Raw genomic sequence first — 56,104 nt, forward strand, 5'->3', positions numbered from 1 at the left:
AATTCTATGCAAACATTTAATTATTTTCATAAATAATAACATTCTATTGAAGGATTCAATTAATTTTATAAATAGTAAAATTCTTTGCAGAAATTCAATTAGTATCAATACATTTTAATAAAGTTGAATTAATTAAATTTTCAATTATAATTATATGAACAGACAAGATTATTTTAAAAAATTAAAAAAATTCTTTGTTTAATTTAATCATTTTTCAAATTTTTAATTAAAATTATTAAAAAAAATATTATTTTCAAAAAATTTAAAGAATCTCGTCAAAAAAATTAAATTATTCATAAAAACTCTAATAAAAATTTTTTGAAGTTATTTTTAGATTTATTTATGTTCGAAATCAAATAAATTTAAAATTGATGAGAAAAAAAACCGGGAAAAATTAGGACAATGCCGGGAATTTTATTAAACGAAAATATTAGACACCTTGATATTTAATTGAAGAATTTACGAAATAATTGAAATTCCGTAAAATTGAATATTGTAAACAAATAATGGATTTGAAAATTGTCAAAGAACTTTTTCGAAAATTATTAAAAATAATTGATTTAAAGAAGAATTTTAGTTAATTATTCTTGAAAATAGTATTTGAATTGAATGGTCCATAATTTTTCATTTTCGATCCGTAAAGTCCGTATTTTCAAAAATACTTTCACTGGTTCGAGCCCTGCATAAGGTTAAGAAAAAGTACATAAATATTACAATAACATTCTTTGACGATTCTTTTTTCTTGCCCATAATAATATAAAAAAGTACATAAATATTACAACACTCTTTGTCTTTTTTTTCTTTTTCGTCCATAATATAAAAAGAAGTACATAAATATTACAGCATTCTTTGTCAATTTTCTTTTTTATTTCGTTAACTGTTTATTGTCAAGCATCTCTTGTTTGCAACATCAAAAAAAAAAAAAAAAAAAGGAGAATTGAAATAAAAACATCTCTCTCTCTCTTTCTCTCTCACCATCGTTTTACAGCACATATCTTTTTTCAGTAACTCCTTAAAGGACATTGCGGACTTTTCCTTAGGGGCATTATCCAAAATCTACGACGAGAGCAAATATAATGTCAGAGAGAGGACACAATGAGGAAATGCGCGTGCGTGAAAATTTACTCGCGCATAGGATACAGGAGTCAAAGGAAAACAGAGGGAAAAGAGAGTGAGAGAGGGCAAGGATGAAAAAGGGTGGAAGGAAGGAAGGTGAAGGGGGGTGGGGAGGGGGAAATGATGCTACGATGCAGAGTGTGTGAGAGAGCTTAGTTGAAGCTCTCTTTCTCTCTCTCTCTCTCTCTCTGCCCAACATTGAACCTCTCATCCCCCTCTCTTTTATCCCCTCAACATTGGGAGGTGGGGGGGGGAACATAGAAGGGATGTATAGGAAAGGGTACGTCACGACGCTGGTGCTGCTGGAGCGTCGGGCGTCGACCGGCAGTCGAATTTACAACCTTCACGGGGGAAGGTCTCGTAATCAGAGAATCTTTTTTTTTAACCATCCTCCAATATAGAGAGAGGCAAAAAAAAAAGAGAGAGTATAATAATAAACTTCCCTCGGTACGAAAATTTTATTTTTCCCTCCTTTTTTTATATAAAATTATTTCTCCGCGACTGAATAATTATTAACTAATTAAGTTAGCCTTAACTAATTGAGTTAAGCCTAAAAAAAAAATTGTAATTCAAAATTTTCCAAAAAAAAAGGTGAAAAAAATTCGATTTTTCGCAGAAAAATTAATAACAATTCTCCTTCCATTAAAAACGAGAGTTTGTTCCTAGGATTTTTGTCTTGTTTGTTAATAACCAGGAATCATGAGCTGAACAATAGGTAAGCTTTTGGAATTTCATTTTATGAAATCCGATTGGAAAATTATGATGATGGAAAATAGACAATATATCGTGTTTTGCGATCAATGCAAAGAGAGAAAGAGACGAGAGTGAGAGAGATAGAGAGGTGGTCATAAACTTAGCCAAAGCACGTGTCGACATTCGCGTTCGGTGTGTGAGACAGAGAGAAAGGGGAGAATTTGTAGTTATGTAGATTTCCCGAGGAGAATGGAGCTCAAAAAAAAATGTAACTGGCATGGGAATAAATTAGAGAAAAAAAGATACATTCGGTTCGGTTCGGTTTTTTTTTTTACATTTTTTTGCTAGAATATTCCTTCGAGTTTCTTTCTTTTTGGTTTTTGATAAAAGAAACCATATTTCAACATGATTGTTTTCTGCCATATCGTTAATTAAATTTTTCATATCAATCATTCAATGCAATATTGTTTCTCACTGCATTCATTCGGATTCATTTCATTACATGGTTTTAATAAAATATTATATTTCTATAGATATATAGGTAAATTGTATGCTTTACTCAATTATGTGTTTACATTGATTTTACGTTCTCGTCACTTTTGTGTAGGTATATATATTGTTCAATCAAATTTAAATTATATTTCAGTAGTTATTATTGTATTTATTGTTATTAATGTATTTGAGAATTTATTAATTTTCAATATTCGGTCAATTGAAATTGAATTTTTTATTATTTGGTATTTATTATTTATTGCTTGTTAATTATTATTTATTGTTTACTCTTTATTAATCATTATTTGTGAATTTTTAATGTATTTATTTATTTAAATACAATTTCCGCAAATCATCGTTATTAATCCGCAAATCATAATCGTTATTATTTATTAATTACTATTTATTACCTATTAATTGTTAATTTATTTATTTACATAAAATTCGTGCTTTAACTATAATTTATTACTTGTCATTTATTATTTGCCAATTTATTTATTTACATTAGATTTCCATATTAGTTATTATTTACGATTTGTTCCTCAATATTTATTATTTGTTCATTTTTACTTATTGTTTACTATTCATTACTTTTTTTATTTACTATTTATTATTTGCTAATTTATTTATCATTTGTTTATTTATTTATTTACACACGATTCCAATATTACTTATTATTTACTATTTATTATGTGTTGATTATTATTTATTACATATTATTTTATTTATTCTCATTTATTTATAAAACAAGTAAATAAATGAAACGACACCCTTTTCCAAATATTTATAAATTATTTATTATTTACTGTTATATATTTATTATGAATTATTTAAATAAAATAACTTTAATTAAAAAAAATTAATATTTATTAAATATTATGAATTATTAATTTATTTATTTATTTATTTACAAAAAATTTCCCCACAAATTCTTATTTATTATTTACTGCTTTTCATTTATTATTAATTATTTGTTAATTAATTTATTTATTTACATAAAATTTCCCCAGAAATTATTTTTTTTTATTGTTTATTTTGTATTATTAATTAATTTGATAATTTTGTATTATTTATTATTTGTTAGTTATTAATTATTACTTATTATTTCTCATATATTGGTTTTTATTTATATTATTTATTTACCAAATAATTTTTATTTGAATCAGTTCAATGGTATTTGCCTCAAATACTGAAATTTGTTTGATTCAAACAAAATATATTTGATTCAAGCAAAATATGTTTAATTTAAATAAAATATACTTGATTCAAGCAAAATATGTTTAATTCAAATAAAATATATTTGATTCAAGCAAAATATGTTTAATTCAAATAAAATATATTTGATTCAAACAAAATATGTTTAATTCAAATAAATTATATTTGACTGGAGGTCGTCTATAAATAACATATAGCTTTAAGGGGGGAGTTAAATTTTTTACGAAGGGAGGGGGGGGGTAAAATTTCCAAAAAAAAACCGTCTTACACAGTTTTTCTGAGAATATCAAATAAAATATGTTTGATTTAGTTAAACATTATTCACATTGCGACTTATTAAAAATTATCATCAAAATAATCTCGATTAAACTTGTTTCTCTGCAGACACAATCTTTTTTTTTTGCAATATACAGATGAATTAACTCGGGAGAAAAAAAAATTCCGCGATCAAGTGTATCGGCAAAAAAAAGGTAACTAAATTGAATATAAATTCCCCTTTTTTTTGCTCTGCATTTTGATTCTACTTTAAACATTTCTTCCGCTAGATATTGCGATATAATCAGTAAATTAAGCTTTGCGCAGAGTCGACGAGAAGGCAAATAAAGTCGAAATGTAAAAGAGAAGCCTGTAAGTTGAATCCCTTTCATCGACTATGCTTTTCACGGATAATTTGGTCGGAAAAATTGGATTCAGTTACTTGCAATTTTCAGCATTTTCTTTTGCAAAAAAAAAGTGGGGAAAAAAATGAAAAAAAGAAGAAAAAAAAGTTAGGGAAAAAAATTCTCGATTATAAAATTTTTCGTCTATAACTAAGCATACAGTTATGTTCGTATATATATATATATTTTTTTTTTATTCCTCAGTAATGAGAAATTTATTTATTTCTTTCTCGGGGTACTTTTTTAAAACTTAATTATCGTGCAATTTAAATTTACTTTACTTTTTTTTTATTTCCTTTCTTGCTCTTTAAAAGAATGAAATCAATGAATAATTTCGTTAGTAAATCAAGAAACGTCGGCGTTTAACTTCATTTCAAGAAGAATTGAATATTTCGCTAATTTTGAAAAAGGGGGAATTTTTTTTTTTACTTATGGAAAGTTAAATTTATTTTCTTTTGAAAGTTTGAAGAGGAGAGTGTGTATCGAAATGTGTCGTTTTAAAAATTGAAACACAAATTTTGTCAACTTTCATTGAAATCAATTTTATTGAAATAATTTAATTTTATTATTTTTAGAAATTGTTTTCCAATATAATTGTACTTTCGAAAAATTATATTTCTTAAAAACTAATAAATTTTCCTTAAATTTCTAAAAGAAATTTGCAACTAATAATTTAATTAGTTAATTAATTTCAATAATTTTTTAACGCTCATTGTAGTTATGCTAGTTTATAAATTAATTAATTAGTATAAATAATAAGTTAATTAATTAATATAATTTATAAATTTATTTATTAATATAATTAATATCAATTAATCAATATAAAAGTTAATAGAAAATAAAAAATAAACTTAATAATAGAATAAATTATTATAAATTATTATTTATAATTTTTACATTATTATAATTATAATATTTATAAAATATTAAATTCATAAAATATTACTAATAAAGTTCAGAATTAAACGTAATATAAAAGTAAGGATAATTAATTTTCCATGAAAAAAAGAACAAATCAAATTGGTTATAATGATATGAAATTTTAGGGAAAAAAAGAAGAGAGCAGGAGAAATTGAAAACAGTAGACAAGATTGTATAAAGTTTCTTGGTTAAAATAAAGTTAATAATGTTTCAAAAGAAGTATATTTTGTAGCTTCTGGGAAGAGGAAATCTTATCATAAAAGCAAATTTATGGAGATAGCAAATACCTTAGGAAACTGCGCTGTTCATTTGTAAGTGTGCTCGCTGAAAATTTTACAATCTCATCTTTTCTATTAAATTATTAAATAACAAGATAATTATCTGTTGTTGTTTCAGTTCTCTCTCTCTATTTCTCTCTCTCTCTCTCTCTGGCTTTTCTCCGTCCCTCTCGGGGAATACTGTCCCCTCTTTTACGACAGCCCATGTGTTAATTTATCGACATTGATTTACCGTACCAACATTGATTGTTCAACTCCATTACACAGAATCGAAATTTCTGAACCATCACTCTGTGTCTATCAAACAAAATGAATAATCAACATTTAATAATCATATTATCCAATTAAATTCAACTCTTTATAATATGAGAATATTTTGTTAAAATTTATATTGTTATTTTGGCGATTGTTATTATATTTTCGTATTATAATATTAAACAGAGAATAAACCAAAATTAATTATTAGATTTTTATCGAATGTTTTGTAAAATTCAATATTATTATACATTAAAGATAATATTATATATTTATAAAATAAATAAATTTATATATAAAGTAACATATAAACAAAATGAAATAATAGATAGTAATATATATTATTCAAAAACAATAGGTAATTTTGATTTCAAATGTGACTTTATTCACCGGGACGGAACTTTATTTATATCAATGAAGCTTTATTCACGAAGTGGCAATTTTAATTACCAATTTAACTTTAATCCTATAATGTATTTTTATTCACTAATTTAACTTTATTCATCAGTGTAAGTTTATTTAGAGGACTGAAGGTTATTTTTTTATTATTAAAAAAGCAACTTTAGTGAAAATTTGAATTTAACTCTCACACTCTCACAATAAAAAAATTTGGTAAATTTTTAAGAATAAAAAAAATTTTTACAGATTTTTAAGAATAAAAATTTTTGACAGATATTTAAGAATAAAAAAATAAGGTAGATTTTTAGGGGAAAAAAATATTGCAGATTTTTAAGAACAAAAAAAAATACTATATATTATTTAGGATTAAAAAAACTGTAAATTTTTGAAGAATCTATACAGTTGTCTGACTAAATTCTATTTTTACTACTGATAGCATTATTTGTCGTAAATAAGAACTTAGTGAACAAAAACAGAGATATTAACAAGTTGTCTGACCGAAGTAGTCTTTTACTCTACTAAAAATAAATATAAAGTAAATAGAAGACACCTTGGAGATTAATTATTTGAAATATAAAACTGTTTTTTCGTTGACCGAAAAGTATTTTTACTACTGATTCAAAAATTTTCAGATAGAAAACCATAATAAGAAAACAATAACTTTGATCCAATTTCGAATAAATCATAAAACTCTTTTCTGATTGTGACTAACATGCATTGACTAATTTTGTAAGAAGAGTGTAAAATTATTTTTGTCTGACCAAAAAATTGTTATACTACTAATTTAGAAGTCAAATGCTTCGTCTCACTGAAATTTTATTTTCAGAATTCTTTGTAAGATTTAATTGTTTTAATAAATTGGGTTTTCTCACTAATACTGGGAATTATTTACAAAAAACGATTTTCACTTTTTTTAAAACGAGTTTTAAAATTCAAAAATACAAATTCAGTCTTACTAAAACCGTCTTCTTCTACTGATTTAAAGTACTTTACACTAGAAATCTTCCTGTCTGACTTAAATTTTTTATACTACTGATTCTCAATTTCCCAGGAGCTCAAAATTATTTATAGAAATCGATTTTCTTTTTTTACTACTTTAAACATTTGAAAATATAAATCTAGGCTGAATGGAACCGCCTTCTACTACTGATTTACAGAAATTTAAAGTAAAAAACCCCTTGTCTGACTTAAATGTTTTTATACTACTGATTTCAAATTTTTTAAACGCTAGACTTTATTTATCAAAAACGAGTTTTACTACTGATTTTAATATTTTAAAATTATGGATTCAGTCTGACTGGTACAATCTTCTACTACTGACACAAAAAAATGTATACTTAAACTTTTTTAGTTTCACTTAAATTTTTTTATAACTACTTTTACAAACTTTTCTGAATTTATTTATCAAAAACGACTTTTACTATAGTTTTGTTAAAATTTAAAAATATTGATACAAGATTTTAGACTGACTGGAACTTTCTTCTACTTCTGATTTAACGAAGTTTAAAGAAAAAACATTTTGTCTGATCTAAATGTTTTTATACTATTGATTCCAAATTTTCCACAAATTTTTGAAAATTTAATTTTACTGGAACCTTTTTCCTATTACGGATTCGAAGAATTTAAAAAAAAATATTTTTTTCTGCAATAAATTTTTCTTTACTTCTGATTTCAAATTTTCTAGAAAATATTTATCGAAGTCTACTTTTGCTATTAATTTTTAAAATTTAATAGTATGAATTCAGTCTGTCTAGAATTGTCTTCTACTACTGATTCAAAAATTTTTAAAGAAAGGAAAATTTTGTCTGACTTAAAAGATTTTATTCTACTGATTACAAATTTTGTAGAACTTCTGAAAACGACTTTTACTACTAATTTTTAAACATCAAAAATTATAATTGTCTTTCGGGTACAATCTTTTTCTACTGATTCAAAGAACTTTAAAGAAAAATCTTTGTAATTTTGAATTAAGAAAAATGTTTATTAATTTGAATTAGTGACTGAATTTTTGGTTTTGAAATCGGAAATTTCAAATTTTACTAATAAGTAGTAATTTTTATTTATTTATTAGTAAATTTTACTAATTCGAAAGTCACTAATTTAATTAAAATTCAATGAAAAATTAGTAAACTCTTTAATAATTATTTTCATAATTAAAATTATTATTACTTACATAATAGATATAAATTTAACTCATATGTGTGTGTCTGCTTCACAAAAGCAATAATTAACGTTTCTTGCGAGACGTTTTAGAGGGAATAATTCGTTGATACGCGACAGAAGTGAATCGAGTTTAAAGGGGCAATATAATGGGGCAAGGTATTGTTCTGAGAGCGCCGAAATTTCAACGAAATTCTCTCTTCCCAGCAGGGTAACTTGAAAACCATCCCTTTGCGTCAAGCACGAATAAATTATGCAAATGCATCTATCGTTCTTCGTGACACTTCGTCTTTCCGTTTGCGAACGATTCACTAAAGTCCCGAAGTGCGAAAGAAGAAAAAAGAAAGAAAAAAAAAAAAAGAAAATCTCTACATTTCAATTTAAAAAAACTTTAAAGAGTGACGCGAGATCCTCCACTTCTTGCCGATTGCTCGCTTTCAAAGATAAAATTTATTCCTCGCCCCCTTTCTTTTTTGCCCATCTCCTTAAGATCATGAATCCAAATTCAATTGGCAATTGCATATATCAAATAGCTCTAATGAATTGAACTCTGTTCCTTTTTATCAATACTTGGAAATGAAGGCCTTTCTGCAATGATTTTTGAATTCTGATTTCTAATACATTTATTAAAAAATACAAAAAAAAATGTTTCGAATTTTCGTCAAATATTTTATCAGTGGCTTAAAATATATTTAAAATCTTTTTATACCAAAGAAAATGAATAATAAATATAAATAAGGAATAAAAATATAATTAATATAAATAAGTGATAATAATAATAATAATAATAATAATAATAATAATAATAATAATAATAATAATAAAAATAATAATAATAATAATAATAATAATAATAATAATAATAATAACAATTATTTTTTTTTATTTGTTTTTTAATTTTGATTTAAATTAATTGAATTTTTAAAAAACTTTCAAATAAAATTTAAAATTATAATTTTGTTTTAAATCAAAGAAATTTGTGAATTTTGGGAAGATAGTGATTGTATAAAATCTTGATATCAGTAGAAAAAGGCGATTCTAGTCAGACAAAACGTTTTGAATTCTTGAAAACTTAATTAAAAGTGAATAAAAGACAGTTTCAATTTAAAGTAAAAATTTATTACTAAGTAATAAAGGCAGGAAGATGTCAGATAAAATGTTTTAACTGTTTGTAATTTTATGGCCAGTAGTAAAATGCTGTTTAAGTCGGACAGAAAAAATGTTAACTTTTATTATTTTTATATCAGTAGTAACGAAAAATTTATGTCAAACAAGGAGATTTCTACTTTAAAATTCTTACAATCAGTGATAGCAGATTGTCACAGTCAGACTAAATCTTAAATCGTTTAAAATCAATTATTTAAAAAATTTTAAAATCAATGTAGAAAAAATGATTTTTGAAAATTTTAAATCATTCAAAATCAATTATTTAAAAAATTTTAAAATCAATGTAGAAAAAATGATTTTTGAAAATTTTAAATCATTATCAATAAAAAAATGTATGACAAATATATTTCTACTGCAATATTTTTGGAATCAGTAGAATAAGATCGTTTCAGTAATGTTGCATTTTTTTAGAAACATTTTTAACATAAGCAGTAAAAATTATTTTCCGTAAGTTCGAGGAAATTTAGAATCAGTAGTATAAATACTTTTAGATAAGACAAAATTTTTTTGAATTAGTAGTAGAAGACACTAGTAGTAATCCTACATTTATATTTTTAAATGTTTCAAGTAGTAAAAAAAGAATAAAAACTATTGAGTCAGAGAAAATTTTCTTTTCTTTAGAAATTTTTGAATCAGTAGTAGAAGACAATTCTAGTCAGACTGAATTTATACTATTGAATTTTAAAAATTAATAGCAAAAGTAGACTTCGATAAATATTTTCTAGAAAATTTGAAATCAGAAGTAAAGAAAAATTTATTGCAGAAAAAAAATTTTTTTTTTTAAATTCTTCGAATCAGTAATAGGAAAAAGGTTCCAGTAAAATTAAATTTTCAAAAATTTGTGGAAAATTTGGAATCAGTAGTATAAAAAAATTTAGTTCATACAGAATATTTTTTTATTTAAACTTCTTTAAATCAGTAGTAGAAGATATAGTTCCAGTCAGACTGAAATCTTGTATCAATATTTTTAAATTTTAACAAAACTGTAGTAAAAGTCGTTTTTGATAAATAAATTCAGGAAAATTTGTAAAAGTAGTTATAAAAAAATTTAAGTGAAACTAAAAAAGTTTTAGTATACATTTTTTTGTGTCAGTAGTAGAAGATTGTACCAGTCAGACTGAATCCATAATTTTAAAATATTAAAATCAGTAGTAAAACTCGTTTTTGATAAATAAAGTCTAGCGTTTAAAAAATTTGAAATCAGTAGTATAAAAACATTTAAGTCAGACAAGGGGTTTTTTACTTTAAATTTCTGTAAATCAGTTGTAGAAGGCGGTTCCAGTCAGCCTAGATTTATATTTCCAAATGTGTAAAGTAGTAAAAAAAGAATTCGATTTCTGTAAATAATTTCCAACTCCTGTGAAATTGAGAATCAGTAGTATAAAAAATTTAAATCAGACAGGAAGACTTCTAGTCTAAAGTACTTTAAAAGCAGTAGTAGAAGACGATTTTAGTCAGGCTAAATTTGTATTTTTCAATTTTAAATCTTGTTTTAAAAAAATGTGATTATCGTTTTTCATAAATAATTTCCAGTATTAATGAGAAGAATCAATTTATTAAAGCAATTAAATATTAAAAAAGATTCTGAAAATACAATTTTATTTAGACGAAGCATTAGAGTTATTAAAATGATATACATTTTTTATATTTAACTACTCCGAGTGTTAATTCAAACATTCTCTTCTTGACAGCTACTTATAACAAAACACAATTTTTTTAAATACCTTTTTTTAATATACATTTCTGCTCTATTTTTCTCTTGCATTTATTTTTATATTCTTTATTTCATGTCTCCGCCTGCATTTTATTTTTATTTCTGTTTTTTTTTTATTTTTACTCATCTATATATTGGATTAATTTTTATTCTTCAATAATTTTCTTTATCCCCATTTAATATGAATATTCTTCTTTCATTTGTCGCATTTATTAGTAAATGAAGAGATATATTTATTAGTATTTATGAATAATTAAATATTTATTGTATTAATAAAAGTTCAATTTTATTTAGTATTTAATTATACCCATTTCTGGAAGTTTTATTCTTCTTTTGTTTTTAATTCTTATTTTACGTTGTCTTTTGTGTAATTTTTCTTTTAGTGTTCTTATAATAAGATTCAAAAAAATTAATTTTGCTAAAATAAATTATATGGTTAATAAAATTTTTAGAGAGATTTCTTTGTTTTAAATTAATTAATCGAATATTTTTATTTTTACTCATCCATTTATTGGATTTTTTTTATTCGTCAATTTATTTTTGTATTCCCTTTGAATATTATTTTCTTTTCATTCATCGCTTGTGATGAAGAGTTGCTTGTAATGAAGAGAAATATTTATAAATGAATGAATAATTAATAAATTAATTGTTAATTAATTTATTAATAATAATTAAATTAATACGTAATTAGGACGTATAATCAGCATTAAGTATATAAACATAATTATTAGTTATTAATTTTTGAATTAAATTCTATTAATAAATATCAAATTTTATTAACATCATAATAAAAATTATTTTTCAAAAATAGAAAATATGAAAGAAAAAGAGCTTTTCTATTTCTTTTAAATAAAATAATTGAAATTCTCTTTCAGTTTCACTGTAAAAGAGTAAAAAAAAACGTTAATATGTAGAGTTTCTGGAAATATTCTTTTTTTCTTCTATAAATTCATGCATTTTGAGAAAAATTCTAAAGATTTATGTTTTTTTTTCTTCTTTTTTTGAGTGGGAAATTTCTTTTTTTATTTTTGAAGTAAAACACAGAAGCATAAAATTTAAAAGTTTAGCAAGAAAATTTGCACATTGCATAAATCTCGTTTTATCTTCATCCTTTTTACTCTTCAGTCTGCTTTGTAAAATCCTATTTTTCCACAGTCACATTTTTTCCCAACCCTATTTTCTTTAGTCTCCCTTTCATTCTCTAGATATTTTTCAGCTTAACCCTAGTCTCTTCATCTCATTTTATATATCCAAGATCGTTAAAGTCTGTTTTACTGTCACAGTGTTAATTAATTTATTTATTCTCTATCTCCCTCTCTAGATATTTATTTATTTATTCCTTTATGAATAAATAAATAAATAAATTTAGGGAGATTGTAATAAATCGAAAATGACTTTTTTTGGAAAATACTAACTTTTTATTTTATATTTATATTTTTATCACTGAAATATTAATAATATTATTATATTATTGACATTTCAGTATTATTTAGTAATTTATATTAATTAAAAACAATATTGTCAAACTAAATTATTAATTTTATAATTACAAATAATTTCACATAATTTCAAATTGAAAACAAAATCAAGTTTTTTAAAATAAAAAAGTTGATCTGAATAAAATATCTTCTACTACTGATTGGGATAATTTTTGAAAAAAATAAAAAAAAAACTTTTGCCAGCTGAAGAGCTACTATACTGATTGTAAAATTGTAGAAGTGAGAAAATATTTCGTCTGACTAAAACAACTGTGTTACTACTGAAGATAGGATTTAAACTAAAAATGTTTTTGTCTGACACTAAAATGTCTTTTACTACTGACGCAATAAAATAAAAAAAGTTGGCAAATACATGGAGTAAACTGTATAAAATAAAATGGAGAGTAAATTAAAAAAAAAGAATGAAAAATAGATTTAAAAATAAAATTTAAAGTAAAATTAAAAAAATAGGACCAAGGATAAAATTAAAAATAAAATTGAAAAAATAGAATTGAAAATAAAATTGAAAAAATAGAATTAAATATAAAATTAAAAATAAAATTGAAAAAAATAGAATTAAGTATAAAATTAAAAATAAAATTGGAAAAATAGAATTAAAAAATGAAATGAGAAGTAAAACTAAGAATAAAATAAAGAGTAAAATTAAGAATTAAATTAAAAACTCTAACTGGATTTTTTCTTTTACTTTAATATTAAATCTTTAGTACATTTTGTACGAAAGAGTATTTTAAATTTTTTATGTTCATTTATTATGTACATAAATAAATAAATAAATAAATAGGTAAAAGTAAAATAGAAAACAAAATAAGAAATTAAATTCGAAATAAAATAGAGAAATAAATTAAGAGAATAAAGGAAGAAAATAACGAAAGTAAAGTAGAAAAATAAAATAAAATTCAGTTAACCCTCAGGGGCTTTGCCGTATGTACTTTAAATAAATAAATAAATAAAAAGAAAAGAATAAAATAAAAATTTAAAGTAGAAAAATAAAATAAAATTTAATAAAACCTCGGGGTCCTCGCTTTATGTATTTTAAATAAATAAATAAGTAAATAACAATTAAATAAATAAGTAAATAAATAAGAAAGTAATAAGTAAATAAATAAGTAAATAAAATGAGTAAACAAATAAGTAAATAAATAAGTGAATAAATAAGTGAATAAATAAGTAAATAAATAATTAATAAATAATTAATAAATAAAAATAAAAGAATAAAATAAAAAATACGTCCGAAAGAAACTTTGTCTCACTGAACATGTACTTTTCTACTGACATTAAAATTTCAAGATTATAAAATATTGCCTGACTGTGACTTGCTTTTACTACTGATTAAATTATTATAAAAGCTAATAACTTAGCTAAGACCCTTTGTCTGACTAAATCGGTCTCTTACTACTTCCAAAAATTACTTTTTTTCAAGCAAATAGTAAGAAAAAAAAAAGAATTTTTTCCAAGGGAATTTCTTAAAAAGAATACATTTTGCAGAATATTTGTAAATAAGATTCGTTTTATCCCCCGTCAAACAGAGCCAAGACTGATTGATAGCATTTTTAATCCTCTCAAGTTTTAAGTTTTATCGAGTTTGTATATGAAAAAAACAAAAATAATGTGATTGCGAAAAGTTTCAAGATGATCGATTTTTATGCAGTGCAGCTTGATAATATATAAAGTAGAGATATATATCTACTATAGAGACGTATATAGAGTATAGTGGTGATATCATCTGAAGGATCGTCTTTTTTTTCTTCTTTGTAACAACACTTTAGAGGGACGTCACTCAAGCGACCTTTAGTAAACTTTGTGAAACATTCTGCTAACATGTGACAGTTTGATACTTATTTATTCTCTCTCTCTCTCTCTCTCTCTCTCTCTCTCTCTCTCTCTCTCTCTCTCTTTCTTAACAGTCCTGTCGAGAAGGGTAACTTGGGTCACTGGCCATAGAGTGAGGATAAGATGCGAACGTCGGAGAAGGAAAAGCGACCGCTTCCTCATCAACTGCAGGAAACGGAGAAACTATAAATCACGAACTTACAGTAGGGCCACGTAAATTAGTTTCACACTGCTAGACGAAAGGCCAAAGATAGGTAGAAAGAGAGAGAGAAAGTGCAAAGCCCTTGTTTTCCCCACTGAGGGCAAAAAAATAAACTGACGGGTCCGATTTTCCGAACGAATATCACAAACCTTCGGGAACATTGGTAAATATACAAAAGGGGAAAAAAAAATAAACGTCAATCCCACGTGTTGCCAATAACATAATATATACCTAATCTCTTTACCACTTTACACGATTCACGCCAAAATCTGACGTTATTGAACTTGTAAATCACAAAATTCGCTCCCAATAACTGACTTGGAAAACTAATTGAAAATTTTTTTCATTTATTCTCTTTTAGTTTTTTTCTTTTTCACCGTTTTTGCGATTTTTTTTTCATTTTGCTCTTTTTTTGAACCATTTATTTCCTTGGGAATTAGGAGAATAATATTGACTATAGCCGGGGAGAGAATGAGTTTCTACATTTTCCGAAGATTAATGATCCTCTGTAAACTACATTTCCTATATATAGTACCAAGAGGTTAAATATTATAACCGCGCCTCCTGGTAACATTTCAAAGTCAAATTTACATTTCTAATTCGCCCGTTACATTCGCAGTGGAAGGAAAATATATAGTGGAAAAAAGAATTTAAAGAAAACAATTTTTCTTTTCTTGTTTCAATTTCTTTTGTGAGGGTGGTATTTTTTTAAATTTTTAATAAAATTATTCATTGGGTTTTTGATGATTAATATAATTTGAAATATATATGAATATATTATAAATAATGTATTATTAATATTATATTTATATTAAAATATATTAATCATCAAAAAAACCCAATTAAATTCACTAATAAGTTAAGAATATTTGAACAAGACGATAATAGTATCAGTAGTAAAAATTCAATTTGGTCAGACAATTCACTTTTTAGACTTAAAATTATTGGTATCAGTAGTGAAAATTGGATTTAATCACAAAAATTTTTTTTAACACCTGAAAATATTGGTCAGAGCAGTAAATATATGTTTTAGCCAAGAAGAAGGTTAAATAATTCTAAATAATTCATTATACCAATAGTAAAAATTCGTTTTCGTCGGACAATTTACTTTTTACACTTAAAAATATTGGTATCAGTAGTAAATATTGAATTTGGTCAGACAATTTACCTTTTTATTTAAAAATATTGGTATTAGTAGTGAAAATTCGTTTTGGTCAGACAATTTACCTTTTTCACTTAAAAATATTGGTATCAGTAGTAGAAATATTTTTCAGTCAGAGAAAAGCGTGAGAAGTTCTGAAAAATTTATTATCAGTAGTAAAAATACGTTACGATCAGACAATTCATTTTTTACACTTAACAATATTGGTATCAGTAGTAAAAATTCGATTTGGTCAGACAATTTTCGTTTTTCACTTAAAAATATTGAAATTAGTAGTAAAAATACGTTACGGTCAGACAATTCACTTTTTACACTTAAAAATATTGATATCAGTAGTAAAAATTCGTTTTGGTCAGACAATTTACTTTTTACACATAAACATATTAGTGTCAGAACAAAAATTAGTTTTGGACTGACAATTCATATTTTGAATATAAAAATATTTGTATAAGTAGTTAAAATTCGTTTTGGTCAGACTAGTTACATTTTACACTTAAAAATATTGGCATCAGTAGTAAAAATTTGATTTGGTCAGACAATTTACCTTGTTTCCAAAAAAATATTGTTATCGGTTGTTAAAATTTGTTTTAGTCAGACAATGTACCTTAGTCACCCACAAATAATGGTACCAGTAGTAAAAAATCGATTTGGTTATAAAATTTTCGTTTTTCACTTGAAAATATTGAAATTAGTAGTTAAAATTCGTTTTGGTCAGACTGATGACTTTTAGACTTAAAAATATTTGTATTAGTAGTAAAAATATGTTTTAGTCAGACGAAATCGGAAGTAATTGTAAACAATTCATTACCAGTAGTCAAAATTCGTTTTTGTCAGACGGTTTACTTTTTACACTCAATAATATTAGTATGAGTAGTAAAAATTTGTTTTGGTCAGACGGTTTATTTTTTATTCTCCAAAATATTAGTTTCAGTAGTAAAAATTTAATTTGGTCAAACAATTTACTTTGTAAACTTAAAAATATTGGTATCAGTAGTAAAAAATCGATATGGTCAGACAATTTACCTTTTTCACTTAAAAATATTGATATCAGTAGTTAAAATTCGTGTTGGTCAGACTGATCACTTTTAGACTTAAAAACATTTGTATTAGTAGTGAAAATATATTTTAGTCAGACGAAAATAGTAACTGGAACATTTGACTGTCTTTCCAAATTTTTGTTACACAGTGTTTCTATGGATATCAAATTGAGACAAAAAATATATCGATACATTTTTCGTTTTAATTTGTCATCCCTTTAAAAACTATGTAATTAAGAAAGGAAAAAAAAGGGTAATAAATTTACTTTCACCAGAAAGCCAAACGATTTTATTCCCATCGTGAAATGAAAGAAAATATTGTTTTTCTGGCAGTTTTATTGAAATGTTGATTTTACCTTTTTGAGATGGAGATAGAGAGAAGAAGAGAGAAAGAGAGTGTGAGAGAGAGAATTGCATATTTCAAAAGTCATTCTATTGGAGATATTCAAAAGAGGTTAGTTGACAATAATGGAATAGAGAAAAGTCGTATATAAATAAAAAGAAGGAGAAAATCTCAAGAAAGTGTGTATACACATGAAAAGAACTTATGATCTATGAATTGTAAAGTGCCGCTGTTTATATTCAGTACCCACAGCACATTGGTCTTGTATTTCAAGTACAATACTTGAGGAGGATAAAAAAACGGAAAGAATGACAGAAAAAGAAGAGAAAGACAGAAAAAAGAAAGAAAAAAGAAAGAAAACCAAAAAAAGGAAAAAAAAAGAAAAAAAAAGAAAATATGCAAAAAGAACTCTGGGGTGAAAAGAAATTATATATGTAACACGAAGGAATGCAAAATCAGTAACCATAGGGACTTTCAGAAAGCGTCTCATGTCCATAAATTCTGTTGGTGGTCTTTCACACAACGAAAGGAATTTTCCCCAAGGAAAATAATGTTAGGTCGAGTGAAAAACAACTTGACGCTTGATGATGTTATAACAGAGTTGCGTGAAAAGCTTTCAAGTACTTTTTTCCACTTTTTTCCACTTTTTTTTCTTTAATAAAGTATATTTTTTCATTAAATTTTTCTCACCGAACTGCTCTTATTTTCATTGTTTTTATACCACACCAGGTTGAAAAAGTCATATTACGTATAGAGATATATTAATTAAACGAAGAGCATATTTTTTTTAAAGTTTAATATCGAATAAAAATATTTTTAAAAATACAAAAAAAAAACAAGATCTCATTTTTGAAGAGAATGTAAAAACAATAAAATAAAGGATAATTTGTCAGAAATCATTTTAATAACTACATATTTTTTTTTCAAACAAATATAATCAATGTGCACTATATGAAAAATTAATACGAACGACATTCGAAAAATGTATTCATTTTTTTCAAATTAATTTCTATATAAATGAATTTTATTCGGGAAATAAAATTTTTTCATTTTGTTTAATTATTTGCATAACAATATTTAAAAGAGAATGTGGAAAAAATGATGAAATACTATTGAAAATGTTTAAAAGAAAAGTTTATTAAAAATGTAAAAATAATTGAAAATAAAATATATCAAAATGTTTCTCGTTCAATATATGGTATAAAACATCAGTGATGATAGATTGAAGTCTACAGAATGAAATTGCTGATTACGATTTTCGACAATTCTGATTAAAGCAGTTAATAAAGTTACGTCTACATAATTACTTCGTTAAATTTTCGAAAATTGTACTGCAATTTTGCCCCATAGTGCGATCAGATAAAATTTTAATCTCGTATAATTAGGCAAAAATATGTGTTGCACATAAGTGGATATTTAAAAATGTCAAAACCATATTTCTTTCTCATTAAATATGTTCATTTATTTTTTTAAATTTCGCTTTAACGACTTTTTCCACTTTTTAATTTATTTATGTCTTTCATTTGATTTTTATTTATTGTATTTTAATAATTATTCATTAAATTTTTAGGGTTGCCAAAAAAAAGTACTTTTTACACTTAAAAATAATGGTTTAATTCGTAAACATGTTTTAGTTTGAGAAAAACGTGAGAAATTGTGGAAAATTCATTAAAAGTAGCATAAAAATGTTTTAATTAATTTCTTAGACATAAAAATATGGTCTGAGTAGTAAGAATATCTTTTAGTCAAACAAAAGCGGAAAAAATTCTACATAATTTGTTACCAGTAGTAAAAGTTCGTTTTGGTCAGACAATTAAATTTTTATACTCAAAAATATTGGTATCAGTAGTAAAAATTCGTTTTGGTCGGACAATTTACTTTTTACACCTAAAGATATTCATTTCAGTAGTAAAACTTCGTTTTGGTCAGGCAATTTACTTTTTACACTCAAAAATATTTGTATAACTTGTAAAAATTTGTTTTGGTCAAGAAAAATATTTTTTGCGCTTAAAACAATGGTCTCAGTAGTAAAAATTCGATTTGGTCAGACAAATTAACATTTTCTTTTAAAAATATTGGTGTCAGTGGTAAAAGTTAGTTTTGGTCAGACAATTTGCTTTCAACACATTAAAGTATTGACTTCAGTAGTAAAACTTCGTTTTGGTCACACAAATCGTGAGAAATTCTAAAAGTAAAAATAAAAAACATTTAAATAAAAAATTAGGAAAATAAAAAACATAATAAAATAATAATAAAAATTACGTAAATTAAATAAGATAAGAACAAAGAAGAAAAGAATTAGAAAAATGTTTGGAAGAAAGAAAAAAAAATTTTTTTTCCGAGCATATGTGAAAATCATATAGAGAGATAGAAAATATAATTACAAAATGATGAATATTCTTGTGGAAAATGTACACACTAAAAAGTAACTATTTAGCAATTTATTTTTCCTCGTTGAATGTCTTTTGAAGCTTCATCAAATTGTATACGAGTATTCGCAAAACGTGAACGGTTATCGGAAACGCGTTAGTAGAATCCGAAGAGTATGATCGGATTCAACCAACGGTGACGAATAGAGGGAAATAAAAATTCGAAACGGAATACAAAACTTCCCATCAATCCACTACTACGTTTTTTGAATATTTATCGGTTTTATCGTTTAAATCAACCAAAAAGAAGGTAAAAAAAATACTAACACTCTCACATCACGGAGAATATTGCTATATATACGTTACATTGTATACATATAATGTAATAATTCCCAGTCAGTTCCAAAAATCAAATTGAAGAAAAAATAATATTTTCATGGAAAATATAAAAAAAATTTGAAAAAAATAGACACTGGATGTAGATTTTTTTTTGTTTTTTTTTTTTTAATAAAAAATTGTTTTGAAGAGAAAGCTAACCAAAAGCTGCTGTATACAAGTAATTAAGAATTTATTTGTAACGAAAATAACTTTGCGTGCCTGAAATATATTTTTTCTATACTGATACTGAATAAAAACAATTTAAGATATTTAATTTAATTTTAAGATATTTAAAACATCTAATTTTACGATTTTACATCTTAAAGATCAAGCAAAATAATTTTATTAGAATTTTCCACGTTTTTGTCTAACTAAAGTATATTTTTAATACTGATACCAATATTTTTAAATCCAAAAAGTAAATTGTCTGACCAAAACGAATTTTTACTACTGATACCAATGTCTTTAAGTTTAACAAGTAAATTGTCGGACCAAATTGAATTTTTACTACTGACACAAATATTTTTAAGTAAAAAATATGAATTGTCTGACCAAAACGCAGTTTTTCTAGTGAAGTAAATATTTTTAGTTGTAAAAAGTAAACTGTCTGACTAAAGCGAGATTTACTACTGATACCAAGTATTTTAAGGAAAAATGGTAATTTGTCTGCTCAAACCGAATTTTTACTACTGACAAGCATAATGTTAAGTGTAAAAAGTGGAGTGTTTGCCTAAAAAAGATTTTTACTACTGATACCAATATTTTTAAATGTAAAAAGTAAAGAGTCTGACCACAACGAAGTTTTACTACTGGTTATGAATTATTTAGAATCATTCCCGCTTTTGTCTGAATAAAACAAATAAATATATGGCATAATTTTTATACTGCTTGTATTGAATTTTCTAGAATTTTACACAATTTTGTCTGACTAAACCCCATTTCCACTACTGATGCATAAAAAGATTTTATAAACAAGACACGATTCGTCTGACTAAAGTGGTTTTGTTCTACTTAAGAAATTTTAAGAAGCATAAAGGACGACTATATGCCAAGCATCTTTTGAAATATTGTCTTTTATTTAATATCAGCAGTAAAAGTTTATTTAAGTTTTACAAAATGTTTTTTTATTCAGTAACAGCAGTAAAAATATTTTTAGTCAGACACATTATTTTTTAATCAGTATCAAGTAGTAAAAATATTTTTAGTCAGACAATTTGTTTTTTATTCAGAATTAATAGTAATTATATGTTTTAGTCTAAGAAAATCGGTTTGTATTTGTCAATTTGGCATAAATAGTATAAATATATTTTAGTGAAACAAAACAATTTTATTTTTGATATTTTCAAAAAAAAAAGACTGACAGGCATAATCAAACAAGAACCTAGTTTTTTTAAATCGTAATTCAAAGTAGTAGAAATTAATTTCAGTCAGACAAAACTTGTTAAATTCGAAAAATTTTCGTACAAGTAGTATGATGACGTTCACGTCAGACTTTTTCGATTAAAGGAAGAATTCTACAGACAGACAAATCAAAAATCCAATTTCGTCTTAGTTTATAAATTCTTTTTCATGTCCTCTTTTCGCAGTTTTTTTTAACTTAATATTAAGTTTTCGTTATTTTATTTATTTAAAAAAATATAATTTATATTTCATTATAAAATTTATATAATTTTGTGTTATTTAGTTTTCTTTCTGCATGAGGTTAAAAAAACATTCGAAGCAGTAGAGAGTAACGTATAAAAATATGGAAAAATAAAATTCACATCGATGGAGAGACTACAAAATTATATGATTGTCGACAAATCGGGATTTATGACATTTCTCATCTTTTTTTATCGTCGATATTTCTTTTTTTTTTTTTTTTGAAAAACTATTTTAAATAACGTCGTAAATTATAATCGGGAAAAACACATTTTCCAAATATGTAGGAAATGATGTATATATACATGAAGAGAGACACGTTCTCGACGCAATATGTTAGGATTAAGATTAAATGTTTCCCTTGGGGTACTCGGTTATAATATATCGTTGCCGAAGAATAATTGGTGTTACCCCTTGTATATAATTTTTTCGGTTATCGGCGTCGACTTCTTCTCCTCGGATGACGCCTGAGAGTGTAATAAACTTTTATATATCTACTGAAATTTCTTCTCTTTTACTTTTGGAAACTTCCCAGAGCGCCGGATGTCTCATAATACTCCACAAAGGCAGTGAATGAAAGTAAAACGATAAAAGTTCCTCGCTAGACAGCATATAAAATATAGAAAATATAGAAAATATAGAATATATATAGTCATACAATAAGAGAGAAAGAAAGAAAGAGAAAGAAACTAAGAGAGAAAGAAAGAGTGAGAGAATATTTATATATACAATGAAGAAAGGAGTTTCCGATCGTAAACGATTCTTTATAATCTCAAGAAAAATAATAATAATAAATTTTTTTTTCTTCGCCCCAGATTAATAAACCGCAGAAATAACTGACGAGACGTATTAAATGTTCAACGAGAATAAATCTCAGAAAACGGTTTCAACTCGAGACACGTAAAAGGCGAAACTCGGAGAAGAAATTTGCTGTCACAAGTAGTAAAGTAATTTGAAAAATCACCCGTCGTATTTCTTGAGAATTTCCTCTGACGGAAGCTAAGAAGATTTTTTTGCGGAAGAAAAGCTATATATATAAACAATATCAAAGAAAATCGTAGGAGACAATCTATAATTGAACACAGAGTACAGGAAAAATGTCCTCTTTCTTCTCTTTCATTTCTTATTTCATTCTCTTTTCCCCTTTTTTCCATATATTTCAAAATCCATAAAAAAAATGTAATTTTTTTTAATATTATTTTGTTTGTTTTTATGCATAGAAAGAAAATTTCGTTACAATTTTTATTTTGGCATTAGAGTATAGATTTTATATGATAATAAACAAAAATCAATAATATATTGTGAATTTCATGCTTCGAAACTAAGAGATGAGAAATCTTGATTAAATCGGTTGACATAAATAAATTAAATTATACGTTTCGCCTTCGCTTGACACTTGTCAATATTAGTCGAGATTTTGCTTTAGATGCGATTTTCATTATCAACTGTCACTGTTGTGCATGTAATGTATTTTAAAATAGGATTAAACTTTTTTTATTCTACTTATTTTTCATTTATTAATTACTAATTTTATGAAATAATGAAAAGATTGTAGAAAAGTATTATTGTTTTGTTGATTAATACTACTGATACCAAAATTTTTAAGGGGAAAATTGTAAATTGTCTGACCAAATCAAATTTTTACTACTGATACCAATATTTTTAAGTTCAAAATATGAATCGTCTGACCAAAACGCAGTTTTTCTACTGAAATCAATGTTTTTAGGTGTATACCTAATTTTTACTACTGATACCAATATTTTTCAGTTCAATAAATAAATTTTGACTGACCAAAACGAATTTTTATTACTGATAGCAATATTTTTAAGTGTAAAAAGTGAATTGTCTGACTAAAATGAATTTTTACTACTTCTACCAATATTTTTAAGTTCAAAATATGAATTGTCTGCGACCAAAACGTAGTTTTTCTACTGAAGTCAATATTTTTAGGTGTATAAAGTACATTGTCTAACTTAAAAGAGATTTTTCTACTGATACCAACACTAGAAAAAAGTTGATGTGATTTTTGTTGCATGTTAAATTAACCAATGTTAAACGACATAGAATGTGGCGCCACCTATGACGGTTAAATTTGTTGCGTGTTATTTTAACACCAAATTCGGTGGTAAAATAACACTTTTTATTTTCTGTGAAGTCTTTTAAGGGAAAATGGAAATTTGTCTGACTAAAACAAGATTTTACTACTGATACTAATATTTTTAAGGGAAAAAGGTAAATTGTCTGACCAAACCGAATTTTTTCTACTGATACTAATATTTTTAAGTTTAACAAGTAATTTGCCTGACCAAAACGAATTTTTATTGCTGATAGCAATATTTTTAAGTGTAAAAAGTAAATTGTCTGACTAAAACAAATTTTTACTACTGATACCAATATTTTCAAGTGTAAAAAAGAGATTGTTTAACTAAAAAGAATTTTTACTGCTAATACAAATATTTTTTTAATTATAAAAGCAAAATTGTCAGAATTTTTATTTTTGATACAAATATTTTGAAGTGAAAAAGATAAACAAATTCATCAAAACGTAGTACAAGATTTTTATCAGTCAAAACGGAGTATTATTTAGATCTGAAAATCTCGTTATCAAAAGTAAAAATCCAGTTTAGCCAGACAAAAAAAAACTGTTTAATTTTAAAAAATGTAATCAAATTTGCACAAAGTCGCTTGATTATATTTTTAAATCCTCATAATATGTTTTTTTTACAAAATACTAATATCAGTAGTATGAATATGTTTTAGTCAGCCATGAAAAAAATGCACGGAAACTGTTATACCTTTAAACTTATTAAAATATTTCGAAACGAATTTCGAAACGAAATTCTCATAAAAACTTTAATACGAAGAGTACAGCAGCTTTTTTTTAAACTTCTTTTTTCCCCTGTAATGAGATTATAAAAAAATTATCTTTCCATGAAGAGAATTTAATTAGTAGAATATAATAGTAAAATGTGTATATAGAGAATTTTGATAGGGGGAATTTTTTTCTTTTTTTTTCCTTTTTTTTTTGAAATGTTGTATAAATAAACTTTTTGGAATTATTTTAATTTAAAGAGCCTTTAAAGCTCACGTGAAGTGTCACCGATGTATATAGGAATATTCAACAAAGTTCCGTCGGTTTGTTTAAAATGTAAAATTATTCTTGAGAAAGTACAATCCTCATTTTGATAAAATGCCAGTGTGCTCCTAGAATTTCAATTGAAACTCCTGTTCTTCCAATGGTTTTAAGGTTGTTGAAAGTAAAGAAGCTTAATTTAAATGTCAAAGCCAATTTCATCGTGCAGAAGAATCTCTATAATACAATTTGCTCATTTTCTGTTATTTGATTGGCTACTTTGACGAAATCTCTATTATTCAATTATCATGTTGTTTATTTTCAAGTGAAATTGCATATATCTAAAATTTATACATTTGATTTAAATTTTTTTTTCTTTCAATTTTACCATCTTAAAGCACTATCCCCTAATTGGAAATGGAATATTTTTAAACAATTAATCAAATTTTTTAATTTCCTTGTAAATTATATTTTATTTTCAATTTTTTTTTTTATTTTTCCATATTTTTGTTTATTTTTTGTTGTTTTATTCTTTAGTTTTTTAAAATTTCATTTATGTTTTGTTTACATTTATTTATTTTTATTTACCTTTTATTATTTGCGGAACACGAAGTTTTACTTTTGGAAAATTTACGCCTGCAACTTTCCTTCCCTTCAACTTTGTTAATTAAAGCTTTGGGAGTTTAGTTCCAGATAATAGAATCTGAATGTGAAAAAAAGTTATAATTACAAAAAATATTCTCAGAGACTCGGAGGATAATTATCTAGGTGTAAATAGAAAATTGAATGTTTATCTCAATATATAAATATACTTTGTAAAATATTTATATTTCAACAAAGTGTTTATGAATTTTAAAAAATTTGTTAACAAAAAGATAATTTTTTAATCTAATGATTGTATATTTTTTTTCTATTAATTGTATTTTTTTTTTAATTTAGAAAGTTTATTTTAGTCGGAAAATTTTAAATAATGTTTATTTTATAATTTATTTTTAAGGTACAGTTATAAACGAGAAAATGTAATTAGTAGTATGAGAAGTTTTTTGTCGGACAGGAAATTTTTTGCTTAGAATGCCAAGTACTTAATGACAGACATAGTAAGACATGATGCCTTGGATTCTTTTTCTACTCTGTCTAAGTAGAACAAGATCCTTTAAGTCAGACAAAGGGATTTTTTCCATTCATGAAATTCAGTAGTAAACGTACATTTTAGTCGGACAAAGTAGTTTCAACGACTAGAAAAAGTGTGGCTAGTAGTATAAGAACTTCTGAGGCAGACAAAAGAATTTTAACTAGTTTTAAGAGTGAAATAAAACTGTCTGACTTAAAAGTATTTTTACTACTTGTATTAATATTTTATGTGGAAAAAATTACAATGTCTGGTGAAAACAAATTCTTACTACTGATACTAATAATTTTGAGGGAAAAAAATAAAATCTCTGACAAAAACAATTTTTTACTACTCATACCAATAGTTTCAAGGGTAAAATAGTATATTGTGCAACAAGTACAGAAAGAAGCTGTTTTCCGACGAGTGCAAAGTTTGCTGTCCCGAGCGAAGCGAGGGCAGCAATTTGCACGAAGTTGGAAAATCTTCTTTCGTACGTGTTGCACACAGTACTTTGTGCAACACCTTTTGGTTTTGATAAAAAAAGCTGTTTGGAAACGCTAGTTGACGCCAACATACGTACTGTTTAGCAGGGTTTGGAACGTATGTTACCGCACGTAATATTCGTGGTTTTTTACGCGTATATTACTGTAAAAAACAGGTATTCTACAAATAGAAAACAAATACCTATGTACATCACCAAAAAAACCCAAAAGTTTAAGAACTTTGCCGCACTAGTGCAGCAAAGTAAGCACTTTGCCGCACTAGTGCAGCAAAATAAGCACTTTGCCGCACTAGTGCAGCAAAGTAAGCTCTTTGCCGCACTAGTGCAGCAAAGTACTGTTTTGCGCCTACTTTACAGGCATGCAAAGTATTACTTTCCTTACAGGTGTTGCACAAAATAAATTGTCTGACCAAATTAAAATTTTACTACTGATACGAACACATCGAAGAATAAAAATAAAATGTCTGACCAAATCGAATTTTTACTACTGATATATAAAAAATCGTGAATTCTTGATAATTTAATTTTAATGAATTAATATTTATAAGTAGTACAAGAGCTTTTATGTCAGACAGTAATTTTTTAGTTGAAATTCCAAGTAGATGATGGCAAACATAATCTGACTTAAAAATTCTGTCTAAGTAGTACAAAATCCCTTTAGTGAGACAAAGGGATTTTCTCAACTCTTGAGATTCAGTAGCAAAATATGTTTTAGTCAGACAGTAATACTCGACACAAGTAGTGAAATACAGTTATAGTCAGACATAACTTAAATTTTTTTATTATTATTATTATTATTTATTTTTCTTTAGTATTTACTAAATATTTATAATTTTCCTATTACATTGTATTGTATACATCTTATTACTGAATAGAAGATTAAGATAATGGAATAAAAGTGAAAACTGGAATGAGGGGAGGGGATTATATTGGTATATAGATATTTTAGCTAAAGTGCACATATAGAGGGCGTAATGCTATGGACAAAGATGGGATGCTGATAATTCAATAAGACGCCAGCGATTAATGAGCATCTAGAATTGATTGCAATTAGGGTCCTATGACACAGCAGCCGCATTCACTTTGTCTCTATTTCACTCCCTTTCATGGTGCATATAACAAGGGCGCAACATACCTCATAGCACATCTGAAAGCGCACATAGGTAGCTTCGGCAAACTGAAGAGTAAAGGGGAAAATTGACTTAGTAATTAACGGATACGCTGATTGAATCTTCTTCAACGAGATTAGCTAATATGTACATGCTCATCAACGTGTAAAGTTTACAAAGTATTTTCTCAATTCAATTAAAAACAAAAAATACCAACACGATTCAAGTTGTTTTCGTCTTATGCTTCATGGCATTGTGCATTTAATAATTTATTAAATCATATTTTTACTATACTAACAACAATATTTTTTTTAATAATAATTTTTTTAATAATTTAACAATGACATAATTAATTTTGATCATAAAAAGTAAATTGTCTGACCAAATCGAATTTTTACTACAGATACCAATATTTTTAAGTTCAAAATATGAATCGTCTGACCAAAACGCAGTTTTTCTACTGAAATCAATGTTTTTAGGTGTATAAAGTAAATTGTCTGACTAAAACGAAATTGTACTACTGACACCAAGTATTTTAAGGGAAAATAATAATTTGTCTAACCAAACCGAATTTTTACTACTGATACCAATGTTTTTCAGTTCAATAAATAAATTTTGACTGACCAAAACGATTTTTTATTACTGATAGCAATATTTTTAAGTGTAAAAAGTGAATTGTCTGACTAAAATGAATTTTTACTACTTCTACCAATATTTTTAAGTTCACAATATGAATTGTCTGACCAAAACGCAGTTTTTCTACTGAAATCAATATTTTTAGGTGTATAAAGTACATTGTCTGACTAAAAAGAGATTTTTCTACTGATACCAAGTCTTTTAAGGGAAAATGGTAATTTGTCTGACTAAAACAAGATTTTACTACTGATACCAATATTTTTAAGCGAAAAAGGTAAATTGTCTGATCAAACCGAATTTTTTCTACTGATACTAATATTTTTGAAAAACTATGACCAAATCAAATTTTTAGTGCTGATACCAATATTTTGAAGGGAAACAAGTAAATTGTCTGACCAAAACGAATTTTAACTACTGATACCAATATTTTTTAGTGAGAAAAGAAAATCGCCTGACCAAAACAAATTTGCACTACTAATGCTAACATTTTTAATTAAAAAGGTAAATTGTCTGACAAAAATGAATTTTTACTACCGATACCAATCTTTTTAAGTTAATAAAGTGAAATTTTTTATTAAAACGAATTTACACTACTGGTACTAAATTATTTATAATTTCTCTCGCTTTTGTCTGACTTAAAAAATACGCCTACTACTGAAAACAATATTTTTGACGTTTAAAATTAATTTTTTATTTAAAACAAATTTTTACTAGTTATACGAATATTTTTAAATGTAAAAAGTAAACCGACTGATCGAATCGAATTTTTACTACTGGTACCAATATTTGTAAGTGAAAAAGGTAAATTGTCTGACCAAATTGAATTTTTACTACTGTTACCATACTATTAATTGGAAAAAATAATTTGCCTGACTAAACAGAGTTTTTTACTACTAATAAACATATATTTAATGTTAAATTGTAAATTGTCTGACCAAAACGCTTTCGTACTACTGACAACAATTATTTTAAGTGAAAAACTAAATTGTCTGACCATAACGGTTTTCTACGACTGATACCAATATTTTTCAGCATACAAACTACATTTTTTGTCCAAAACAAATTTTTGCTAGTTACACGAATATTTTATAGTGGAAAAAGCAAACTGTCTGACCAAATCTATTTTTCACTACTGATACAGAAATTTTTTAGTATAAAAAGTAAATTGTCTTCGGAAACGAATTTTTACTCCTGATAATGAATTTTTTAGAATTTTTCTCGCTATTGTCTGACTAAAACATATTTTTACTACTGCGTCCATATTTTTAAATGTAAAAAATAAATTGTCTGACTGAAACGTATTTGTACTACTAACATTTCTTAATAATAAATAAATAAAATAAATAATCAAAAATATACATATAACAAACATAGAACAATTAAAATATTAGATATAACAATAAAATAATTTATAAAATATAAATACATTTTTATTTTAGTATAAAATATGTACTAAAAAGAATAATTTCAATAAAAAATAATTAAACAAAACAAAAAAATATAAAATAAAATACAAAAATTAGATTGAAAACACTCTGGATTTATTTTTAAAATGAAACAATATAAAATTTATATTAAAATAAAATGCAAAAGAATAATGGAAGAGTCAAGTGTTAAAAGTGTTTTTGTGATGTACATGTTTATTATATTTATGCGTCAAGATGACAATTCACTTTATTACATTGCAAGTTATACTCAGGAAGATTATTTTAACAATTTCATTAAAGATGGCTGTTGAATATTCCACGCCCACTTAAACGCTCAACTTTTTACGTTTTAATTTAATATCACTTTATACTGCTATATACAGTGAGAATAAAAGCAGATTTCTCTTTCATTTGTGAGTAACTTAAAAAGGAGGAAAAATTAGTTAAAGCTACTTCATTTGCTTCACAATTGAAACGAAAGAAATTCCTCGCATTTATACTTCTGTGTTTTTTTGCCTTTAAAAAAAAATTCAAAAGAAATTCCTTTTAATGGCAATTATTAATTGTTATTCGACATTCTATATATGTTTAATGGTTTTTTTTTCTTAATAGTATATTTATTTTATGTGTTATGATAAAAATTGAAGAAAAATCTAATTTTTACGTTGAATTAATATTGATTCAATGTTTAAAAAGTATTTAATTTTTTTTCCTTTTTTTTATACAACTAATTGTCTGACCAAAACAAGTTTTTACTACTGATGCCATTAATTTTTAAGGGTAAAATATAATTTGTCTGACCAAAATTAATTTTTACTACTGATATCATTAGTTTTGATCATAAAAAGTAAATTGTCTGACCAAATCGAATTTTTACTACTGATAGGATTATTTTAAGGGTAAAAAATTTTCTACTGATACAAAGACCCTTAAGTCTAAAAAATAAATCGTAAAATGTAAATTATACTTTTAAATTTCTTTCTATAAATTTTTTCATAAATTTAAATTTTGATATCAGTAGTAAGAATATGCTTTAGTCAGGCAAGCAAAAAATACAAAAAAAATTGTCATGACTCTAAAAGTTATTGAAAATTTTCAAAATGAATTTTGAAACGACATTCTCATAACAAAATCTAATACGAAGAGTACAAGTTTTTTCGAATACAAACGTCCTTTCGATATGACTTTCAAAACATGTTTTACATAAAAAAAAAGTATTTACAAAATTCAATCTCAGATAAAATAAATATTGTCACTGACTTTTCCAATATTGGTAAAATTTCTAAAAGAAGTAGTTTTTTCAACTTCTTACTTTAAACAATTTTTTCATTTTTTTTTTAAATATAGAATAAGATAAATTCAAAAATTTTTTAAATTAAAGAAGTGGAATAGAAAAATTTCTCCTTCTTAAAAAATTAATAGTCTGAAACTTAAAAATACGCACATTTTATTTTATGAATTAGAAATTGTTAGAATTTAAAATTCCAATAGAGGAAGAAAATAGAGAAAAAGAAAATAATGAGAACAATTGAAATCCATATAATACATTTTTTTTTGCACGTTCGCCGACACTTTGAACTTTATGGTGATTTTTTTTTTCTTTACAATTTCAAGATGCAATTTACTATTTCTTTTTCTTCTTTTGATCGATTTTACTGAACCGCGATGAAATGATCGTCAGGTCAGGACTCGAAGCTCAATAATCCCCAAAGGGATAAAGCTAGAAGTTGCTGAGGTTAAGAACGGTGTGAAAAGTGAAGAGTAGTCAGTGAATGGTGGGCCGTGAGGCGGGGGGAGAGAACGAGGGGGGCGATAGGAGGGAAATGAAAGAAAAGGAAAAATGGTGGAATAGTAATTTCAAATGAAAAAGTCAAGAGGACCATATCTCTTTTTCTCCCAATTCATGGATTATCTTAAATAGAAATTTGCAAAGAAAAAAAAAAAGAAACAGAAAAATTTCATCAGGATTAAATGTTCAATTTTTCAATTTTATTTTCTGTGGGAAATATGAGAGGAAATTTTTTCAAGTTCTTATATATTTTAAATTTAAAAATTACTGAGTATAAAAAGTATTTTATTTTTATTTTTTTATTTTATTCATGAAAATAATTTTATTTTATAAGAAAAATAAAAATGAAAATTTTATTAGTTTTTGTATATTTTGGATTTAAAAATTACTGAGTGTAAATAATATTTTTCATGGTACACTTATGTATGCCGAAATAATATTATTGTTATTAATACTATAAATTAGAATTTTTTCATTTTTTATCTGGGGAGAAAAGCTACTATTTTACTCCCTAGTGTTAAAAAGGCTCCTTCTTTGCTTATCGTTAAAAATAGTTGATTTGCTCTCTAAGAGAGGTATTTACTCTCTAGAATAAAAAGGTTTTCTTCCAGAGGATAAAGGTAATTAATTTTACCCTTAGTTTAAAAAAATGTTACTTTATTCCCTAGAGTAAAAAAATCAATTTTACCATCAACTCTAAAGTTACAAATTCTTTGACACTTTCTGACAATATAAATAATTATTAATTTACTTCTGCCATTAAAAATATGTATAAAATGTGTTAATAATAATAATAATAATAATAATAATAATAATAATAATAATAATATTATGTAATATATAAGATGTTATTGTTTTTTGGATTGTAATTGTAATATTGTAATATTATGTAATAACAATAATAGTATTAACAATATTTATAGTAATAATAATAGTAATAACAATAGCAATAGCAAAAATAATAATAATAATAATAGTAAGACTATTATAATAATAATAAAAATAATAATAATAATAATAGTAATAATAATGATAATAATAATAGTAAAGAAGTAGAACGATTGAATGATGCTCGAGAGAAATAAAATAAATTGAAGTATCATTATTTTCACATTCAAGACAAACCCTTTCCTAATAGAAGGTTCATAGGTTCGCGAAAGTTTTACGAAGAAAAAACTTTTTACTTTTGAAGTGGTGCAATGAGATTGGTCAATGGAATCGATATATATGTTACATTGAAAAGAATGGACCTGAAAACCACAAAGTTCTTAATTTAAAATCAATGAAATCGCGCTCACACTTTATATATATGTATATTTGAATGGGAGGGCAATTTGATACAGAAAAAGATTATAAGGTTTCTTTTATTTATATAAATATATAGATATTCACTCTATATAAATTATTTTATGAGAAATTTTTTTTCCTTATTTTCTTCTTCTTCTTCTTCTCTTTTATTATATAAATATACAATTTTCTGCTCGAGTAAATTAATAACCGACTGTATTAAATATCCATTTTATTGGTTATAGACAATATTTGCCCGACAATTTTCTCTGACAATAATAAAACGAAAAGTATATCACTGCGAATAAGAATAAATAGTAAAATTTAGAAGTAATTAAAGTAAATAAAATGAATAAAATAAATAAATAAATTATTTTTAATAAAAATAATTGACATAAAAATTTTTTATAGATAAAAAATAAATCGTCTGACTTAAACAAATTTTTACTACTGTAAATGGATTTTTTTCAGAATTTCTCACGCTATTGTCTGACTAAAACGAATTTTTACTATTGCTACCAGTATTTTTAGGAATAAAAAATTAATTGTCTGATCAAAACGAGTTTTTACTACTGATACCAATATTTTTAAGGGAAAAGTCTGACCAAATCAAATTTTTACTACTGATACCAATATTTTTAAGGGAAACAAGTAAATTATCTGAACAAATCGAGTTTTTACTACTGATACCAACATTTCTAAGTGTAAAAACTAAATTTTTTTATCAAAACGAATTTTTACTACTGATACAAATACTTTTTAGCCTAAAAAGTGAACTATCTGACAAAAAAGGTGTTTAAAACCACTGATAATAATATTTTTTAATTTTAAAAATAAATTTTTACCACTGTGACCATTATATTTAGGGGAGAGTGGGGCAAAATGGGGTAGGCGGGTCAAATGGGGTACCTCTGTTTTTCCATGATAGGAACTTTTAATTTTTTTTTCCTCGACATATATCATTCATGTTGATAAGAAACTGTTATTAATTATGAAGACACTCCAAAGAAAATTTTTTTTTGAAAGTTATACAACTTTTAAGTTTTAAGCAAAAAAAATATGAATTTTTTTCAAAATTAAATTGCTCTCCAAACTTTTTGGGATAATGCATTTAATTTGGCAAGTGTGGGATCTTTTTCAGTACTTATTTTAGAGTGATTTCCAATAGAATAGATTGTTTAATTGTTTACAATAACTTGTAAACATTGCATTTTGTTTTAGTATGCAGTGTGGGGCAGAATGGGGTACCTAAGTGTGGGGCATGCCGGAAGCTACGCCGATTCATTAAAACTATTTAAAAACATTATATTATGCATATTTAAAGGTTTCCTGCAGAAGAATCGATATTTTTGCTTCGAGGCATTTATACTATCGATGATTCATTATCGATATATTGATATTTTGCAATATCCATGTTTTTTTGTTAAATTCTAATAAATATTACTTGTTTTTTCATAATAATAAAGAATCCTACTTTTTGTTTGTATTTATAATCTCTTACAACAAGAATTTAATGAATTTTGAAAAAATACTCAATGTTTTGTATAGTTATTTGATGCCACCCCATTTTGCCCCACGGGTGGGGCAAAATGGGATTTTAGCACTTTCTTAGAAAATACGATATAAGTTCTTTCAAAAATTTTTTTCTTCGCTATTATCATAATTTCCTCAAAGCTAAGTGTACAAAGAAGAATTCTGAAGTTTAGCTGAATCGATTTTTTCTTTTGGTTCTCTGTAAACAGCCAATTTCAAAAAGGTACCCCATTTTGCCCCACTCTCCCCTAAGAGTAAACAACTAATTGTCTGACTAAAACGATTTTTTACCACTGATACCATTAATTTTTAAGCGTAAAATACAATTTGTCTGACCAAAACTAATTTTTACTACTGATGTAATAAGTTTTGATTATAAAAAGTAAATTGGCTGACCAAATCGAATTTTTACTACTGATACCAATATTTCGAAGGGTAAAATGCATATTTGTCTGACCAAAACTAATCTTTACTACTGATAGAATTAGTTTTGATCATAAAAAGTAAATTGTCTGACCAAACTCTTTTTTTACTACTGATAACAATATTTTTAAGAGAAAAAGGTAAATAGTCTGACAAAATCGAATTTTTACTACTGATACCAATTTTTTAAAGGGTAAACAACTAATTGTCTGACCAAAACAAGTTTTTACTACTGATACAAATATTTTTAAGGGAAAAATCCGACCAAATCAAATTTTTACTACTGATACCAATATTTTTAAGGGAAACAAGTAAATTGACAGACCAAATCGAATTTTTACTACTGATACCAATATTTTTAAGGGAAAAAGGTAAATTGTTTGACCAAATGGAATGCTTACTACTGATACCAATATTTTTAATAAAAGTAATAATAAAAATAAATTTAAATTAAAAAAATAATAAATATAGAATACCAGCTTAATTTTTGAGAGTTAAAATCATTTATTATTGTGAAATAAATATTCCCTGAAACACTTATTCTCTTCTTATTTTTGGAGGGGGGAGGGGAAGAAATTACTCGTCTGACTTAAATTTACATACCTTTTTCACTGGTAAATTATTATAATTTGTCATTTACTGTGAAGAGAAGAGGAAAAATTGTAAGAATGTATGCAAGAGAGACAAGTGTGTCTAAGTAGTACAAGACCATTTTAGTCATACGAAGTATTTTCTTAAGTATCCGGGTATCAGTAGTAAAACAATTTTTAGTCAGACAGAAGAATTTTGAATCAGAGAAAATTTCACATCGGTAATAAATCGTTTTTTATTTTTTATTTTGTTTACAAATCTCTTTTTCTTGTACTTTTAAGTAGTAAACAGTAGGTTTAGTCAGACATTTGTCTCACTAGTCTCTAGTTCTTTAATTTGCCAGTAGTAAAAGGTTATCATACTCAGACAATATATTTTGTTTCTATCCAAAAAGTATATTATTTTTCATTTATTAACAATAAATCATTAATTGAATAAATGAATTATTGAAATGTTTCAATATCTTTTTTCTTAGTGCGACCAAAATAAAAAAAAATAACCAAAAATACCAAAATAAAAAATAATAATTGCTTTAATAAACAAATAAAATATAATCATTGCTTCAATAAATAAACAAAATATAATCATTGGTGGAATAATTAAACAAACAAGATATGGTAATTTATCTCTAAAATTGTAAAAAGTTCTTCTTCTGCATAATTACCCAAGAGATAATTAATTTGAATAATAAAAATAATAATAAATTTCCTCTAATTTCAAAAAGAAAAATAATAACAAACTTATCTCAAATTAAATTTTACAAAATGACAAAAATGTACCACGATTAAAATCAAATTGAACTTTTTTGTTTACATTATTTTGTAAGTTTGTACTTATTTGTGAAGAATAAAAAAGAAGCATATATATAGTAATATATATTAGCAAAAGTTGGCTGCTTTTTCTTATTTAGAGTTTTTTTTTTTTTTTTGCTTCTGTTTCAAGGAGGCACGCGAAACTCAAAAGAGAGAGAGAGAGAGAAAGAGAGAGAGAGAGAGAGAGAGGTAGCTTAATGATACTTGGAAACGCTTTTTCTCTCAGCGAAAGTTTGAGGACAGTCATGCGCAGAATTTACACTTGCGGTTAGAAACTTTGTATTAACATCTGCGTAGTTTTCGTAATTACTATATATACAAAGTAGACCTTTAGCTTTCTGAAATTAACAATGAAATATAACTTGAGCTTTTGTTGATTTGCCTTTCAAGTTTCTCCTAATGCAAACAAACATATGTTATAACTAATTATGCGAGAGTGCAGTTGCAACATAGTTGCGCATTTTTTAATTTTTTTAATTTTTTTGCGAAATATAATAATATTACATTAAATATAATTATAAGTACTTTTTTTGTTTATAAATAGCAGAACTGAAAATTTGTTCTCTCTTTAGATTTTCTATTTTAAATAAAAATGAAATAAAAATATAATTATATTAAATAAATTATAATAGTAACAATTATAATGACAATAATAATAAATAATTAATGGTAATAATATGGTAATAATATGGTAATAATATGGTAACAATATGTTAATAATATGGTAATAATTTACAATATGGTAATTAATTGCAAAGACAAACGTCATTTCTTCTCTAATTGTTCAATTATACATATTCTTTATTTGAGTCATAAAAAATTGTATGTACTTTTTTTAATATATATATAAAATGAAATTTTACAGTGAAAACTTTTTTCATAACTTTAGGTTGGAAAGAAAATTACCAAGTAACGTTCCTGTGATATTACCCTCAGTGACGAAAACGTCTGGCTGATAACTTAAAGCGACGTCGTCGACGAAGCACTTTCGGTTCGATAAGGTAATAAAGGAAAAGAATCCTCAATCTTGAAAGATGAAGTTCTCGCTTCTCATATACTGGCAAAAAGTGCACGAGGAGAGATACTTTGCACTGAAAATTCCACTATTTCATAAATCAAATTTAGTCAAATATTTTTCCATTTATTCGACATTTTCTCTTTTCGTGTTCTATTTTTCTTTTTATTTTTTAAATTATCCATAAATAAATTAGTCATTTGTATGTCGATAATTTGAAAATTATTACATATTTGCGCATTGATCTTTTTCTTTCTTTTTTTTTTATTGAACTCGACTTGTATAATTATCACATTTTTTCTGAGGATATCGAATTGAGACAAAAAACGAATCAAAAATGTTGCGAAACAACATTTTTGATTCGTTTTTTGTCTCAATTTGATATCCTTAGAAAAACTATTTGGGCTTTGAACATTATTTCTGTTAAAGTTCATTGTTTTATATTGCATTTTATTATTCTTTTTTTGGTATTTAAAAGTTATTTCTACTACTTTTTTCTACCTCATGATTATTCAATTCGAATCCATATTCAATAATTTAATTCAATATTCAATTAAAATCAATAATAAATAATTTGATTCAATATTCAATAATTCAATTTAATTCAATTGTCAATTTAATTTAATTCAATATTCAATTTAATTTAATTTAATATTTAATTTTAAAAATTATTTCAATTAACTTTGATTGCTTTTTTTATTCAATAATTATTCAATTTGATTCAAAATTCAATTCTATATTTGAATCAATTCGATTTAAAATTCAATTCTACATTCAATTCAATGTTCATTTCAATTCAATTTTATATTCAATTTAATTCAATTCAATTCAATTCAATATTCTATTCGATATTCAATTAAATAATTAAATTCAATATTAAATTCAATTCGATTCAATATTCAATTCAATGTTCATTCTATATTCAATTTTATTCAAATTAATTCAAATTAATTCAAATTAATTGAATTTAATTCAATTCAATATTCAATTCAATTCAATTCAATTTAATATTTAATTTTAAAAATTATTTCAATTAACTTTGATTGCTTTTTTTATTCAATAATTATTCAATTTGATTCAAAATTCAATTCTACATTCAATTTAATACAATATTCTATCCGATATTCAATTAAATAATTAAATTGAATATTCAATTTAATATTCAATTTTAAAAATTAGTTCAATTAACTTTAATTACTTTTTTTATTCGATAATTATTGAATTCGATTCAAAATTCAATTCTATATTCAATTTAATATTTAATTCAAAGTTCAATCCAATTCAATTTTAAATGCTACTTCAAGTAACTTTAATTACTTTTTTGGTTAATAATTTTTCAATTCTATATTCAAATTCAATTTAATATTCAATTCAGTTTAATGCAAAGTTCAATCCAATTCAATATTCAATTTTAAATATTATCTGAATTAACTTTAATTTCTTTTTTAATTCCTAATTTTTTAATTCAATGGTCAATTCAATATTCAATTTCAATTTTTTAATTCAATTGAATTCATTATTCAATTTCAATATTCAATTCAATTGAATGCAATATTCAATTTCAATATTCAATTTAATATTTTAATTGAATTCAATATTCATCTGTAAAAATTATTTCTAACAAATTTAATTATTTTCAGTAATTTCTATTATTTTTTATTATATAGAAATTAATTCTATTCAATTTAATTATTTTCATTAAATTTTTTGACATTTTTATTAACTGCTAAAAAATTTATCTCTATTATATTTAATTATTTTTTTTTTTATTTAATAATTATTAATTATACAACTATTCAATTATTATGGTTTCTCCAAAGTTATTTAGTTGCAATAATAGAGAAACTGTTTTTGATTGTTTTGAATTTTTTTCACCAACTAAAATTGTAATTACTATGAAATTATTTTTAAATAAAAACATCTGTATTAGATTATAAAACTTTTTACAAAATAAAAATTATAATAAAATTATTTTTCAACAAAAAAAATTGTCCTAAATTGTCAAATGGTTTTTACTAATTAAAATTTTATTTGATGAAATTATTTTTTATACTTAGGTAAAAGTAAAATTTTTATTAATTATAACAAAAAAGTGTAAATCAGTTAAGTAAAGATAAAATAATAATAAAATTTGAAAGATTTAAAAATTTTTTAGAAAAATTATAAATAATTTTAATAAAGTAAATAAAAATTTAATAAATTAAATATTATCGAATTCATTTAACTTAATACTTAAATAATTATTATTTAAAAATAATGCGAAGTAAACACGCGTGTTTAATCTCCAAAAATTGAATTAGTAAAGGAGTTTACTAATTCAAATTAGTGATTGACTTTTTGCTTTTGGATTTATTGTAAATTTTACTAGTAAATTAGTAGAAATCACTATTTATTAGTAAAATTTACTAATTAAAAAACAAAAAATAAGAAAAGTCAAAGGAAAATGGAAGTCATTAAATTGAGTTACTAAACATTTTTAATAATTCAAATTTAGAGAAAAGTTTCGTATTGACAAAAATGTAAATTGTTTATAATTAATGAATTAATTAAATAATTAATTAAAATGTTTTTAGTGTATTGTGATGCCCCGACGAGGCCTGGGTGACACGTGATGTCTCGCTGGTGTTGCTACTGGTGGTGGTGCTGTTGCTACTGTGGAAATCCAAATAGTACTGGCGGCAGCAGTACTGGATTTGGTATCACTTCTGGAATTTCAGCTCTACTTTCATTGGTTGTTGTCACAGGTGCTATCTCAACCGGTGAGTGGTTGCTGACGGAAGAGAAGTTACCGAGATCACCATCCGCAAACTCATCCGTCGAGCCAGATAGTCGACTAACGTACAGTGGACTCTGGAAGTTTTGCGTTGCCATAAGTAAGCTTTTCCATTTACATTATCACACTCTATGACTCTACATTATTATATATTTCATTCCTTCACTCTCCTATAAATTTTCCATTATGGTAAACTTTTTGCATTATCAATATATTCATCACATGAACATTTATAGGACAAAAAATATGTATTTTACCAACTAATTAGATATATTTTTTTATTTCACAAAATAATTGTTCAAATTAATTTTTTATTAAATTAAAATTATTTACATCTTTTTCCAAACAACATTTCCTTTTTTCCCTCTTTTTTCTTTATCATTTAATTAATTAATAATAATTAATTATTTATTACATGACGTAATAAAAATTTGTAGATGTAATTATTTTTCTTTACCTTCCTTTGATTGTTTAAAAAAATATTACTAATAAAATAATGGAAGGATATATTTCGAACAATTCGAATAAATTAATTATTTTAATTTACTTACTCAATTTCAATTTGTTACATTTTTCTGTGTTTAATTTAAAACCAAAATCAATTTTTATTAATTAATTTACATGGCAAAAGACTAAAATATCGTTGATTTATATTGAGAAATTTTACTTTAAAGAAAATATAATAAATTAATTCAGAAATTAATAAATACAATTCTTCCTCTATGAGGAAGCAATAAATGAAAAAGTTGAATAAAAAGTTGAATTGAATAAGGTATGTATGTAATAAATTGAAAAGAATAATAAATATAATAAAATAATAAATCAAATGAAATAAATTTAAATTGAAAACAGAAGTAGAAACTATAGTGAACATTAAAAAGGAAAAAATATATTAAATAGTACTTAGTAAATATGGAAAAATTAGATAATTAAAAAATTAAATTGAATTATTAGGCTTTTACGTTCTCGTTTTCTCTCCTCAATATTTTTACGCTTTATTTACAAAACTTTATTTCACTAATAGAAAGCGCAGAACAATTTTAAAAATCAAACATTTACCTCGATTTATTTCTCTAGAGAGTCGAATAACGAAAATGTTGAAAGTCAAATGCCTTATTTATGTGATATGATTAAGCCACGCCCTCACGTCTTCTATACTCGAAAACTATTGGTCCTTGTTGGAATTAGTGGAGGGGGAAATCTCCACGCATGCGCACTGAGTTCTGTTTTTTTAACAATTCGCCCGAAAAATTGTTCATTTAACCCCCGAATTTAAAAATAAATTTAGTACAAATTGAAAATAAATTTAAAATAAACCCAAAATTAATTCAAAATAAATTCAAAATAAATTTAGAATAAACTCAAAATTAATTTAAAATAAATTCAAAATTAATTCAAAATAATCTCAAAATAAAAATAAATGCAAAATAAACTCAAAATTAATTTAGAATGAATTCAAAATATTTACAAAATCAAAATAAATGCAAAATAAACTCAAAATTAATTCAAAATAAATTTAAAGAAAGTTTAAAATAAAAATTAATGCAAAATAAATTCAAAATAATGTAAAATTAAAAATAAAACTCAAAATAAATTCAAAATAAATTTAGAGAAAGTTTAAAATTAATTTAAAACAAATTGAAAATTAATTCAAAATAATCTCAAAATCAATATAAATACAAAATAAACTCAAAATTAATTTAAAATAAATAAAAAATATTCTCAAAATTAAAATAAATGCAAAATAAACTTAAAATTAATTTAAAATAAATTTAAAATAATCTCAAAACCAAAATGAATTCAAAATAATCTAAAAATAAATTCAAAATAAATTCAAAATAAATTTAAAGAAAGTTTAAAATAACTTGAAAATTAATTTTAAAAAAATTGAAAATGTTATTTAAATTCTGCTAACAATTAATTATTATTATTTTGAAATCACTACGAATTTTAATTCAAAACCTTAAACTTGCTTTTATTTTTACGTTTTTGACAATAATTGAACTTTACAAAATATGAAATTGAATTTCTTTAAAATAATTTAATTCTTAAAGATTTATCCTACAATTATTACTTAGAAATTATTTAATGAATAATTTTATTTAAAAATTCCCAAAATAATTGAATTTTATAAGAGTTGCTTTAAGAACGTTTATGGAAAATTGAGAAATTTCTAACTTTTCTAACTTTTTCTAATTTTTATATGAAATTTTGACAAGTTTATGAAATAAATTTCAATTTTGATTTAAAAAATAACTATTTTCTCAAAATATTTAAAAATATTAAGTTTTTTTTTTAAATACATTTTCTCAGGGAATTTTTCCAAGTTTATGAAATAAATTTCAATTTTGTTGGGAAATATAACGATTTTCTCAAAAAATTTGGAAATATTTCCACAAGAGAATTTGTAATTTATTTCTTAATTTCTTTAAAAAAAAATTCATTATCTCAAGAAATGTTTCCAAATTTATAAAATAAATTTCAATTTTGTATGTAAATAATGTTTTTTTTACCAAATTTTAGAAAAATATTTCCGCAACAGAATTTTGAATTTGTTCCTTAACTTTTTTTAAAAAATACATTTTCTTCAGGAAATTTTTCCAAGTGTACCCATGAAATAAATTTCAATTTTGTTTGGAAATATAATAATTTTCTCAAATAATTTGGAAATATTTCAGCAACAAAATTTGCGAATTATTTCTTAAAATTTTTTTTTTTTTTGAAAAAGTCCATTTTCTCAGGAAGTTTTTCCAAGTGTATGAAATAAATTTCAATTTTGCTTGGAAATAATAATTTTCTCAAAAATTTTAAAAAATATTTTCGCAACAGAATTTGGAATTTATTTCTGAACTTTTTTTATAAAAATAATCCATTTTCTCAGGAAGTTTTTACGCGAAGCTTATGAAATAAATTTCAATTTTTTTTTTTTTTGGAAATAATGTTTTTTACAAAATTTTTCAGAATTATTTCCAGTTTGAGCGAGAAAAATAGAGAGAAAAAATTATTTTTCTAATAATTTTCCAAGTTTTTCCTTTTTTTGGAGAAAATTATGCCGAAATTTTTTTCCATTGTAAATCTAAAAATTTTTAAAGTGAATTCTCACTAAAAAATTTCAAAATAATTTCCTATAATATGGAAATGAAGGAAAAGCATTTAAATTTTCAAAAAAGTACTGTTAGAATTTTTTTTGAAATTTTGGGGAAAAAATCCTTTTTTCTAAAAAAAATTAGATCAATTTCGTAAAAAAAATGAATTTTTATTTTAAAGCTAAATAAATAATTAATAATTAAATAAATAAAATAATAAATAAATGAGGGTGATAGAAAATCGAATTTTTGTATCCTAACCCTCTTATTACAATTAAAAAAAAGAGAAAAAGAGGGGAAGGGAAAATTTGATCCTTTACATTTAGAATATAATTCGAGCGAAATAATTGAATTTTGCGAAATGGACGGAAGTGAAGAAACATGATGGATTTTTCTTTCCTGCTTCCTATGCATTTCTATATATCTATATGTATATAAATTTTGAAATGTCACACCTCCGTAGAAATACATTTAGTCGGTAATATTCGAGAGCAACCAAAGAGTTCCGGTGAAGGTGGTCGAGATGGGTTGGCTCGAGACAGAATTGCAGAAATAGAGAGATGAAGGGACGGAAATGACTCATTACGAGGCGTACCGGAAACCACTTTCCTTCTGCTAGCTAACTCAGAGAAATGATGCTTCTCAGCCTTCTGAGGAAATCTGAAAAAAGTGACAAAAACCTGTTCTCTTTTTTTCTTTCTTTATTTCCATTTTTCTCTTTTTCTTTTTCTTCTTTTTTTTTGTTTTCCAGGCGCATGCTTTGAAACCGTAAAGAGCTTTATACTTTTTGTTTCTTTTTTTTTCTCTTTTCTTTCTTTCTTTAACATTTTCATATGCGGTTTTTTTCCCCCCTCAAGCTGACGCGCTCTCAAAGTAAAAAGAAAAATTCGACAGCGAGTTACTTTTTAAAGTTTAAAAACATGCGCTGAAAAATGGAGAGAAAATGACTGATTATTCTTTTTTATTTGGCGAATGTTTTATTTTTGAATAAAACATTTCCTTGGACGACATAGAAACATATTTATTTTATATGAGTGGCTTGCGAGAGAAAAGTAAAAATTATTTCTTCTTTTTCAGTGATTTTTTATTTATTTATTTATTTATTTGTTTATTTATAATAAATTTTTTGTTATCCGTGTATTATTATGTTATAAGTAAATAAATAAATATTTATTTAATTTACAGTATTAAAAATAGTAAAAATAACTAATATACCTAAAAAAATATTTTACCGCCCATTGTTAGGTATACAAACTTTACAATAAATGTAAAATAAAAAACAAAAAAAATTTCAAAATAATTTTCAGAAGGAATAAAATTAAATTCTTTCAAGTATAAAAATTTATTTTAATAAAATTTTACAAAACTTTTGATTGCTTTAATTTTTTTAATTATTTTTGCGAATTCAATTATCTTCAAAAAAAAATTTAATTCGAGATTTAATTACAATTTTTCAAAAACTTAATTTTTCTAGAATTTCTACAAAAAATTATTCAAATATTCAATAATTTTTGTTAAAAGAAAATTTAAACACTTATTGTTATTTATTTTAATTAAAATTTGAATTAATTTCAATGTAAAACATTTTGAAATTCAATTATTTCTAAAAATTATAACTGCAACTTTTTCAAAAGTTAATTATTTTTTAGAATTTCTGAATAAAATTGTTCAAATTTTATTAATTTTTGTTTAATTAATTTTTAAATACTTGTTCATTTGTCCAGCAGAAGTTAAAATTTCAAAATACTTTTAATGTGAAACCTTTTGAAATTTAATGTATTTCTAAAAATAAGAACTGCAATTTTTCAAATATTTTCTGAAACTTTAACTAAAATTCTTTTTCAAATTAATTTTTATCAAAAAGTTGAACGAGAATTCAATTATTTAAATACAAAAATAAGTGATAAAATAATTGATTTTACTTTTATTTTTGATTTATTTATTTACTATTTATTTTATTTTTTATTTTTAATCTGAAAAAGAAAATTCATAGACTATGAAAAATTTATTTCGCTACAAACAGTACCTATAGGTTAAATGAATGAAAAAGATAATTACTTTAATTATTGTTTTTTTTAATCACGCATACACGAATATAAGAGATTATTATAGATGTAAAGTGGTGGAAAAATTTTATCGATAAATCATTGGTTTTGTCATACGGGCATTACATAAACTTGTGTCCCACACATCACAGACACAATCCGGTAAACGTTTCGTTTGGCATACGCGAATATTGAAAGGGACGTAATACGGCTTACTTCCGTCACTCACCGGAAATGACTATATTCCCATTCACTAGGTCTGACTCTCATTCCACATCGACAGTCAACACCATCAACATCCCAGTAACAACCATTTTATTTCCAATTTCTCTGTCCCTTAATTTCATTTACACTTTATAGTATATATATATATTTAAATCGGTAAAAGATACTTCCTCATTTTTTATTCTGTTTTTTATTATACTGATACCTACATGCTGCTCTTTAAATTTATATATTGGTGAAATTATTTAGAGAAAAAGGAGAAAAAAAATCGATTTTGATTAAATTTGTTTTGGAGTAGTTTGGTGGAAGGATTATTTTAACTCTAGTGTGCAAAATGATATTTTTTTCTTTTATAGTGAGAAAAATTACTCACAACCAAAAATCAAGAGTAGATTCGAATTTTAGTAGGAAAAATTATACTTTTCTGTCTTAGGGAGAAAAAATTCAGGAATCGAACTAAATTCCATAAATCTTGTAAATTAAAATTAAAAAAAAAATCTTGTAAATGTACGTAAAAGTCAGTTTTTTGAAAAAAAAAAAACATTTGAAAAGTTCGTAATTTTTTCGAAAAAGTACAAAAAGTCTGTAAGTTGTACGATATTTAATTAATTATTAAAAATAATGGATTTGTAGAAGAATTTTAGTTAAAGACACTAAAAAAAATTGAATTTTGGAGAAGTTAGAAATCATTGCAGAAATTCAATTATTTTCAAAAGAAATAAAATTCGTTGCAAAATTTCAATTATATTCAAAATTTTTTTTTAAATTCTAGTCAAAATTTAAATTATTTTTAGAAATAATAACAATCTTCTTCAAAATTCAATTATTTTCAAAAATTTTAATTTTTGGCGAAATTTTAATTACTTTTAAAAAATTTCAATTAAATTCTTGTCAAAATTTCAATTATTTTCACAAATTTTAATAAAATTCTTGGTAAAATTTCAATTATTTAAAAAAAAAAATTTTTAATTCAATGATTCTCAATATTTAAAATTTTAGTAAAATTTTCCAAAAGAATTTAATTATTTACAAATTTTTTAAAAATTTCTTGGCAATAATTCAAATATGTTCAAAAACTTTTTAAAATTCTTGTCAAAATTTTAATTTCCTTTATAAATAATAAAATTCTTCTCCGAAACTCAATTATTTTCAAAAATTTTAATAAAATTCTTATCAACATTTCAATTTTTTTTTCAAAAAATTTAAATAAATGCTTGGTAAAATTCCAATTATTTTCAAAAATTTTCCTCAATTCCATAATTTTCAATATTTAATATTTTAGTAAAATTTTCCAATAGAAATCAATTATTTACAAATTTTTTATGAATTTTTTCTTAATAATACAAATATGTTCAAAAATTTAAGAAAATTCTTGTCAAAATTCCAATTACCTTTTAAAATAATAGAATTCTTCTCCGAAATTCAATTATTTTCAAAATTTTAATTATTTTCAAAAATTTTAATAAAATGCTTGGTAAAATTTCAATTATTTTCAAAAATTTTCCTCAATTCCATAATTTTCAATATTTAATATTTTAGTAAAATTTTCCAATAGAATTCAATTATTTACAAATTTTTTATAAATTTTTTCCCAATAATACAAATATGTATGTTCAAAAATTTAAAAAAATTCTTGTCAAAATTTCAAATTACTTTTATAAAAAATAGAAGTCTGCTCCGAAATTCAATTATTTTCACTAATTTTTTATAATATTCTTGGCAAAATTTCAATTATTTTCAGAAATTTTAATAAAATTCTCGTCGAAATTTCAATTTTTTAAAAATTTCTAATAAAGTTCTTGGTAACATTTTTATTCTTTTAAAATTTTTTTCTTAATTTAATAATATTCAACATTTACTATTATAGTAAAATTTTCTAGAAGAATTTAACTATTTACAATTTTTTTATATAAATTTTTTGGCAATAATCCAAATATATGTTCAAAAATTCAAAAAAATTCCTGTCAAAATTTAAAATTACTTTTATAAATAATAAAAGTGTGCACCAAAATTCAATTGTTTTTACTAATTTTAATAAATTTTAATTATTTTAAAAAATTTAAAAAAATTCTTGTAAAAATTTAAATTACCCTTATAAATATAATTTAATTATTCTCTAAGATTCAATTATTTTCAGAAATTTTAATAAAATTCTCGTCAAAATTTCAATTTTTTAAAAAATTTTAATAAAGTTCTTGGTAACATTTTTATTCTTTTAAAAATTTTTTCTTAATTTAATAATATTCAATATTTACTATTATTCAATTTCACCAAAATTCAATTGTTTTTACTAATTTTAATAAATTTTAATTATTTTAAAAAATTTTTAAAAATTCTTGTAAAAATTTTAATTACCTTTATAAATATAATTGAATTCTTCTACGAAATTCAATTATTTTCAAAAATTTTAATAAAATTCTTGGCGAAATTTCAATTTTTTTTCAAAAATTTTAAATAAATGCTTGGTAAAATTTCAATTTTTGTTTAAATTTTAATAAAATTCTTAGTAAAAGTTCAATTATTTTTAAAAATTTTCCTCTATTCAGTGATGCTGAAAAAATTCTAACCAAACACTTTATTATTTCTAAAGAAATAATTAAATAGTATAGTTCTTGAAAATAAATTATTTTTTAAAGTGTGATGTACAAGATTAGTTTTTAGTTCTACTGTGCAAATCGATATTTTCCTGACCTAGGGTAAAAAATTATTCTTTTATTCTTATAATTAAAAATTAATTTTTAATTCTAGTGTGCAAAATAATACATTTCCACTCTTAGGGAGAAACACTATTCTTTTAAACATTTAATCCAAAATAAATAAATAAATAATAAATTAATTAATGAAAGAAAAAACAAATTAAAATGAAAATATTCGAAAAATTGAGCAAACCGACTGTGAATAAAATATATTTAATCGGATATAAATATCCACGCATTAAGTTTCATTTCTTCTTTATTATCAAGGGAGATGAGTTTTATTTTCTTTTCGGTGAAATATATTTTCTCAGAAAGTGGGAAAAATACTTAAAGAAAAGTTAGTTTTCTTTTTTCGTAAATTTTTCTTTTTTTTTTTTGGTCGCACTATTAAAAGAAATGGATGATTGGTCTATCGGTTCACTGGTCATGTATACTACTATTCGACTCTTGGATCGCGCTAAACGTGAGCCAATTAAAGAGGTACGTGAGAGAGCGCCTTTGGCATTGCGAAATCGACTTTTCTACATCCCTTCCAATTCCAATTCGCTTCCTTCGATTGCATCCGCATTGTAGTTTTGCTACATTTGTGCAAGTTGGTCTTGTGGAAAAAATAACTGCCTGCGCTTCTTTTCTTTAATCGAGAAACTTCAAATAGAAATCTCACTTTGTTTTATTTTTCAGTTTATATCCAACTCCTTCTCCTCCTATATACATTATTTCCTCTTGCCAATGCGACATTTATCTTAAAGTACAAAACATTCTTTTTTTCCTCCAATTTACTTTTATCATTAACATAATATAGAAAGTATTTTCATTATAAAATAAATAAACAAAAAAATTATAGAATTTCTTATTAAATTTCTATAAAGAAATTTTTTTATGTTTTCTTTACAGTTTCCTTATTTTATAATAATATGTAAAGAGAACCGAGTGATAAAATCATTATTTTATAATGATACTGTAACATTTTCAAAATTATTTTCATAATTTCAATTCAATTATAATTTTCTACAATATTTCTAACTAAAATTCTTCTTTAAATCAATTGTTTTTAATAATTTTCCAAAAAAATCTTTGAGAATATTCAAATCCATTTGTTTATACTTGAAATAATTTAAAAAAAATTAAATTAAACTTTTTCAAAAATATTACTTCTACAGAATTGTTAGTTAAATGTATGAAAAATTCAGATTTTCAAAGATTATAATTTTAAATCTTTTCAAAATTCAATTATTTTTAAATTGTTTTAATATTTTTAAAAAATTTGTAAATAATTAAATTCCTGTGAAATTTTTATTATTTATGAAAAATATAATTTTGCTAAATAGAATTAAAAACTTCTTGTTCTCTAGTTTCTAAAAGAATTGTTTCCCTCCCTGGGACGAGAAAATATAATTTTGCGCACTAAAATAAAAATTAATGTTCCACTCGTGTTAAAAAGAATAATTTCTGCCCCTAAGGTCTGGAAGATTGTATTTTGCACACTGGAATTAAGAACTATCGTTGTTATCTTGTGCAAGAAGGAATAATTTTCTTCCCTTGGACGAAAAAACATCGTTTTGCGCACTAGAATTCAAAAATTAATTTTGAATTAAAAGTTTGAAAGAATAATTTTTCTCCTTACATCTAGAAAATACCTTTTAGCACACTAGAATTAAAAAACAATATTGCACTCTTGTGTTAAATAAATAAATAATTATTTATTATTTTTAAATAATATAAGAATTTAAAAACAAATAAAATACATCGACTAAATTTTTGCTGCACATTTTGGGCCAATTATATGAATATTTTTCTAAATAGCGAAGGGGTTAAAAAGAATAATTTTTTACCCTCGTTCTGAAAATATCATTTCCCACACTATTATTAAAAACTAATGTTGTATTTTTGGGATAAAAAAAAATAATTCCAACAAACTTTCACGATTTCGTTTATCGAATGCAGTGGTGATAATAAATATGGAAATAAAATAATAACAATAATAAAAAGTAAAATTAAAAACAAGTAATAATAATAATAATGATAATAATAATAATAATAATAATAATAATAATAATAATAATAATAATAATAATAATAATAATAATAATAATAATAATAATAACAATAAGAATAGTAATAATAATGATAATAATAATAACAATAAAAATATTAATAATAATAAAAATTGACACATTTTATGAAAAGAATATAAACAATACTCAGATAAAGGTGTTAAAGTGAATAATGATTATTAAAACAAAAGCGAAATATGCATTGAAAAATGTGACAATAATTCGGATTATTATACAATATATATGTATATTTATTTATGAACGAGAATAACTTCACTGTAAATTATTCACGTGAATATAGAAAATGATTTGCTATTATGGGCAATGAACCCGTAGAACGCTAAAAATATCCGATAATCTATAAATAAAAGTACCAACACAAACAGAGCGGTTTAAAATAAATTAAAAGCACATAGACTTATCTTTCAAAAAAAAAGTGAAAAAAAATCGTTTCGTTATTATAGCAACGGATAAATGTCATTTTTACTCTACAAAATATCTATTTTAATTATATATCAAAATACTTTGCAGTACCTACAATTTTTTTAAAAAATTTCATTTTATAAATATATAATAAAATAATTCATTGTTATTTTATTTTCAATCTTTGTTCTCATAAAAAATACTTGTTTATTTATTTATTTATTTAGAAACGAGACAAGTTCTTTTGTTATTAAATATTATTTTTTTATTATTTAACATTTTATTTTTTTTTGTAAGTAAATAAATAAATAAAACAAATAAAGAAAATAAAGAAACAAAAATAATAAAAATTAAATTAAGTTAAAAATAAGTACATAAAACTCTGTGGATAAATAATAAAAATTAATTTTTACCTTTTGAAAACATTTTCATTCAGTATATTGTAGAAATATTTTTGAAATTCGAATTCGATTTTTGAAATGTTCGAAGCGAGTATTTTTTTTTAAATTGTTTATTTATTTATTTTCCAATATTACGAGAAAAGACATATTTTTATGTCGAAAAAAAGGGAAAAAAATACTTTTCAAAATCATGTCAAGTAGAGAATATATAATGATGTTAGAAAAGTAGAATAAATTTGTAAAGGGAAATTTCATGCGAAAAAAAATTTTTTTTTTCAATTTGCATTAATTATTTCGAGGAGTACAGAATACGAAGTGGCTAATTGTCTAAGCGTTTGATTGCGTACAATCAATACTCTCGTAATTAGATTATTAATGAAGTATGTTACGTTTGTTTCCAGGCTCTCGTATGGAGTACGAATGTTCAGGAATTGAGTACTTTCCAAACGAGGAATACAGTCCTGATTTAACCGATTCAACAATGGCAATACCATGTGAGTAATGAATGATTATTAAATATTTTTTAAAAAAAAGCAGACAAATTTTTATTACACACGTATTAAAAATATTAATCGTCCTCTACACGAAACGGATTTATCGAAATAAAAAAAAATGTTTATTTTTTATTTTTTAATTTTTATACGTACTTTTTATTGTTTTGTATTGTAAATTTTGTATTATTTTTCTTTTATATTCTACATTTTATGGAAATTAACTTTTTAATTTAGAAAAATACAAAATTATTTTTTTTTTGTTATTTATCAATTTTATCGAAATTTTCTTTCTGATTATTTTAAATCAGAAAATTTTCCTGATCAGACAATTTTTTTTTCAAAAAAAATTTTTTTTTGTGTGAAAAATAATTTACTTTGAGGAAGAATAATTTATTTTGTGAAAAAATAATTTATTTTGTGAAAAAGTAATTTTTTTTTGTTAAAAACTTATTTTGTTTTGAGATAGAATAATTTTTTTCTTCAGTGTGAAAAAAATCTTTTTTTTTTTTTTGAGAAAATTGAGGACAAAATCGAGAGACATATTTTTGATGTATGGTAAATTTTATGTATATACGCGGTATTATGTGAGAAAATATCTTGATGTCGTTAGAAGTTTACTTGGCGTGAAATCGAGTAGATACAGTCAAAAGAAGAGAATAGTCTGGCAGAGGAACTGAAAAGCACGCACACAATTTTCACAGTACCTGAATTCGCATAAATTAGGGTTATAATTTTGGATAAGCAGCTCAAAATTTACCTCAGTGCCTTTACAAGATAACTTTAGTGCGATAAACTTTACCTCACGCCTAATGAATTTTATTTGGATTTATAATCCGCACGAGAAACTATTTAAAATCATTAAAAGTCTTTTGTCTCATAAAGTTCACTAATTTTGAATTTTCTATTAAAATATGTAAATTTATTTTTCTCTTATTTCTTTCATTTACATGTAATTTAATTTACTGGTTCAATATTAATCATTAAATAAATATCAAATTAAATTAATCAAACAAATTAAAATTAATAATTTAATTTCCTTTTTTTATTTCATTTATCAGTAAAATTCTCCGTTGAATTAAAAACTCGAAACAACATTTTATTTATTAGTTATTAGATTCTACTGAAAAAAATCAAATTTTATCAATATTTGGAAATTTTATTTTGTTTTCACTTTATTTTTTGATTACTTTTTTATTTCCAATTTATTTTTCGCTTTTCATTTTATTTTTTTATAGATATTTTATTTTATACTTTTTATTTTATTTATAGTTTACCTATATTTTAAATTTTTATTTATTATTTTCTTTTATATTTTTAATTTACCAATATTTTTGTAAATAAATAAATATTTTGAAATTTTTTTTTGTTTCTTTATTTTTCTTTTATTTTTTTTATTGATATAAAATGTATACGGATATTAATTAAAATGCAGACAAAAGTTATTTTACTTTTTTTTTTTTGCTCTGATCTCTTCCTGTACATTTTGTGCTTCTCTCGATAAAAATTACTGAAAACTCAAATGTTTGCTTTCGTTTAAAACCGCCCAATCGTTTCACTTTTCTCGTCGTAGATATTATAAGAAAGATCTCGATATAGAGTGAAGTTCATATATCCCCCTTGAAATCGTTGCTCATATAATGGAATATCGTGTACCGTCAACAATTTTAAATTTCTGATCTCTGGTAATTTGTTCTATCAAAAGACTTTTTTCTCTTTTAACAAGAAAAAAATAAATAAACGGAAATGAATTTTCTTTGTAATAAAATGAAAATTTCTTAGAAGAACATTTTCTTTCAAAGCGATAAGAAGAAATTTTTTTTCTGTTTGTATATGATGATTATTTTTAACCAAACAAAATTTTTATACTTGGAAAATTTATGTACAAAAAATATACCAACAAAATTTTTTTGTTATATTTTTTTTGTATTAAAAAAAATTAATTTTCTTGTATTTGTTTGCATTTAAAAAATAGAAAAATATTTTTGTTTTATTTTTCTATAAAAAAACCCCTTTTGTATTTTTTTGTAGGTATTAAAAAAATAGCAAAAAGGTTTTTGTTTTTTTAAGAAAGAAATAAATAGAAAAATTCTCGTTGTAATTTTTTGTACTAGAAAATAGAAAAATTCTCTTACTGTATTTTTTTTGTGATTAAAAAATAGAAAAATTCTTTGCTGTATTTTTTTTGTATTAAAAAAAAGAAAAATTCTCTTCTCGCTCTTTTTGTATTAAAAAAATAGAAAAATTCTTTTCTCGCATTTTTTATATTAAAAAATAGAAGAAAATTGTCTCATTCAATTTTTTTGCATTAAAAAAATAGAAAAATTCTCTCCTTGCATTTTTTTTTTTGCACCAAAAAAAAAAGAAAAATGTTATTTCTCCAGTCAATTTTTCCATTAGACAAATATTTTACCTCGCTAGTGAAGAAGTATAACGAAAAAAAAGGAAAGATAAATACCAATATTGAGGTTCTGTATTTCAATAAAAGCGCGGCACTTATGGTTATATAGAGCGGAGTTTTTCAAAAAAAAAAGAAGAAAAAAAAAATTCTCTATGTCACGTGTATTAATAAAGAAACTCTTATATCTTTTCAACAAGCAAAAAATAATTTTCTTTTCTTCCTTTCAAGTCCACAATCTTCTTTGCCAGTTTCCTTCTCTTTTATAAAATAAAATTCGTTTAATATCACTTTTCGCAACGTTTTTCTTCGCAGGAAATTCTTTCACGAATCTCAACCATCTTTGGTAAATCAATTTTTTCTCCTTCCTTCCATCCCTGTTCTTCTCTTCTTTTTTCACAGATAATTATACGAGATATTTTTTTTTTTTATTTTTTCTTTAAATATATTTGATAACATTTTTAATCAATTTTGTTTTAAATACAGGATATTTGATAACATTTTCTAATCAAACCTTGAAAATATATTTTCAACTATATTTTTTTTTTCATTGAAAAATATATTTGATAAGATTTTAAATTAATTTTCAAAAATAATATTTTTATCACAGTTTTAATCAATTATTAAAAAAATACATTGGAGAACAAATAAAATCAATATTTAAAAAATATTTGGTGACATTTTGAATTAATTTTTGAAAAATAATATTTTATGACATTTTTAATCAATTATTAAAAAAAATAAAAAATATATTTTTCATAACTAAGAAGAAAAATTATATTTTAAACTCTAAAGCACAAAAATATTATTTAACTCTAATGTGCAAAATAATATTTTTTTATCCTAGGGAGGAAAATTATTCCTTCATTCTATTTATGAAAATATTTTTCTAGTCTACAAAATAAAATTTTCAATAGTATTGAAAATCATTGAATTTAACAAAAGAATTTTATCAAAAAATCTGAAAATAATTAAACTCCTTTGAAGAATTTTATTAAATTATTATTATTAAGGGCATTTGAACCATTATGACGTCATAGGTTCTGCAAAGCATGTGTTTTAAGGCTGTGACGTCATCATGGTTCAAATGCCCTTAATTATTATTAATTAATTATTATTATTATTAATTATTATTATTATTAATTATTATTATTATATTATTATTATTATTATTATTATTATTATTATTATTATTATTATTATTATTATTATTATTATTATTATTATTATTATTATTATTATTATTATTATTATTATTATTATTATTTATTATTATTATTAATTATTATTAATTATTTTTATTTAATTATTATTATTTTATTTTATTTTTTTTATTTTATTTTTATTCCTTCGAAGAATTTTATTATTTATAAAAATAATTGAATTCTCGCGGAGAAAAACTTTATATTTTTTTAAAATAATGGAGTTTCAATTTTAATAAAAAATTTTCAAAATAATTAAATTTATAAAGAATTTCTTTCAAGTAGGTATTTAAAATAATCGTGTTTTTCAATAATAGATATTAAATATTTAAATATTAAATTTCATTAAAATTTTTAGAAAATAATTAAATTCTTCTCAGAATTTTATAACAATTTTCTAAAATAATTAAATTTATTCAAGGCATTTATTGGAATATAGAAAATAATTAAATTTATTTAATTTAATGAATATAATAAATTTTCTTAACAAATGTAAATTATAATTTAATAAATTAATTGTGCAAACACCCAGGGTTCGCACTTAGGTTTCTGACAAAAATATTAAAGTTTAAAATTTTTAAAGCAAATAAATCTTAATTTTAAGTACTTTTTTGAAAAAATGTCGATAACTTTTTTGCTTTTTGTTGTACAAAAATGTGTCTGAAAAAAAAGTTGTTTGTTCTTGCACAAAATTTAAGGAAAACCGATGAAAAACAGATTTTACTAAAAATTGACAAAAATAACAAAGTTTGAAATTTTCAAAGTAAATATTTCTCGAGGTTTGGTTCTTTTTTCGAAAAATGTGATAACTTTTTTGAATTTTGTCGTACAAAAATGTGTCTAAAGGAAAAGTTGTTTGTTTTTGCACAAAGTATAAGGAAAAAAGCATAAAACCAGATTTTACTGAAAATTGACAAAAATACCAGAGTTTGAAATTTTCAAAATAAATATTTCTCGAGTTTTGGTACTTTTTTCGAAAAATGTGATAACTTTTTTGATTTTTGTCGTACAAAAATGTGTCTAAAGGAAAAGTTTTTTGTTTTTGCATAAATTTTAAGGAGAAAAGCAGAAAAGCAGATTTTACTGAAAATTGACAAAAATACCAAAGTTTGAAATTTTCAAAGTAGATATTTCTCGAGTTTTTGTACTTTTTTCGAAAATTGTGATAACTTTTTTGATTTTTGTCGTACAAAAATGTGTCTAAAGGAAAAGTTGTTTGTATTTGCATAAATTTTGAGGAGAAAAGCAGAAAAGCAGATTTTATTAAAAATTGACAAAAATACCAAAGTTTGAAATTTTCAAAGTAGATATTTCTCGAGTTTTTGTACTTTTTTCGAAATTTGTGATAACTTTTTTGATTTTTGTCGTACAAAAATGTGTCTAAAGGAAAAGTTGTTTGTATTTTGCATAAATTTTGAGTCGAAAGAAAAGCAGTGAAGAAAAAGTAAAAAAGCAGATTTTTATTAAAAAAA

At 23.6% G+C, this 56,104-nt stretch overlaps 1 protein-coding gene across 3 annotated transcripts; it reads left to right on the forward strand.

The window, feature by feature from the left end:
- Positions 1-1,453: 1,453 nt before the first annotated feature.
- On the forward strand, positions 1,454-51,035 carry LOC122504751 (voltage-dependent calcium channel gamma-4 subunit-like; the record flags this gene model as incomplete). 3 transcript variants are annotated; one of them, XM_043615984.1, is given in 4 exon segments in its annotated part: positions 1,454-1,563; positions 36,713-36,824; positions 39,412-39,711; positions 50,943-51,035. In XM_043615984.1, coding segments are annotated over 2 exon segments (355 nt in total), but the record flags the coding sequence as incomplete, so codon positions are not given.
- Between the last annotated feature and the right edge of the window lie 5,069 nt (positions 51,036-56,104).

The sequence above is a fragment of the Leptopilina heterotoma genome, unplaced genomic scaffold, assembly GCF_015476425.1.
Source record: "Leptopilina heterotoma isolate Lh14 unplaced genomic scaffold, ASM1547642v1 Lhet_313, whole genome shotgun sequence".
Taxonomy (NCBI): Eukaryota; Metazoa; Arthropoda; class Insecta; order Hymenoptera; family Figitidae; genus Leptopilina; species Leptopilina heterotoma.